Source organism: Quercus robur, chromosome 9 (assembly GCF_932294415.1).
Source record: "Quercus robur chromosome 9, dhQueRobu3.1, whole genome shotgun sequence".
NCBI lineage: Eukaryota > Viridiplantae > Streptophyta > Magnoliopsida > Fagales > Fagaceae > Quercus > Quercus robur.
The window spans coordinates 46,050,630-46,122,718 of NC_065542.1; the positions used below are offsets into that span (position 1 = coordinate 46,050,630).

The window sequence follows — 72,089 nt, forward strand, 5'->3', positions numbered from 1 at the left end:
GCTAAACCGCCTCCGATGCTTAAGTCAGTAAGGGAGAAAGATTTTAGAGAGAATTGACTAGAGAATGATTTTCATAGAGTATTTTTGTGTGTACCTTTAACTTCTGTTGCCTTCTCTTTTTATAGTTATGTGCCTCATTAATGGGCAATGAATTGCTGTATTTATGCTCAACGGTTAGTGCGTTACAAAATCTTCGTCTGAAGTTCACAGCTCACTCTATGACCGTTGCTCCTTCCGTTACACTTTGTCATCAATGAGCGTAACAAATGCATAACGTCTTCTCTTGGTTAATGACGATCTCAGCTTAATGACAATCATAAATTTCTAACTCATCAGTTAGTAAAAACATAATGGATAATTTTAGAACATAAATAAATGCAAAGTTTATCAAGCACCAAATGACTTGCAACGACAAATCTCTCCATTGCTTGTTGGAAAAAGAAAAAGAATAAAATAAAAATTCATCCAATTTTTTTAAAACTCTTTAATTAAAACAATTGATTTTAGAATTAGGGAATAAGAAATAAAGAAAGGTAATTCTTCTTCCTTCATAGGAGTTCTTCTAGGACAATGAATCTAATTTTTTAATGCCTCACTTTAACAAAATTTTGTCAAAAGGGTGTCAAGGGGGAAATATTTTGTCTCTTCCAAGTTGAGGTGGAGTATCATTTTCTCAAATCTCAAGAGAGAAGAATGTAATTACCCATTTTATTATTAATGAAATTCTTATAAGCTATAATATTCATTTTTAATAAACTACCAGATATCAATTATAAATACATAGATAAAACTAAATTCAAGTTTGACTTTTTTTGAGTTTGAAAAAACCCAAATCCAACTTATGTAACTACTTTTTTTGTTATGAGTTTTGAATAACACTAGGTAATAATGATAAAGGTATTTTGTATTGATTCAAATAAATTAGTTTGGGCAAAGATGACTTAGGTTAGTTTGAATTATGATAAGTCATGATTTTTTGTGTGTTAAATTCTAAGGAAATAAGATATTTATCTTTATCTCAAAAAAAATTCATGTATAAATTTTGATTTAGTGAATAAATGAATGAAGAGAATGTAAGAACTCATCTAGTTAGAAGAGTGCTCAACATTTCTCCTTCCTATTGGACAAAAAGGCATACTATGGAATAAAGTTAGCTAACATCCATCTCTCTCTCTCTCTCTCTCTCTCTCTCTCTCTCTCTCTCTCTCTCTCTCTCTCTCTCTCTCTCTCTCTCTCTCTCTCATTTGAATTGGTGACTTAATTGATGACAAGGGACTTCATAGTTTTTTTTTTTTTTTTTTAATTTATTTATAATTTTTGCTTCCTAATACAAATAATCATCAAGTGCTCATACTTTCTAGGGACTTTTATAGATAAGTTAACCAAAACCCATAAGTTACAAATTGTTTGTTAGTATAATTTGAAGATTTGAACTCCTTAATCCATTTTAGTAAACTTAGAGACCCTGGTTGCCGGTTCCTCGAAAAAAATGTACATAATATTTTTTGAATTAATTTAATTATTTTTGGATATAAAAAAGAAATCCAACTAATATATATATATATATATATATATATATATATTTCCTTCTAAAAGATATTTAATCTAAAATAGTTTAAGGCAAAATCGACATAAATTTTGGATCCCAGCCTTGAATCACCAAAACAAAAGAAGGCCAAACCAAAAATGCCCTAGATTAGGAGTACAATATTGCAAATACCTTAAGATTTTTTATTTTTTAAAATAACAATAGAAAAATTCCCACCATTTTTTCCCCATAAACATGATCATATGGTATTTAAATCTATAGTTTTCAACTCTATGATAATTGGTATAGATCATACAAAAACGCTAATATATATATATATATATATATATTTTTTTTTAATATAGACAGGATTAAGATACTAGGTTTCTTGGTCAATAAAAGTTTTAATGGTTGAATTAATTAAAAATCATAAAAATTCCCAAAACATCAATATATATTTCTTGTTTTTAATCACAAAAGTAAAATTATTATGAAAAAATATTAACAAATATTATTAATTATACTAAAAGAAATTTATAAATTAACCATAATAATAATAATAATAATAATGTGATAATTGCGACATCAACAATATAATTAATCAAATTTTAATTAATTTTTTGTGTAATGTTTAAAATTTGACAATGCTAATTAAATTTAAGTCTATGTAGTATGTAGTAATCTCTCTCTTCTCTTATTTATTTATTTAAGTATATGCAACAATCTCTTTAAAAAAAACAACTCATAAAAATAAGCACAACCTGAGAAAAGGGAAGACATAGCTCTAAGTGCTCAATGCAATGAAGCGGACATGTATTTGAAATATTGGCTCTAAGACGAGTCTCTCTAAAAAATAAGAAAAAATGAGTCCCTTAAAAAAAGATTAAAAAAAAAAGAAGGAATGAGTTGGCTCCAGAATGCTAGGAGTCCGATTGAGAACAACTTATTTAATTAAAATTAAAATTTTTGCTGAAAGTACTGTAAATACTAAGGGTTCGATTGGAAACAACATATTTAATTAAAATTGAATTTTTTGCTGAAAATACTGTAGATAAAAATAAAAACTAGCTGAAATAGTATAGTGAAACCCGTGAATAATATCAAAAAGTTCAGTAGAACTATAAATAGTAATAAAAATAAATTAAATAGTAACAAAAATAAGCTAAATAGTAAAATAAGGTGATTTTAAACTCACTTTGCTAAGTGGAATGCAACCTAATTGTAAGTCGAGTCCCTTAAAAAAAAAAAAAATGCAATTTAGAGTAAGACACATAGTCGGTGGGAGAGTAAAACATGGTATGATATGATATGAGAGAGAGAGAGAGAGAGAGGGAGAGTATAATAATAATACAATCAAAGCCTTAACGTAACTTTATAATTTTTCAATTACAACTACCCACAATATACCACCAAAACAAAACCACCTCACTTCCACTTCTCTCTTTCTTTCTCTATCTAACACAAACACACACACTCGTTCACACGCACATCCAGTCAGAGAGAGATACCCGCGGATCCCATCGTGCCACGTCAGATCCAACTCATCTCTCCGCCGTACCGGAATGCCATTTCCGGCCACCCCAGGTCCCCCCCCACCCCACCCCCACATCCTCTCTTTCCATATTTGCTTCACTTTATATCACACTCTTTTTTGTGGGTTTCTGCTTTCTGGGTCTGTGAATCTTTGGGTTTCATTTCTGTGAATGTAGTGCTTTTTTTTTTTTTTTTTTGGGTGGGGACTTGTCCTTTTTGCCCTCTTTTGGATCTCTATGATACTCGAATCAAATTTACTCTCTCTTTCTAGATTTGCTTTTGTTTTCTGCTCAAAGTGCAGCTTTTTGTGCACTTCAAAATTCTGCTTTTTGTTACAGTCTACTTTTAGTCCCACGTAATTTTCTGTTTTTCCTTTTTGGGTATGTTTTAATTAACTTTTTTTTTTTTAGTATAAATATGCGTAATTTTGGTTCATTTCTGTTCTGGGTTTTGCCTTTTTGAATCAAAATTTGGGCCTTTGAGCATTTTTTTTTACTAAGTGGGTATCAGTGAGATTTAGTTTTAGGGTCTTTGAGACTTTAGAGGCTTTGATCAGTGTAGCTTAGCCAAAACTAAAAAAAAAAAAATTATGGAGTTATTTTTTAGGAATTTTTTTTTGAAATATTAATGGAGTTTTTTTATTAAGCTTTACCTTGAGTTTGATCAGGGAATATAGTGACGCATGAATTGATGTGATATCTCATGCGAATATGGTTAATTTTCTCTCTGCATAGAAGTGGACTTGTCTTTTGTAATTCTCATTTTCACATTACTTTAGGCCATAAACAGTGTTTTAAACAAATAGCTCTCTCTCTCTCTCTCCCTCTCTCACGCTCTACGTCTTTTATCTTTATTTTATATTATTTATTGTAGGGGAACATGAAGCTTACCTGCTTTTAAGTAAAAAATAACATCTGTGTTTGAGCTTTAATTTTTTTGGTAAGCAAATGTAGGAGTGATTTATATGTATGCAATGTTTTGGGTGATTAGGATTACAATCTTCTTGTTCTTTCCTTATTTGTGTAGAATATATGGTATGTATTCAAAGTGTATAAATGCTTCTATGTATGCATTTTATTTTTTATAATTAATTATTGAAGGAAAGATGGTATTTTGGGATTAATTTTCTGAAATGTTGTCACTACAGGCGTTTAAAATGAATGGGATTCAGAGCAGGAAACCTTACACTACTGAGAATCCCATCCCAGGATGTCTGGGAAGAATGGTGAACCTTTTTGATTTGAGTTCGGGCGTTGCTGGAAACAAGATGCTTACCGATAAACCGCATCGTGATGGTAGTTTCCTTTCTCATATTTCTCTTCATCGTTGACTATAATTTTTTTTGACTGATCTTTGCTTTGGTAATCAGTTACTCTATAAATTCTTGAGCGGTTATGGCATATGATTGTATTAATCGTGTAATGAAAAAAATTTTGACAGCCCCATTTGTTAAAGTTCACTTGTTTTAATGTCAGTCTATTCCATTACTGGATTTTTTTTTTTTGCCTATTGTAGTTGTTTTCAAAAAGAACTACGTGCAATGTCATTTGGCATTGTTAACTATAACTTTTAAATTGCCTTGTACGTTCTGAAGTTCTTGAACAATATACATTATGCTAGTGGAGAATTTTGATTTAATTTTGTTCATCTGTCTGCTTGGCCTGTATTATTGGCATCATGCGTAAATTCCTTCAGGTTGATGTAGATCCCCTTCTTTGGTGGTTAGTTAATTTGCTTTCTCTGTCTATGCTTCTCTCTCATGGGTGGGGGTATAAATCATAAAATAATATCTCCCCCACCAGATAGAGGCTTGAAGTAATTATCATTTTGAGCTCAATTGAGTAATATTGTTGTTAAATTACAATATCCTCTTTTCTCTCCTCAACCAGGCCGGCTACTTCTCTTATGGTTTCTTTAGTTGTATATTTTAGATTAAATTATTGCCGATGAGCTCTAATTTAATACAACTTCCTCCTTCCTATATAAAGAGATGGAGAGTATGGTCGTGGGTGTGCATTTTTAACTTAACAAATAAATTTAAATTATTTTATACTATTTCTATCTATTGTTGAGATGGAATTGGTTGTTTGGCAGGTTCTTCGCTATCAAGGAGTAGATCGGATGTGGCAAGGACACGGAGTCCTCTTGGAGATCAGATAGAGGATAAATTGGTAACTTTTAGGGTTATTGTGCATAATTAATTATAGACCAGTTTGGAAACAATTTCTATGCAAGTGTCTCTCATTCATTTCTGAATCATTATAAGCTTCGATGTCCTGATTTGTGTTGCATTTCTGTGGAGCATGCAGATTGTGTCCGACTCAAGGTTCTCTTCAAGCAAGAAGGCAAATGGAACACCCATGAAGATGCTTATAGACCAAGAAATGTTAAAAGAAGGGGACTCCAAGCACAATCCACCCAATGTGGTTGCCAAGTTGATGGGGCTTGATGCCTTCCCCCACGTGCAGCCTGATTCAGCTGCTCAAAGAAACCGTGCAAGAGGTTATTCACGGCGTAGTTTAAGTCATTCAGGAATACCATTGGGTTCTTGGCAGCAAGAAGAGGGCTTTTCTGACAAAGGCATGCTATGTGAAGTTTATCAGTCTCCAGAACAGAATGAATATAAAGATGTTTATGAAATCTGGCAGCAATCTGAAAAGACAAATTGTAGAAGAGATAAATCACCACAGAAGGGAAGGCATAATGACAATATCAATGAGAAAAAGATGGCTCTTGTTCGTCAAAAATTCATGGAAGCAAAGCGACTCTCTACAGATGAAAGGCTTCGCCAATCTAAGGAATTTCAAGATGCATTGGAAGTTTTAAGTTCCAATAAAGATTTATTACTGAAGATTTTGCAAGAACCAAATTCCTTATGTTCCCAACATCTATATGACCTGAAGTCTATTCCTCCACCTCCTGAGACAAAGCGAATCACTGTTCTTAGACCTTCGAAGATGGTTGATAATGACAAATTTGTTGGATCAGGGAAAAAGAATGATAAACAAATAAAGAAGCCGGCTAAGGTGAACCAAGCGGTTATGTGGGACAAAGGTGACCCTGGATATTCTCCTAGTTCTGTGAATCAGAAAGTTGATGAAAGTCCTTTTCAACCAACTAGAATAGTGGTATTGAAGCCTAGCCCTGGCAAGAGTCAAGACATCAAGGCTGTTGTTTCTTCACCTTCCTTATCACCAAAAATATTGCATGGTGAAAGCTTTTATGAGGAAGATGAAGACACTGAAATATTAGAATCAAGGGAAATGGCAAAGGAGATCACCAGGCAGGTGCGTGAAAATTTGATGGGTCACCTAAGGGATGAGACTTTGCTTTCTTCTGTTTTTTCCAATGGCTACACTGGTGATGAGAGTTCATTTAATAAATCAGAGACTGAGTATGCAGCGGGAAATCTTAGTGATTCTGAAGTCATGTCACCGTCTCCTAGGCATTCATGGGATTACATCAATAGGTTTGGTAGCCCTTATTCTCCTTCATCCTTCAGCCGTGCATCATGTTCTCCAGAGTCATCAGTTTGTAGAGAAGCAAAGAAGCGACTCTCTGAAAGATGGGCCATGATGGCATCACTTGGGACTTCTCAAGAACAAAGACATGCCCGGAGAAGCTCTAGTACTTTGGGTGAGATGCTTGCTCTTTCGGATACAAAGAAGTCAGTGGGATCTGAGGACAAGGATAGTAATAAAGAACAAGATCCAAGGGAATCAGTCTCATGTGTAACCAATAATTTAAATAAAGAAGAAGGTGTGGTTGATTCTCCTAAAAATCTTCTGAGGTCAAAATCTGTTCCTGCATCTTCTACAGTGTATGGTGCCAGGCTCAATGTTGAAGTTTCTGATATTGAGGTGGTCAGAACACATGTTCCCAAGGAGCTGACAAAAGCAAAGGGCATGAAATCATCATTCAAAGGGAAGGTTTCAAGTTTATTTTTCTCAAGGAGTAAGAAATCGAATAAGGATAAATGTGCTGCATCTCAAACTAAAGATGAAGCTAATTTTGCCTCCCCTGAAACAACAGCATCTCCATCACATCCTCATGGAGTGATTAGTGATGATGCCTCTCAACGTGTTAATGATGGTCGTCTTTGTCCTGATCCCCATGTGTCGGCAGGCAAAAGTTCTCCAGATATGACCAGCATGGGACAAAAACAAGGCATAGCGTCTTGTGAGGTAGTATTTATTTCTCATGCTTCTTTAATCATATTATATATTTAATCATAGTTAATTAGCACCCCCCTCCCCCCCCCCCCCCCCCCCCCCACAAAAAAAAAAAAAAAAGGAAAAGGAAAAGAAAATAAATTCCTGTAATACATTGCTATTGTTTGCCAGTGTATGTGGTTGACGTCTGATTTCTTTGTAACCTTTGTCCTGATACTAGATAGATGTTACTACTATATTGCTCATCCAGATTAATCTACCCTTTTCTGTGCTTTCCCTGCTTGCCCTCAACTAATGAATGTAAAATGTAGAATGCTAGATAATCTAGGAGGTTAGTGATGAATGGAAATTGTAGGCTCTGAGATGGGTTAGAATATATGTAACAAGGATGCTGATAAGGGTGTTGGTGCACAATGCCGCAGCATTTAAGCAAAATACATGCAATCATGATTCCCTTATCTTACAATGTGTCTGATGTATTTGTTTTCATGAAGAAGAAATTAATATCAAAATTTAAAGTTGTAATATCTTTACTTCATAACTTATCAATTTTTTTTTGTCACTGATTGTTGCCCATTGCATTGTTCTAGCAAGCTATATGCCAACCTGAGGTTTCTGCTTCTAGTATAGCATGAGGCTCTTGATTGTCCCACTAAAAATGATGATAGAACAATACACTGAACGCACTTAGCTTTTAGTATTGCTTTAATTGGCTCCCTGAATTGTTTGTTATTGTTGTTGTTCCTGAATTTTGAATGCAGAATCCTGTAATTATATTATTTATCAATGGTTATCATGCTATTTGCAGGCAGGATTATCTGTAACCAAGCCTGGGAATGTGATTGAGAATCAGGACCAGCCGAGTCCAATTTCAGTTTTGGAACCACCATTTGAAGATGATAATGCAACTCTAGAGTCCTCTGGTAATATGAAGCAGTCTCATATCTGGGAAAGTTTTCGTTTATTTGGCTTCATGCATCAATACCTTACTGACTATTTTTTTCTTCATATAAACAGGAAGATTATTGCCTATTAAGTCTAACTTAATTGACAAATCGCCACCTATTGAATCAATGGCTAGGACCCTGTCGTGGGATGATGCTTGTGCAGAGACAGCCACTCCTTATACATTAAAACCTTCAGTTTCTCCAGGCACTGAGGAAGCAGAACAAGATTGGCTTGGCCTTGTCCAAACACTACTATCAGTGTCTGGTCTTGAGGATGAGGTGCAATTGGAGTCATTTTCTGCCAATTGGCATTCACTTGAAAGTCCATTGGACCCATCATTGAGAGACAAATATGCATCCCTGCATGACAAGGAGCTTCTCCATGAGGCAAAGCGAAGGCAATGGAGATCAAATCGGAAGCTTGTATACGACTGTGTTAATGCTGCACTAATGGAAATCACTGGTTATGGGTGCTTAATGGGAAGGCAACGCAATGGGGCCAACAGCAGGGTCTTAGAGGGTGCGTCACCCATGTTAGCGGACTGCGTGTGGGCCCAAATAAAGGATTGGTTTTTTAATGAGGGGAGGTGCTTTTTGGGGGATGTTGGGGAATGCAACAACCTGGTGGAGAGGATGGTGAGGAAGGAGGTTGTGGGAAAAGGGTGGAATGAGCTTTTGAGATTGGAAATAGATAATTATGGAAAGGAGATTGAGGGGAAGTTGCTGGAAGAGCTTGTGGAAGAGGCAGTGATTGATTTGACAGGCAGGTTGTGAACAGGCTTTGCTTTTTCTTTTCTTTTTTTCTTTTTTTATATTAACTCTATAATTTGTGTATTTGATTTTCAACAAAGATGGTCCCACTCACCTAATCTCTTTTGTATTGAAAATAGTTTTAGATAGTCTTTCTTTGATTGTTTGTTTAATCTGATTTTCTGATTATATATGTACAAATGTATCAGCTACTTAACGTTGTTACTGTCATATCTGTCTTTTATATTAGCCATATTGGGATTGACAACCTAATCCAAGCTTAATGTTTTTATTTGTGATTTTTTTTTTTTTAAATTTTAAGTTACTCAGTAGCATGGCCAACAATGTTTGTCAAGGTATTTATGTTCCGTGTCATGCTCGTGGTATTTTTCCAGGTTGAAGTTCCAGCTGTTGGTACATGAGCACTCTGGACTTGCTACTTAAACCAACTACCTTTGAATGATTCAAGTCTTAAATATCAAATTGTTGGACTTGTTCCCAAAATTTTTTTACTAATAAAAGATCTGCAGCACATTAACTGGGGTTGGTAGGTTTAAGGGTGCACAGAATTTAATTGGGTATATATAATGAAGAGTTGAACCGATGCAGAGTTGGATTTGACCATCAGCCTCTCCAATATTACTACCTTATCTCAGCTAAAAAATGAAGAGAAAAGCTGCTTTAATGTTAAATGAATCATTTTTAGGGTCTTGAATCCCTTTTATTTTATTCTTGCACCAATTGGGTAATTGCCAAGTAATTCAAACCTGACTGATTTTGGTTGACTATTGAGCCGTGGATTTGCACATAGATTTTGGTTATGGGGAAGAGTAGACTGGACTCTGTCATTTCTGTCATTGAGTGCTTGACGGTTAGGAACTGTTATTAACAATTAAAGAAAAATTGTGATTTTGATTTTGGTCTTCTGACCGTATTGGTTTTGGTCTTGGCTTTCTTGTGAACACATTTAATTTTGGCTGCTCTACGACTACGAAGGTTGCAATCTTTTTTATTTTTTATTTTTTATTTTAAAAGTTAGTGCTTCTGTCCTTGGCAGCCGAAATTGATATCATCCCAAATCTCTTCTGAGTTTTAGTACTATTATCGGTTTGAGTCTAATGCTAAAACTAGAGCAAGAATGCTTGAACGAACATTGAAAATTGCTGATCAGGTAAAAAAATCTCTGCTGATATTTAGTACTACTATGGTTGGAGATTGAAATACCATGTTTGGTATTAGTCTAATGCTTCAACTAGAGCAAATAACGGCTTGAAGAAAATAGCTGTTCATGTAGAACCTATTATAATCTCGGTCTTCCTCCTTACAGTACTGTCTGTAATTCATTTGGATCATATTAGTTCATGTTCTTGATAGTATGGTTCCATTTTTAACTGAAGCACAGACATGGATATGACACGGTGACACGCGTAATTTCTAAAAAATTATAACATAAAGTAGCCGATACGACACGAATACGGTACCCTAAATGACGTTTCCGTACTTCCTAGTTTTTTACTTTGATAAACAATAATTGAAACTGCAGACACATAGTAAGACGACAATAACATTCATTACTCCTATCGATTTTTTATATATCCAGGTTATTTCCTAATAAGAGAGATCCCTTTCTTATTGCATATATGGTCCATTTTTCATGTAAGCCAACTGGGATGGTAATGACTGATGATCTTAGCAGCCCCACAAACAGTCAGACAAAGTGTTCTCTTTGCTGTCTTCTGATCTTATGGAAGAAGCAAAACAGATAGCTGCCTATCAATTTTGTCCCAATGACAATTGTGGGGGTGTCCATGCAAAAAGCAATTTGTGGTCCAAACCAAAATATTACTACCAGATTAAATGCTTCTCATAGCACAACATGAATTCTTGTAGTGGTTGACCTACTAACCAATTGAAGAAATTCAGTTGTTCAATGACACGACTGGAGTGGAAATGAGAACCATGACTAGAGATATTACAAGTAGCATGTTAGGGTCGGTAGATATTTCAAGGTCTGAGGCTCTGAGCTCGTTTTAATTATTCCTATAATTATTTGTAGTGCTAGCTAGTAAAGTAGTATTGATCATTACATAGTTAGGTGCTCGATGAGTTCTAAACATACACGATAGTCCAAAAAATAGTAATCTTGATTTTATTTGTAGTAAACTTAATTGTAGTGCAAGTAATTTGATATTAAAAATGCGTTGTTTTCCAAAAAGTATTTTTTGGAAAATTATATGTTTGGCAGTAACTTCTTCCTTTATTTAGCATGGTGCGAAAAAAAAAAAAAAAAAAAAAAACAATTTCTAAAAAGCAAGTCATATTTTTATTAGGATATTTCGTTGATCAAATATAATTTTCTTTTGATTTTTTTTTTTTGTACTACGTGAAAATGCAAAAAAACTATCTTCACAAGAGATTTTCCATCTAAACAAATAGAGTGCTTTTAGTCTATGGTTGGTTGGCCTAGGGATGGTTAGCCCCGAGTTAATCTCTTCCTCTCAAACTATTGCTCCAATAATTCTCTCAAAAACCTCAATTTTTCTTTCAATTGACATGTCATGTAACATTTTACATTTCACTCTTTCCTATCCCCAAAGATTTAAATTACATACTAGAAAATAAGAAAAAGTAATAATAAATTGAAGAAAAAAATTTACACAAGAAAATTATGAAAACTAAGCATATTGAACATGTAGACCGAAAATGCATTGTTGTAACTTGGTTGAAAAACCTAAAACTCTTTAGAAAATATTTTATTACCTATATTAAATAGGTATTTTATTTTAGAATTGACAATGAAACTTCTTTAGCTAGATGCTTCGAATATAATTTTATTAGAACTATCACGTATATTTTTACAAAATAATAAATTTAAGTGGAGCTCTTGTTATTTGTTATGGGGTCTGAATTTTTTTTAACTTCTTTTTTAATTTCCTTAAACAATCACTTTTTTTTAGGGGCCCAAATCATATAGATTTTTTTTTGTGTCCAAACTCTTAAAAAATTAAAATTTGATAAATAAGATATATAATTTATTAAAAATTATTGGGACCCTTTAGTCTCAACATAGTTTGGTGTATGTCACATGTTGCAAAAGGTGTTCTAAATAGCTAATGAAGAGTGATTACCATTGGGTGTGATGATTTTGACGTTGAAACAATTCAATGCATTAAAAGCAAAATTTCAACACCATGACCATGATGACCGACTTTGATTATCAGGTCTGTGAGATGATTCTTTTCCAAATCCATCTCATTTCAATTTTAAATTTTAGTTCGTTAGTTTATGATTCAAAATTTATTTGAAAACTTTATCAATCAGGATCCTGTGTAAATCCAAAGATTTGGTTATTTAATTGGAGCACCTCTTTTTACAAATTACAACAGATACTTTAAAAGGAGAAAACTTTACCCACTGAAGACAAAAACATTTATAAAAGAAAACGTGGTGCACTTCTCAAATCTTTAGTAGTTAAAGAAGAATATTCATAATTGACAAACAGTAAATTGTGAACAGTAAAAAAAGTCAATGAGAAAATAATAAACAGCCACTTAAGGTCTGTCAGTAAAAAAGTTACGGCAAAAAGAACTGTAATCCTACTACAACAAATGAGTTATTCACGGGATAGGCAAATTGATCAGGGTGATCAGACAGTTTAAAACATGACAGGGACAGATTTTGTGTGGGGGTCTCCATGAGTGTATGAGAGAGAGAGAGAGATGCAATGATGCAAATACTAACCTATTAAATTGTCTATTTTCAAACTAGCACAGATTTATGAAACCAATAATGCATGCTTTGAATCTTTGGTAATCATATACATTTTCTTTTTCTTCCCTTTAACCTTTTCTTTTAGTTGGAGGGGCGAGCAAGCGAATCTTGAAATAGTTGAAAATTAGTGTTTACCGTCTGGAGGTTTCTGTTTTTTCACCTTTTGTTTTGTTTTTTAACACCTGTTTTTAAGAACGAAAGCAAAAGGCAATTTTCTTGTTTTTCACTTTTTCCAAAGTGAAATTTGTCACTTTTTCACCTAGAAGAGATTGTATTTCCTTTTAAACATTTCTTAAGAAAGTGGTAAAAAGAAGAAGAAAAAAAAATCACAATTTACGCTATGGATGAAATATTTTATTTCCTTGAAAATTGAATATATAGAATGAAATGTGTTATGAAAATGTCTTTGAAATTTTATTAAAAGAAGAAACTGAAAGTAAAGAAATATAGAATTTTACTATTATATTATTCACTTTTTATTTTTCTTTTATTAAATTGGAATTAAAATGATATTTTCTTTTCATTTCATTAAAGGGATAGATAAATATTTTTACTTTTTTTTTTGTACTTTTGAGAAGAATACTTATTAGCAAATGGATGGGGTATTTTTGTCAAGCCACAGCCACACTCATAGAACTGCACACGTTCAACATATTTGAAAAAACAGTTAATTTGGATGTTTCCCCATCATTTCATTGTAGTATAAACTTGGGTGGTTTTGTTTGGATACTGCTTATTTTTCTAAAATTGAAAATTTATTGTTGAAAGTACTATAGATAAAGGTAAAAGTTAGTTAAAATAATACTGCAGAGCTCGTAAATAATACCAAAAAGTACAATGGAGCCGATAAATAATACCAAAAATAAACTAAATTTTTCTAAAATTGAAAATTTATTGTTGAAAGTACTATAGATAAAGGTAAAAACTAGTTAAACTAGTACTGCAAAGCTCGTATATAATACCAAAAAATACAATAAAACCTATAAATAATACCAAAAATAAACTAAAGAATAAAATAATTTTAACTTTTCATCCGTATTCAATCACACACTTAATTTTACCTTTGAAATGTGGACATCACGGCAAAGTGAGTAAAATCAATCCACTGTGAGCTCATCCTGCACGTGAACTTGGGGATATATCAAGGAGTCGCAAATCGCAATCCCCAAAGATTCGCCACTCAGTTTAAGAGTCAATTAGCTTAGGTCCAAGAACCACTTTGACCCCTATATAGGTGTTAAGCACCTAAAAGCCTTGCAAGGCCATGCACAATGAAAGATCTAATAAAGCAATCAACAAATCAAATCAACTACTACTATTGTCTTACTCTTAATAGACCCACCATTTGATATCTTCAAAGACCTGGAGAGCAAGGAAATTTCCGTGCACTTTTCTGCAATAACTCTTGATTACATCTGGAAAGCTTGAAACCAAGACATCTTCAACTCAAAAAAATTGGGGCCCAAGTGAGCAATGCCAGCCTCTTCACTCCTTGTTATGGAACAAACTTGGCTACCTCCTACTCCACTCTAGGCACCATGAAGATCAATTATGATGCTGCTCTACATCCAAACTCCTCCCTGACTGGAGAAATAACCATGTAATAGCCACTACTAAAAAGAAATCTTCGAAAAATTGCCAAATTGCAGAGTCGTGAGCATTGAGATGGGTACTGTACTTGGCCCTCAGTAAAGATATTGAGAATATCATTCTATGCAAAGTGCTACTATACCCCATTATATCCCCAATTGGCATGTCTTAACCATACTAGAGGACATTTTACATATGACTAAAGGCTTTTCCTCAAGTATTTTTATTTGGGCCCATCGCAACGCGAACAAATGCAGCTCATGTATTAGGAAAGTAGACTCTTTAATGGGATGGACTGCTAAAACCTTCCTCCCCTTCTTTTGTGAGGTAGTATAACACCTCACTCAGTGATACAAAAATAAAAATTCCTCTTTCCGAGGGATGCCTTTGTACTTTGGTTAGCTCATTTTCTTCTTAAATAATATTCCCCCTTTTAAGATCATCATCATCATCATCATCATCATTATTATCATTATTATTTAAAAGGGTAGCATTTGTTAAACCAATATGATTATCATGGGATTTGCATAAGGGTTGTAAGGGAGTCACTTGGAGAACACAACACGAACAAACTACAGCAGAAGGAAATCTATAGCATATGTGAGTGAGAGAGAGAGAGAGAGAGAGAGCACAATAACATGGAATGTAGAGTCGGGTGCGTGTCCATGCTTGTGGTTTGAATGCAGCTTCACAATGTTTCTGACATTCTGTGCACGCTGCAGTGTGCATGTGTTTTAGGTGAGTCCATACGCAATTGTTTTTCTTTGTTTGATATGCAAATGTATAGCTTCATCCATAGTATAATATGATTTAGAACTCATCGGGTCACTGACATTTGACAATTTTGCAACAATCATCTTTCTTATTTCAGTAAACAAATGAAACAGGGTTGATACATCACACATTAGACGTTAGAACCTCTCAAGCTTTATTGTTTCACAGAAATTATACACCCAATCAGGATTCCCCTCAGACGACATTAGCAATCCAGCACACATCTTCAAATGACTATATACACCACAAACTCTTTAAGAAAGTCAAAGAATGTGAAATCTAAAAAGCAATGATATATACTCTGGTATCAACAAAGAGCAGAGCATACTGCTTTCTTTAAATGCCCCGACAACGTTCTCTAGTCTTCACTGCCTTGAGTTTGTGCTCACTGATGCATTCTGATTTGTGCTCAATCCATACTGCATCAAATATTACAAAATAGCATTATTACCTATTACTGGCAATCACAAGAGAAGCTCCACAAACAAATAATAACAAAATCGGAATATTTAACAAAATGGCAGTGAGGTTCGAAATTTTTTAGTTCACATGTATAAAAAAAATACAGACTAGATAAATGTAAACAAAATGCTGAAAAAAAAAAAAAAAAAAAAAAAAAAAAAAAAAAAAAAAAAAAACCTTAAAAATGTAAATGAATAGTTGACAAGCATGTCCTTGCTTAGCTGCAAAGACAGGGTTAGAACAATCAACTTTTTGAGAAATTATTACCAAGTTATGAATTTCAAATATATAGTTCCCTAATTCTTAACGGCTACCCAGACGGTTAATGCATCTCTATGAAAAACCAATCCAATGGGGAACGCAAGTGGCAGCCCACTTTAGTTTAAAGACCTAACAGAGGCAAAGGGAAAGCAAGTTCTAGTGCTCATGCATTAATTTGGGATGTTTCAAATGATAGAGAGCTCTCTTGGGACCTTGCATAGTCATTCTAAAAGTAGCATTGAGTCTTATTTCATTGCTTATTTGCTGTTGGATCGGTTTTAATTAAGTTTACTAGAAAAAGGGCAATTTGGTAGTTTCCAAAAATCAGGAATGGGCTGTCCCTGGCTGTACCAAAGGCCCACGAGTCTTATTTTATGTTTTGAGTCCTTTTCCTATTTGGTTTAGGAGTTATTAACTCCTTTTTTGTCTATTGTAGTCAATATTATTCATAGTGAATTTGATTCTAGTAAAATTCCAACAGCTTATTTTAAGCCTTAAGGGTTTGATTACCTTCTCCTACTTAAGTGTGATTGCTTAGGATGACCTAGGTGTGATTACCTAGTGTTTTATTTATCTTGTTGTCTGTTCTATCCCCTGTTTCAGCCCCAAACAGTCATCAAGAAATCTAAGTATAGTGTTGCAAGATACTACATCAAAATCTCAAGATATTTCTCACAAATTAAACATACTTGCTTAAAATCTGTACTGAATTTTGAAATGGATATCCAAAAGCTCATCCTGTTTCCTCGTTTATTATATAATTATCAACCAGAGAAGAAATCAAACCTGAGGTGTAGAACAATGACAATTTCTTTTTCTTTTTCTTTTATAAAAAGAATACTGTGGTTTATGTGTTTTTCTATGATCTAATTATGTGTCTCACACGTGTAGGCCAAAAGATTAAACAGAGATGACCAAACTGCTTATGTGTGTCTCAAAGTGAAATGATTATAATAAAAAAATTGTTCCCAACAAAACTATAAGGGGAATCATTCATCACTACCACAACTGGACTGACAAGTGATGTAGGACAATGAGCTCTTGAAAGAAGACTTGGTGTATGAGGAAATAAAAAAGGCTATAACCTAGGAATCACCACCAAGCAATGAAAAAAATAATAAAGGAATCACCACCTAGAGTAGTTTGGAATGAACACCAAGCATATGATAAATATAGGAACCCAAGAAACACCACTTGGGCTTGTTTGGAATAGCCACAAAACACTGGAAGAAAACTTACAACCCAAATTTCATTTAATACATGATCAAATGCTTACAATAGTTAATCTAGAGGCCTTTTGATTGGCTCTCCAAATTTATATCCAATAGGAAAAAAAAATAAACTCATAATGAGATTGTATAAGATACGGAAATAAAAATGAAATAAAATTGAGTAATGGGTGAACTGGGCTAGGCTTTTTTTTTTTTTTAATGGGTTGGGTTGTAATCTTTAGAAAACTGAGTGATGGTGTTTGTCTTTAGAAAACTGGATTGAAGGGCTTGGTGGCAGCAACAAGTCACCTTCCACAATGGGCTTCATAGATGTCGGCTTGTCTTGATGGTGCTTGGGAATATTTGGCATGTGTGGCTTTGTGGTTGAAGTCAATGACAAAGCGATGGGTCAATGACAAAGCTTCAATTTGGTGAATTGGTCAACATGTTCCCAGCTAGAAAGGTTCGATAGCAACATGGATTGAATAAAAATAGCGATCACGTTTAGGGCGGCTTCAACTTGTTGCAATCTGGAACCTAGGACTGGGGTTATAGCATCAGGGTTTGTTATCACTGTATGTGATTAATGCATTGGTGGTGATTGAGATTGTTTGACTTGACGACAGTGGCTAGGCTTCTGTCTCTGTTCTAGCGGGATGACGGGCTACGGTTTTCTCTCAATGATGTGGGCAATTTGGGATTTTTTTGAATGGCTGACTGGGTGGTCAAGTCCAAGTTAGCACCACTTATGAATGAAAATTGATCGGTTAAGTTGCGATCATGGGGTGGTTTTGTTTGATTGTGGTGGTTCTGGGTTGTCAGTGATTCTTCGGTGGCTAGGGTATGGTCACAACTTGGGGGTGAAGAGTAACCACCATGGGTGGTGGGATTTGGGTAGGTTGGGATGAATTGGGGTGTTTGTGGGTGTAGGTCTGAATTGGCTAGTATTTTAAGATCATATTTTAATTTTTGAATTTTAGAAAATGAGATTCAGGGAGGTAGACCTTTTATTTTGTGTGTATGTGTTTGTTTCTAATGAAAATACTAATTTTCTAGAAAAATGTGAAAGAGTCGCTGGCAGGGAATATCAGAAGGAAAAAATTGGAAAATAGATTTTTTAAATAAAAATAATTTTAAAAAATTTAGTGTAAAGTCTATATATATATATATATATATATATTCCTGACATGGCAAAATGATGTAGTTTTAAGCATTTTGAGATGAGTTGGTACTTAACAGCCACCTCATTAACAAAATCTGCACAGAAGGGCTTTTTTTCCAAACCTAAGCAGTATTAGGTGTCTGTTTAGAACAACTTATTTAGCTGAAATTGAAAACTTTTTGCTGAAAGTGTAGAAAAAATGTTTAAAAATAAGCTGAATAGTACAGTGGGACCCATGAATAGTATCAAATATGCAGTGGGACCTATGAATAGTATCAAAAAATGCAGTGGAATCCATAAATAGTAACAAAAATAAGCTGAAAGTGGAGATAAGCTGAAAAATTCAGCTCATCCCAAATGCACACTAGGTGTACATATTCAAAAATTTGAAACTTTAGGAGGCAAAATCAAAATTACTCCAAAAAAGAAATGATAGAACCTAGTAATCACCACGTAACGTTTTCTTGGAATCACTACTAACAATGAAAATATAAAAAATAGAATTTAAGAATCACCGCCTAGGGTTGGTGGAATCAACACTAAGCATGGGATAAAAAATAGGAATCCAGGTATCACCACATGGGCTTTCTCAGAATCACAACCAAGCACTCAAAGAAAACTACCAACAAAAATTTCATTAATCTATGATCAGCTATCTACAATAATCATCGAAGAAGCTTTTAATAGGCTCTCCAACTTACATCTAACATGCAAAGAAAATAAACTCATAATGAGATTGCATAAGATATGGAAATAAAACTCAAATAAAAAAAATTCCCTATAATAGCATTAATCAGCATCTATCACTATCAATCAGGTCCAACAAAATCAAGCAGAATTAGTAGGTTTATTTTGAAATTCATGCCAAGAAGAAACATACAATAGAAATAAAAAAAATGTAGGGACATAGGATGTCAATTGATCTATGTATTGAGACAGTATAGCTGGTAGTAAGACATGTACATATGCAAACCGCATAAAAATTGGACAATTGATTATTGCCACCTCAAATTTTAGATGTTATATTTGGGATAAAGTTCATGCCGTTCCATTTAGACTGTTTACTCATTAATGTTTTGAATTGCACATATTGGGGTAGACTGCAGGATGCCTGACACATTAAGTTACAACCTGTTACTGTAATTTATACTTCTCGGATCCGTCCACAGTCTGAAATCTTAATTATTCAAAGTAGCAAATTCATCTGGTATACTCCATTTCAATGTTTAGAACATAACTTTATTTGTCACAAAAAGGGAAATATTGAAAAAATAAATAAATAAACCTACATTCAGATCAGCTAATATCACGAAGAAAAGTCATAAGCTTATATATAATTAACTTAAGGCATACCTTCTCCCTTATTCGTGTGCTCCACATGTCCGATTGAGTCCCTCTGCCATCACCCTTGGTTGACCCAGATAGTTGGCTTGATTGTGAATTTAGCAGGGGCTCCCAAGTTCTACCCCTACCATCATAGCCATCTTCAGAGTCAAAGTCAGTTCTCTGAGTAGAAACCATGGCTCGTAACACTATTGATAATAGTAGAGATAATGCCTGAAATTATTACCAAGAAAAATATAAGGAAAAAATAAGATCCAATAAACTGATGATATAATAGACTTGCAATGGCTTGCTATACAACCCCATTGGTTGTGGTTATTCTCATACAAAGAAACCTGGTAAGCGACAATTTTGTAGAAATCTCTAATAAATTATCTTTATTGGAGAACAGAAACTATAGAATTTTATTAGATGGAAATAGTTTTCCTCCAAACCGGTTTGGAGGAAACTTCCTCCAGCCCACATGGCAGTTCAAAAGACCATCCTCGTGCATTTTTAGTCACATGACTTTCTAATTTAGTAATGTAACTTGTTTAAATAATACATGTAGATAGTCAAATACATTGCCACATAGTGGGTTGGAGGAGATTTCTCTAAACTAGTTTGTAGGAAAACCTTGTCCTTAATAGATACTTTCATAAACATGAAAAGAATTTGCAAGAAAATGCTTTTATGTGGTGTGAAGTTCTGTCACGGCCATCTATATTTGCTTTCAAGAATTTGCTTTCCCTTAATTATGTAGTCAAAATAAAGAAGCATTTTCACTACCAATTCTTTTTACACACCATGCATATAAGATTTGGATTCTCATTTTCATCAATTTATTTAGAAATTGGCAACTTTTTCATTCCTTTAAACTCCTTAGTGTATGAGCTGTTAATATCTCATCTCTATTGAATGTCACTAGTAGATCTTAAAACAATAATACTTAAACTAAAATTTGGTCCCTTAATCCTAGACACTCATTTACATAAATTCCTTCTTCCATGCTTCCTAAACTTTATCCTCAAATTGAACTTAAAGGAGGTTTAGTTAATGTCAGAGTTTCTGTACTGTGAGGAGAGCTCCACAAGTTCAACAAACATTGATGAGTAGCTTTTCATTCCACTTTCCATTTATTATGGTCAGATTCCATTGTTTCATCCAGCAAGGAAATCTAGCAGTTCATCAAGAGGCTGTACCTTCCATAAAACATGCTGGGGTTTGAAAGGGATATAAACTGATTGCAATGAAAATGTGAACACTTTCAAAATCAATTAAGATTAATAACAAGAAAAAACAAGTTTAGAGGGCTTGCGAGCCTTGTATAATTATTTGGAGCCTATATTGGACAAGATTGGGTGGGCTACATCTTTAGGTTTCAGCTTCCAGGCAGTTCCAGAAACATCATTTTTTTTTTTATAAGTAATAAAGATTCATTGATATTAAAAAGAGAGAGACACCCAAGTACATAGGGAGTATACAGGGGAGAACAAATCAAGAACGAACATTACAAAAATCAAGTAAATCCAAAATAGAAGAAAAATAATGGTTCCTCCACACACAAAGCCAATCCAATAAAGTTCTGAAAAATAGAAGCTTAAGGTCAGACATGGAACGCTCATTGTCTTCAAAACACCTATTATTTCTCTCCTTCCAAATGCACCACATCAAACAATGAGGAACAACCATCCATATATCTCCATTACAATGGTGAACAAATCGACCTTGCCAGCAAGCAAATAGCCCAACAACAGACATTGGCATAACCCAATAAATTCCAAATAAACCAAACACCATATCCCACAACTCCAAAGCAACCGGGCAATGAAGGAAAAGATGGTCAACAGTTTCACAATTACACTTGCACATATAACACCAGTCCAAAATGCAAACCTTTCTGTTCCTTAAATTGCTAATTGCCAAACATTTCCCCAAGGCAGCGGTCCAAACAAAGAAAGCCACACTAGATGGAATCTTCTGCTTCCAAATGCTTTTCTAAGGGAAAAACTGCTCACTATGGCCAACTAGAAGATGGTAGTATGCACTAACTGTGAACCCCTTACTCTTACAAGGCAGCCAACATCTCTTATCCTCCCCGATCCCCTTTACAGGAGTGCTATAAATGGTATTGATGAAGCTCCTGAAAGCTTCCAATTCCCGATTATGCACATCCCTACAAAAATGTATCTCCCAATGGAGGAAACCATTGGTGTATCTCATTAGATCCGCCACACTGGCCTCTTTTCTCCGACAAATCCTAAATAATTCAGGATAGCGGTCAGCGAAAGAAGAACCACACCAACTATCTAGCCAAAATTGCACTTTTGATCCATCTCCAATTTCATACAGAATAAACCGAGATAAAGAGTGCCACTCCCTTCTAATATTTTTCCACAAACTGACTCCATATGGACCAAAGGAAGAGCTAGAACACCAACCACCCCAATCACAACCATACTTCACCTCTATCACTTGACGCCATAGAGCGTCCCTTTCTTGCCCAAATCTCCATAACCACTTCCCTAATAAAGTTATATTGAAAGTTCTCAGGTTCCTAATCCCCAACCAACCTGAAGCAAGCGGAGTACACACCGTAGACCAATCAACCAGATGAAATTTAGGCTCATCTCCTAGGCCACCCCACTGAAAATCTCGCTGAAGTCTAGCAATTCGGTTGGCCATCGAAGTAGGAATAGGGAATAAAGAAAGAAAGTAAGTAGGAAGATTTGAGAGAGTGCTTTTAATTAAAGTGACTCTACCTCCCTTGGATAAATATAATTTTTTCCAACCTGCTAATTTTCTTTCCATCTTCTCTAGAATTGGAATCCAAATTGACTTGTCCTTAAATTTTGCCCCCAAAGGAAGACCCAAATATTTCATTGGGAGAGGCCCTTGCTTGCAGCCTAAGACAGCCACCAAAAGATCCATGTTATGAACTGCTCCCACAGCCACCAGCTCAGACTTACCCAAATTTACCTTCAGGCCAGACACAACCTCAAACCAAATGAGCACCATACGGAGAATTAGCATTTGATCAATATTAGCATCACAAAAAATTAGAGTATCATCAGCGAAAAGGAGATGGAAAACCATCAAAGATCTTATAGCAGAAACACCTACATTAAAACCTAACAAACGACCTTCATGGACAGCCTTATCCAACATTTTACCAATGGCTTCCATAACCAACACAAATAATAAAGGGGACAAAGGATCACCTTGCCGCAACCTCCTTGAACTTCCAAAAAAGCCCATGGGGAGTACCATTAATAAGGATAGAAAAACGAACTGTAGATAAACAAAAAGAAATCCATCGCCTCCACTTATCAGAAAATCCACAACGCTCAAGCACTTGAGTAAGAAATCCCCAGTTCACATGATCAAAGGCGATATGTCCAATTTACATAACAACCCTGGCTGACCAGACTTCAATCTACTATCAAGACATTCGTTAGCAATAAGAACGGAGTCAAGAATCTGCCTATTTAGAACAAAGGCATTCTGAGGAGCTGAGATGATCTCTCCTAAAACCATGCGAAGATGAATATTAAACCCATGATATTATCAGCTTCAAATTGAATATTAAACTGATATCGTAAGTCCCTGGTTAAAGAGGCATTGGATGCGTCTGCCCCAACCAGTGTTGGAATTTGGAACATTGTATTCACCTTTTCCATAACTGGCTGGGAGAGTCTGCACAGGTTGGACAAACTTAAGGACGCATTCCAAAGCAATCAAATTCTAGAACCTAAGGATCTTTCAATGCTAACACAGATGGATGTTCAGGAGTCATCATTCAAAGGAAGAACTGCTGTTACCTCAAGATATTTACATTAAATGCCAACCGGAATCTAGTACACCATGCTTTGCAGTTGGGTACAGGAAATGAGATGATACTTTGTCCATAATGGTTTTATTGTAAGATGGCACCATTAAGAAATAATCACCAAAGTAGAAGACAGAGTTCATATGATTTGTTTTGTTTTTAATATTTCCATTTTTTTTTTCTCTTTCTTGAGTCAGTAGCTGCTGTATTAACTTATAAATAGAGCAATAAAAACAACAGGAAAAGTCAATTACTGCATCCTGAAACAGCATAAAATGTTCTTTGAATGTTCAGACAGAAGTTTTTTGTGCACATTTACTCCAATAGCATCATCCATTTACATTCTTACTCTTGCTTCTATCTAATAACAAGATTTTTTAGTCAGACACAAAAGAAAAATTATCTTTTAGAATATAGCAATAACTTTCTGATTGATAAGCCTTTTCTTTTTTGATAGTCTGAAGTTTATTTTCATTGTCTTCAGAAATTAGGAGTTCAAATTTCAATGATAAGCTTTAAACATAAGAACTACCTCAACCCACCTCCACACCATTACCACCTAACCAATAGACCAAGAACGGCCATGATAATCTTCATGTGCTTATATTAGTTGAATATGGCACCATGCAATACTCTACAAATTTGAGAGTATTGCTGCCATGATGCTAAGAGTACATCACATGATACGCTTACCATGGAACTTCTTCAATTGACAATAAGTCAATAGTAAGTGTCACACAATACAAACATGATGAGGAAAATATTCCATCATTCTAGAAATTTGCTACATCAATATACCATCAATTAATAACTAAATATGATTCTTATCAATCAAGCTCATGCATTTACTAAAGTTAGTGGATCTATTATATCTTAGAGTACAGCTATAAATTATGAGAGAGAAAACGCTGAAATACTTCTGAGCTACAATTGGCAAAAATTGATTCCTAAATCCTTGATTAATGAACTACATAATATATGAGCATGTGAAAGATTGATTTCTCAATCTGTTTCAAAGAAATTAAAGACAGATTGACAAATGCCATCCTTAGAGTGAAGAACAGTGAAATTGTCCCTATTGGGGAGGTGCGTAACATTCACTCTTTAGCTAATATTCTTCAGTGCAGGGTGGGAAGTTTGCCTATGATCTACTTGGGTATGCCTTTGGGTACTTTGTACAAAACACCCTCTATTTGGAATCCGATCCTTGAGAGGATGGATAAGAAGCTGTCAGGCTGGAAGCGGTTTTATTTGTCAAATGGTGGTAGACTCACCTTGTTGAAGAGTACCCTTTCAAGTCTTCCGACTTATTACCTTTCCCTTTTTACTATCCCTAAAGCTATGGCGACTAGATTGGAACGCATTCAAAGGAACTTCCTGTGGGATTCAACAGTTGAGTGCTTCAAATTTCCATTGGTGGCTTGGGAAAAGGTTTGCTTGCCGCATGAGTTGGGTGGTTTGGGAGTTCGGAAGTTGGTGCCTTTTAATCAGGCCTTATTAGGGAAATGGCTTTGGAGGTATGGCCATGAAACCTCGCATTTGTGGCGTAGGGTCATTGCCATGAAATATGGGGAAGGAAAAGGAGGTTGGTGCAGTAGAGCTTGTAGTAGGGCTCATGGTTGTGGGTTATGGCGGAGTATTAGTGAAGGGTGGGAAACTTTCGCTAAGCATTTCTCTTTTGTGGTGGGGGACGGTTCTCGTATTCTTTTTTGGTATAATAAGTGGATTGGGGATGTTCCTCTCAAAATTCTGTATCCTCAGTTATTTTTGTGTTCAGCTAATAAGGAGGCTTGCATTTCAGAGGTGTTAAGACCTCCAGTGGGTGACAATGACAGAGTGTGGAGTTTAAGGTTTCATAGGGAATTCAATGATTGGGAGTTGGCGGCTTCTTACTCCTTTCTTCAGTTCATCCAAACCCGAATTCCAAGGGGTGGAGGGTGTGACGGACTCTGTTGGGATCTTAAAGGCAATGGGAATTTTGATACTCGGTTCTTTTATCATAAGATTCGAAATGCAGCTCCTTCCACTTTCCCTTGGAAGGGAATTTGGAAAGTTAAGGTTCCTAAAAGGGTGGCTTTTTTTATGTGGACAACAGCCTATGGTCAGATTTTAACTTTGGATAACCTTATGCTTCGTGGTCGCCCTTTAGTGAATCGTTGTTGTTTGTGCTATAACAATGTGGAATCTGTGGATCACCTGTTACTCTTCTGTCCGATAGCTCATTCTTTATGGATGTATATGATTCGGTTGTTTGGGATCGAATGGGTCATGCCAGGTTCAATTGTGGACTTATTATTTTGCTGGTATTATTGGCTTGAGAAGCATAGCTCGGATATTTGGGATTTGGTGCCAGGTTGTTTGATGTGGACTATTTGGACTAAACGGAATAGGCGGTCTTTTGAGGATGAGGAAAAAACTATGGTTCAGTTATTAGAGTTTTGTCAGCGGACCCTCTTTGATTGGTCTCGATGTTAGGGTTATTCGGATAGTTCTACCCTTTTGGATTTTCTTTCATCTATTAGAATAGATTAGGGGTTGTTTCTGTCTTTTTGTTTATGCTTTTCCTTTGTTCACTACCGTGAACTCTTTGTTGTTTCTCTTGCTATTCTGTTATCAATAATATTTCTTCTTACTTATCAAAAAAAAAAAAAAAGAGTGGAGAACATACCTGAATTATAACCACAGCAATACCAACCCATTTACAGATATCAATATTTTCACCAATGAAAGATTGAAGGCTCTCAAGTTCACCAGTCGGATCAAATGGAAGATCCTGTAAAGGTAGTAAACATATTTTATTATTATTTACCATTAAGCATGCCAGATGAAGCCAATGCACTATGCACCTACACATAGCTAGTGCTTTTTAAATTTTTTTTTATTAAAAAAAAAAAAAAAAAAAAAAAAATTACCTTTTCCCATTGACGATCAATCGCAATAAATGCCACCAAAGCTGCTTCTAGTAGTATGAGTACAGTGATGAGGATAGTATACTAAAATTTTCAAAAGGTTAAAGGGGAAGACACAAGAAATAGGCTTACTAGCAAAAACCACAAAAGTAAGTGCTCAAAGGCACACATTACTACACTTGCATCAAGTTCAATGATCAAAACGAGTTTAGATCACAACTTGGAACATAAGGAGATTAATTTTTTAACCTAAATAAGATGGACAAAGAAAATACATAGAGTTGAAGGATACAAAACACAGGCAGCAGCCATGTATTAATTCAGCTGCAATGCAACCTACGAGAGTTAGGCAACACAAGAGAATGCCCACTCCCATAAAAGAGTAGATGAACCTGCCACAGAAAAAGAAGCACCAAATTTTAATTCCAACGAAGAAGACGCTGCCTAGTTGAATCACTACCACAGTGAACAGTAACTGGCAGTGAAATCCCAGTATAAAATCACCACATTTATTACAACCATCATATAGGGGTCCCACCAAATTTCTAGACTTGTGATTGTGAATCACAAAAACCACCAAAATGCTAGTACAACACACAACACCACCCATACTTCAATAAACACTCTCACAAGCAAAACACATACAATTTTAATTCCAACAAAAATAAAGAAAACCCCAAAATATCTACAATAGCAAGCATTCGGAAAATAGTATCTAATTTTAAAAATAAAAGGAAAAAGCTAAAGCTAGATACTCCAAAATGCTTACAAACTAATGATCTGAAATGTGATTGGATGCCCCGGGCAATTATTAATAAACCATTTTACAAAAGTTTTTATTATAATTTTATGAGAAATAGAAAAATATGTCAAAACACTAATTGTTTTTTTTTTTTCATAAAAACTTCCCTAAAATGATTCATTAACACTGTTAACATTTTCCATAGTATATAGCATCACTCTAAAAGGAAATGCTAAAAGTTTCAAGCTAATCAATTCGTTTCCCTAATTTCTAGCACAATGAAATTACCATAAGAAGCTAGACATACTGATAGTTACAGCATTAAATGTAGGACACCCATACCAACTTCATTTAATACCCAATATTCTATTTCTGATAAAAATTTAAATACCCAATACAAAATGAAAATAACTTCCAAAAATACAATTCTGGGTCAAACTTCAAATACCCAAAATACAAAAAATGAATTACCAAGGAGCGGGAAGCTGGAAGGAAGTGAAATCGGTCTCAAACCCGAACCCGCCATCGAATCCAGAAACCATATCGGCCTCGACCTCGAGTTTGAAACCCCTAGCTTGGTCAGAACTAGAATCGAAGAAAAGGGATACAGAAGAAGAAGATGAAGATGAAGATGGAGATGGAGCTGAAGGTGCTGGTGGTGATGGTGATGGTGGTGATATGGGAATGTGATGATTCCACTGGTTGAGCATCCATACTGAGTAGACTATGATCGAAACCCCAACGAAAGCTTGAAGGAAATTCAACAATTTCAGCACGAATGCTAAGGAAATATGGCAGCAATTGCGTCGCATTTGTGACAATTTGGGGATTCAGATGGGAAGAAAAATTTGTGATTGGACTTTGAAACCCTAAACCTAATGAGAATTGGATTTATATTTTGTCTGTGTTTCTTTAGGTCTATTAATCTGTGTTTGATTTTCTGCTTTTGTTGTTTTTGCTTTTTCTGTGTTTTTTGTTTGGTTTTGTTTCTTTTTCAATTTTCCTTTATTTTTTTTTAGAGTATCTTGTTATTACTTTTTTTTTTAATTATTATTTTTATGACGTCATCTATTCTTTGGTTGTTTTCCACTTTTCGTTCTACTAAGATTTTGGTAACAATTTTAGAGTTTTTTTTTTTTTTTTAATAAAAAAAAGAAAAGAAAAAACAAATATCATATTTCCACAGGTTTTTTAAAAATAAAATTTTAAAAAAAAATCTAAAAGATGATTTTTTTTCTTTTTTTTTTAAGGAAAGCTTTACTTTCAAGATTAATATTTGGAAAACATTTTTATGCAACATGTTTTCTTGAATAGAAAATAGTGAGTTTTTTAAACATTTTAATTTTAGTGGTATATTTTTTTACACAATTTTTGGAAACATAAATACTATTCTTACTTCTAGATTTTCTATACATTTTAAGTGGAATTAAATATATATTTTTACCAGATTGTTCTCAAATTTTTTTCTCGTTAAACCTAAGGTTTAAGGGTTTTTATGAACCACATAAAAGTTCAGTCCAAAAAGTGAAATCCTTTTCTATACTACTAATTAAGGGGTTTTCTCTATTTGAACTGGACTTTTATGTGGTTCAGAAATACTCATAAACCTTATATTTAACTATGAAAAAACTTGAGAATAATTCAATAAAAATTTATCTTCAATTTTACTTAAAATGCCTACAAAATAGGACAATCTATTCATGTCTTCGAAACAAACTTATCATTTTTTTTTTTTTTGAAATAGAAATTATGACACTAGTTTATACTACTATTTAAGAGACTTCCTCTATTTTAACTGAACTTTTATGTGATTCATAATACCCCTAAACTTTGTGTTTAATGAGAAAAAAAACTTGAGAACAACTTGGTAAAAATATATCTCCAATTACACTTAAAATGCTTACAAAATAGGACACTCTATTCATGTCTTCAAAACAAACTTATCCAAAAAAAATAAAATAAAATAATTAAAAATTAAAAAGGGAAATTATTACACTAGTCTATAGGTGAAAATGGTCAAATACCATCATTTTGCAAAATTTGTAGCAATTTAGCATTGTTTCAGAACTAATCAGCAATCTACCATTTTTCTAGTACTCGGGCTCTACAAACTCGAGTTCCAAATGGTACTCGAGTATAGTAAACATGAGTTCCTAAAGAACATTCCACCGTGGCACTGTCTGACATGGCATTTGGGGATTAAAAAATGCCACTTGGTACTCCAGTTTCTAGGACTCGAGTACTGTGTTAGTGTGTACTCGAGTTTCTATAACTCAAGTATGGCTCGGGTATATAAGTGAAATCATCTAGGTTCATACTCGAGTTTCCTGAACTCGAGTACTGTGTTAGCAGTACCCGAGTCCTCTAAACTCAAGTTTGGTCTTCAGATATGCCTCTTAATACTGTTTGATCACTCAAGTACTATTTTTTCCTGTCATGTATAGAGGATACATACCCAATTGCTTGGCAGCAGGTTGCTTTCTAATATAGTAATGCTCAAATTCACTTTCACCACTTACCCATGAGTATACACTTTCACCATTCTATGATAAAATATTTTGTCCTTTAGGGCTTTCATTGGAAATATGCTTGAGTACCACAGCTATCTCTTTTATTATTATACATGTTTGTCATACCACTTCGTGGCAATATATATCCAAATCCCAGGATGAAGTAAAAAAAAAAAATTAAACTACAGAACATTTGCACAAAGACCACACTTTGTATTTCAAAAGATAGATACAATAAGATTCTTCTTGGCAGACTAAGGTTCTTTACCCATATTGTTGTTCACTGAGGCAAAACACACCAACAACATTACAAACATGAAAAATAACCATGACAAAACCAGCTTGTATATTCTCTCACACTCTCTCTAACCCTCTTAAGTTTCTCTCTAGCTTCAACATAAAGCTCATGAGCTTCTCTTTCCCTCTGAATTCTACTGATGCATAGGTCTGTTCTGGACTTATGTTAAAATGCTTTTATCTTATTCTCCATATCTGACCCTAGACCTTTCTCAATATCTACAATGAAAAGTAGTTGTTTCAATATAACCTAAATTAGGCTTAGTTTGAACCAAAGAAATCACACATAACTAAAACTGAACTTCTTTACAAGCAAAGAAATCACTATAATAGAAGTAGTAAACTAAACTTCTTACTGTCAGTAATAAATTCCATCCTCAATGCCAAATTCTGTTGAACCAATCACAGAAATAGGTAATGCTAGTGGATAAACATACAAATCAAATAGTCTCATAGCAATTTTAAAGATCTAAAAACGTTACCAAAGAGCCTCCTCAAAACTCATCAAGTACATATTTTTTGAGTAATATAGCTTGTAAATGGGAAGAAAAAAGCATCCATAAGGTTGCCTAAAGTAAAAGGAAGTTTCAGTTTTCAAGATATACTGATGACAAACAAACAAATTGATGAACATAAAGTGAGAAACAACGAAAACCATACTTACAAGAAAGCAAGCTGAGGGATTTTGGCCAAAAACACGGGAAAAGGCCCAGACAAGCTATTGTTGTTCAACCTCCTAGTCTCATAACATAACAAAAATAAATAATATTAACTAAAATCATATAATTGATTACATAAAAAATCTCAAAACATAAACTATACACAGTATATATATGGTAGGGTACTTGAAGATGATCATGTTAACAAAGGCCAAGTCAAAGTTGACACCTTTAATGGTAGGATACTTAAAGATGGTGATGCTAAGAAGAGTGCCTTCACAATTGTAAAATATGCAATCAGAGAAAACTTCTAAGATCCAATAGGTTAAAAGTGGAAAAGTGAAATCATGGCCAACCCACAAATGACCTAACACCCTTCAAAGAAAGAAAAAAAATAAAAAACATTACATTACACATAAGGCAGTTACACATTACATTAAATTAACCAATTAATATGCAATTTTTGCGACAAACCAAATGGCAATGCTAATGAATTTTGTATGCATCCTATAGGGAAAGTAGCTTAAGTATAAATGTCATATTTGGTCCTTAAAATTTTATCCAATTTTTCTCAAGTTTTAAAAATACATAACTGAATGGCATATGGCATACATTTTGATCTAATGGCATATATCATGCATTTTGTTTCAAGTTGCATTTAGAAGGATGTCACGGTTCAAACTTAGCGTACCTAGTCCATGAGACCACCACTCGTCGATACCTCATTTCGCTTAGGACATGTTCTTTGATTATACCTCTCTTGGTCACACAACTCATATTGCACCTTCCTCCCCCCCCCCCCCCCTCTCCTTCCATGGTGTGGTTCTTGGCCATTTCCCACCCTCGTCCATATCATTCTTGATTCATGTTGAGACAGGGTAACCTTTCTCTCGGATCAATCGGGGATTAGGGACGACCCTTCGAGTTTCTTTAGGATCTGGCCATAATAATCTATCTTTCAAAGCAGGGAAAACGGGAGCATAGCTATGGAACAGTACGTTCATGCTATAGCATTGGTCAATGTACTGCTCTACATCATGTTGATACCTAATACAAACTGCATTGACATGTGAACATGGTATCTTGTACAGTTTCCATTTTTGACATGTGCAAGTTCTTTGCAGCAGATTAACTCCATGTGTGTGATCCCTATGTCCAGCAGTCCCTGAATTATGCAGTGTATCTACTTGATATGATTGTTGTTGCGCACTCATTATCGTCACCATGTGATGCTCTGCCTTCGCCTTATTTCTTATGAAAATATCCAATGCATATTTACACCATCTTACCCCGAATTTAACTACATTATGCTCTTATTGCAATAATCATCGAAGTAAGCATTCAATTTGAATCATGTGTATTTCACCATTGACGTAATGGGCAGGCTGCGAGCACCCTTTAGAACACCATTGAAACACTCGGAAACGTTTGTAACCGCCCCATAACGGTAACCTTCGTTAAATGTTAGAGCCTATTTGTCTTTGGGCACATCCTTCAGATATTGGTGCGTACCCCAATTGACATTCTCAATTAATTCGAAGGTGGCATTAAACTTTCATTCCTAAGTAGCACTTGCTGCCCTCTATACTAGATTCTTTAAAGTTTCATTGTTCCATCTAGTGTTGACGTTACTGCATAGATGACGAAGGCAGTAACAATGTTCTGTCATGGGAGGTTGCAAAAAGTCTCGACTAGTGTCTCTAAAGACAGCTTGTATCCCAGGGTGTCTGTCAGATATGACGCACAGCTTGCTCCGGTCGATAACATATCTTCTTATACAAGCCAAGAACCAACCCCAAGTCTTTGTGCTCTCGCTCTCGACAACGACGAAGGCTAGTAGATAAATCTTATTATTAGCATCTGTCACCATCGCAATCATCAATTACCCTTTATATTTTCCATAAAGGTGGGTTGCATCAATGCTGATCACAGGCCTATAATGCTTGAACCCAACAATACATGGACGAAACGCCCAAAATACGGACTTGAATGTACAAGTTCCCCATTCATCATTATTATCCACTAGTAACTTATACTTTGTACCTGGACTTGCATCCTTACGTCTTGCAAAAAACGCGACAACTCTGCATAAGACTCCTTAAAATCCCTGTATATAGCTGCAATGGCCTTTTGTTTGGCATCCCATACCTTGTATGTGAACCATAATAATTACGTTAAAAATGAATACAAGTTAAATAATTATAGTAGAAGAAAACAAATTGTAAGGCTGCAACAGTCTTTTGTTTTTCAATTTTATTTTTCATAATATAAGGTATTTATGAGTGTTGGGAAAAAAGAGCATGTTTATACTTCCATGAAGACTGATATCTCTACATTGTATTAAAAAAACAATGCAAGTTAAAGAATACCTTGTAGTGAGATACTTTGTGTTTTAAGTCTGCCAAAGCAAGTTGACGTAAGCTCTTTATCTTATCCGCGGGGTCTTCTCATATATAGCGCTCAAGTACGTATACTAGGAACACCAAATCAATCATCCGACCATCATGAGCATTTTGAATTTTGTCGCACGTGTGGAGGCCCTTGCATTTTGCGATCTTCCAAGAATTGTCTCCCCTGCAACAGATCGCACGGACTGACCATGGACAGGAATCATCCTCATAACTCACCATAAGCCTCTCTGAGCTTAAGTGCTTAGTTTTGAAGCTAAAATTCTCTTGTACTGCATACCAGGTCAATGCATGTCGCATTGCCACTTTAGTCGCAAATACCATCTCCTTCATTGGCTGCTCCCCAGGCATCCAACTTGATACTTCCGCTTGTATAATCGGTGATGGATCAAACATATTATCCCAAGTGTTTTTGGTGAACCATTCCGACGTAGGATCAGGATCGGGGCATGTGTCTCTATTCTCTTCTACAACCACCTCTTCGATATGATCAACATCCTCATGTTCACCCATGGTATCTAGAAGCTCCTCAAAGTCATCCATAGTAACATCAATATGGGTTGCATCATTACCAAGTCCGTAATCATCTTCATTTTTAGATGTGCCCTCATCATGAGATAAATGCTCTCCTTCATGCACTTGCTAGGGCCCTTCCTCCTCCTCAATCGAGTTCACATGCGAAAATGTCTGCCATGGTTCACTGCCATACCCATCTCTTGTGTTCTCTGCATGCTCTTGATAAAACTGTAACGGTATTGAGTCGATGTGTTCATCTACAGTTTCATCCAAAACAGTGCGTTGTGAACCCTTTCCAGCCTCTACTATGGTGAGCTCAACAGTGACATAGAGATCCGAAGCAATAAATCCCTTCACAACCATTTGTTCAACAACTTCCCACATCATCTTCACTTCCCACCCGATAACTGTAGTGAATTGTAGAAAGCTAGGTGCCTACAACCCGTTGAGGTGCTCGATACACGATGAAAATTTTATGCCTAAAGTGGTTTAACTCCTTCGCCGTCAATATTCTTCGTTGCAATTTTATAAGGCCTATCCCATGCTTCACCTTGACACATTTATGCTTTTGGTTCGAGCCTTGGTATGACAACCCATGCAACTCATGATAATACGTCTCTCCATCATAGTACACATAGAAATAGTGAAAATTCATCACCGACCTGTTCAAAGAATATTGTAGTTGTCATAATCTATAACCACTTAAATAAATTTGGCGTATGATAAAAACAATTTATATTCAAACTCAACCTCATCGACTTTGTGTATAGACATATAAATAATTGAATCTCGATCATTCAAATAATTTATACACATAGACATAATGTGCACTTAACCATATATATATATATATATATTTTATACACAGATAAAATAATATATGTCAACCATTTCGACCTTATTGTATTAAGCCAATCTCTTTGTTGAGTAATGAATTCATATTATTTTGAACACCTGTATTACTGTAAAAGTCAACAAAATATCATATTACATTTATCTATCAACCCATGAGTTTTATACAATTAAGCCACATGTGAACTATACTTGTCACTAATTGGGAATTCAACTAACCTTTACTAATAAATGTGCGCACACACACACACACACACACACACACATATATGTAGTTCTAACCCTTACTTATTCTGAAAGTGTTCTTAAATTGAATATTTTCAAAGGATTTGCTAAATTTTCTTGTGTTTACACCCCCACTACGTTTCTGTATGTAACTTACAAATTAAAGGAATTGCAAATTTTTTAGCTAACAAGCAATTAGTTTTTCATGTGTCCTTGACGTGGTGGTTTTGAATAAAATAATCTTACTATGCATGCTCTCTATTTGCTATCATATGGTCAAGCTTGATTCTTTTATATTTGTGCTCTATTTGTTTTGACAAAAAAAGTTATATATATATATATATATATATATATATATATATATCCTTACATGAAATACACCCCATGCATAAAAATCTCATACGAACTAAATGCAATCACAATCTAAAACTAAGCATTTAACTATTACCTCTATATACTGATCACAGCAGGGTTAACCCAAAGGTGGGAATGGATAGCACGTTGGTTTTGGATGGAGACACTAACACTGAGAGACAAAGACTCGCAGATGGTGACCCAACTACTAGTAAAGCTTCTGCTTCTTCAGACCAGTAAGCCTTCTACCTCTTCACATGTATCAAATTTGGAAAGGTAGATAATGAAAATAGAAAGTAGATATTAAAAATAGTTGAAAGCTGGCGTTAGTTTGTTAAGACATACTCAAGTTCACATAACTCGAGTTTAAAATGAACAATACTCGAGTTTATTATGCTCGAGTACCATTCATTATGCATTTATTACAATGGTTGGCGCCAGTAAGTAGGTGTGGGTAATAAGTATAGTACTTGAGTTTATCAAACACGAGTATTGTACTCGCTACATACTCGAGTTCTTGATACTTGAGTTCCTCCCATCAAATACCTCAACCAACACTTTGGCTCGTTTCTACCCAACATCAACTTCAACAAATTAAAAACTACTATGGCAAAGCTTAGACATAATTAATGTGAATTTTTATTTAAATATTTTATTAATTTAGCAGAAAATTGTAAAACTTATGATTAAATTTAATACCAAATCAATTTATATGAATTTTATCTCATCTTTACCACGTACATCTGCGGGGGCAGTGCCGGTAGTCGGTGGGGGAGACGTATGGGTGGTGGGCAACGAAGATGTAGTAGGGGATGTGGGTGGGCAAGTATCATCACTCTCCATGGATGGGGACCAAGATGTGTTCCCATTGGTAAACGTATGGGATGGATCCGCATCATTGTGTGTCATGGAGCCCATGTCATAACCAGTGTCCAAACACATCTCATTTACTGTCTGACTTGCCTCTTCCATTGTGTGGTCATGCATGGTGTGCGATGCCGACTAGATGTGGGATGTCGACTAGTTGTATGACGCTCACTAGATTGACGGCCTCTATGCCCTTGACGTCCACCTGCTTGTCAACCACGCCCTACAGCCGGTTCACTTGAGTTACCCATAGCGCGTGCATCGTCCAAGGTCAACCAACCGATCTCTTCAACAGCTTTGAAGGCATTAATACATTCGGTGTAGATCTCAGACCCTGGTTCGCACTTCGTCATAATCTTCAACTGTGATTCAACCTATTACAAGTATACAAAAGTAGTGTTAGTAGGTTGAACTAAACTATGCGAAACGAGGTACATTTATAACAGAATAGCCTTTGTAAACTTACCAAAGTGTCCTAGTACGAGATCTCTTTTGTCATATGGCGTAGAGTGCAGGGACAAAACCATACCATATACTCATCATTGTAGCTTATCTCCTCATGAAAGGGTGGTACATCAGCAATTGCGGCGTGCGTATTCCATCTAGTAATATGCATGGCACGTACTTCAGCCCAGTTTCTATCTAGCTTGCCCTGGAGTATTATCTTGTGAAGTTCAATTGAAGTATCGACATTGATCGGTATGCTTTGCTTCATCCTAAACTGTCGTAGAACACGTTCGGGATGATGGCCTTCAACCACCCAAAAATGTATGAGTGACACAATAGACCTCCATATGTGTTGGCTTGTCGTATAATATGTGGGTAGGGAACCCAAATAATTTCTGTATGGCTCCCAGAAAATCTGCAATGATCCAACAGATGCAAACAACCATATTAACAATATAATTAGAAAAAATGTGTAACGAATGTGAACAATACATGGCAACAATAATTAACTCTAAAATAAAAAATGTTTATTCATTCCAAAGCGAATTGTAAGTACAACAACTACATGCCAAAGTGGTTCCCACTTGTAAGGCACGATACCTGATTTGGCCATAACGAAGCAAGCGACACACGATAGGCGCGTAGGATGTGCATTGGATGTTCAATTGTGCACTTAGCCCCTTTCCATCTAGCAAACAACACAGACATAACTTTCATATTAGTTACTTACATAATTCCCATGTGAAAAAGTTAATGCGGAAATGTAAAACGGTAACTATCTAAGATCCTACATACCTAATAGTAAGTAGACCTGAGGGTAGTGCCTAGTATGGATGCCTCATCACAAGACATATATGTGGAAACCTCGCCCACGCCCATAACTGCACCAATATCAATGCACTGCCAATTTGCTTGGCTGTCTTCTCTGATACCTTATAGAGGTGTCTATATAGCCAACTTAGTGCTACACTATCCCAACTATAATTTTTTCCGTTGCTGATTCAATTGAAAAATTGCAGATACATAATTAAGAGCCATTCACCAGACTTGTCCATAAACAACATACCATCCAACATTCCCAGTATGTAAAACCGAGCATATTGCTACACAAACACCTTAGTGGCATCAGCCAGGAGAGGGTTGCTAAACCGCTCCTCGAGCCATTTGGCTTTTACCCTCAGCTCTTCCATCACTGTAGTGTTTTTACCAGCATTAACTTGTCTGTTCGGCAGCTTATGCCCTAGAAATTCAGCGCAGAGGTCACCCTAATCTTGCATATGGGCAAATCCCACCATTGGCAAGCCATCTACAGGTACCCTTATTATAACCTCCATGTCTTGTAGTGTGATGGTCATCTCACCATGGGGCAAGTGGAATAAGTGCATCTCTGGCCGCCATCTCTCCACCAACGCTGTGATCAATGCATGGTCAAGGTTTATATTTGGGACTCGAAGTAGCCTCTCTAACCCCGCATCTGCGATATAAGCGGCAATCCGTGGATCTAACCCACCTTTTGGCACACTTATAAATCGGTGACAACAAGTCAGTACATCTGGTACTTCCTGAAAACGGAGCAGCTTTGTATTAATAATAGCATTCACTAAGCACGTAATAAATATGCTTCAAACTTAAATGCCAGACTAGGGACAAGTGCATAGTAAGAAAAATGTTTCTACTACACTACGATTTTGGACAAGTGCATACCTCGCTTGTCGAAGGAGCATCCCAAAGCGAACTTGAACGATGCACAGGCTGCCTCGTCAACAAAGGTTGGACAGAGGGTCCCGCTCCATGTGGGTCCATATCAGGCATAAATTAAAGGTGATTAATGGTCCATTGTACTTAAAAGCAATCAAATACAACAATATGCATGAAGCCAACCCAAACACAAGATAAACATGGAAACCAAAAGGATTGAAAGGAGATACTGATGCATATCTAAAATTTTAAAATCCCAACAAATTTCCCAAATTATAAATTTTTTTTTTCTAAATATATGAAATTGGCCACTCCCTCACTTCCCCTAGCAGTGGACAATGAATTTTGCCAACAAAATTTCTCTCAACAAACAAAAAAGCAACCATCACTAAAGAAAGTGCAAACCTATCATGTCATCAAAATCACAACAGTTGAATAAAATATAGAAATTGTTGATTAGAACAACAACTTAATATAATGCATCAATGTGATGAAGCCCTAACACAATTAAGCTGAACCCTTTGTCTTCTCTCACACTCCTAAAACGACACTGTCTCACCTTGCTCCCATATTATCACCCTTGCCAAAAATCAAAATTTTCACATCAATTATTACCCAATAATAATAATAATAATAATAATATTCCCATGGTGAGTCACTTTATGCAAAGTGTGTTTCATCGTTTGGTTGCCGAGAAATGGGAAAATCACATAAACTTTGGTTTCAATTTTTATATATATATATATATATATTTTTTTTTTTTAAATTTTGGTTTCTGTATTGAATTTCTTATGGAACTGTCAAAAAAGATCGAAACTTTATTGTTTTTTGAGATTGAATTGGTATGTGGAATCGGATTATATTTCTTGGTTTTGTTTGATTTTTGAAAAGATTGAATCTCAGATTGGATCTTTGCGTATATGCTTGTTTTTTGGGGGCATTTGGATCGATTTAGATGGTTGTAGAAGCTAAAATAATAGTGGGTTTTGAATTTGTGATTGTCCCATTTTTTAAATTTTCTTTTTAATTAATTGGCCCTTAGTAGCAACTAGCTGTTCTATGCATTCGGTGGGAGCATCTTCAGTGCATTCGAGCTATTCAGATGGTCTAATTAGGGATATGCCAGTTATTGCTGACTTGAACATTACCGGTGTTTCAGAGATACAAGATTTCAAAAAAAATCAAAACCCAATTAACCCAACATTTCAAAACATAAACCCTAATTTTGAAAATGAAAATTCAAACGACATTCATCAAATCAAAACAAACCAAATTTATCATTAAAAAAAAAAAAAACCCTAATTTCATTCCCCCAATCAAAACCATATCCAAATAACCAAAAATCCAAACCCCCAAAACCAAAAATTCCCATGCCACAAAACACCAAAAAAAGCCAAAATGTTTAGTTACCTCAGCAGTGAGATATTCGAGCACTTTCCAACCTTTAGAAACCCATCGATCAATGTGCTATGTGACTGAGAGGGAGATTGAGAGCATGTGGGAGAGTGAGAACGAGATGATAGTGAGATTGAGAGAGTGAGAGGGAGATTGAGAAAGTGAGAGTGATGAGAGAGTAAGACTTTTTTTTGCTACAGATGAGAGAGTAAGACTGAGTGGGAGTAAGATTGAAAAATTGTTTTAAGTAGCTCAGCCATACCCGAGTTCAGTGAACTTGAGTATGAGTCTGCATTGTGGAAGTAATTAACTCGAGCCATACTCAAGTTTAGGGGACTCGGGTACCACACTAACACAATACTCGAGCTTATTAGACTCGAGTATTATGTGGCATTTTTTAATGCCCAAATGCCAGCTCAGACAGTGCCACATTGGAATGCTCACTAGGAACTCGAGTTTGACAAACTCGAGTACCATTTAGAACTCAAGTTTGTCAAACTCGAGTACTAGAAAAGTGGTAGATTGCTGATTAGTTCCGAAACAGTGCTAAATTAAGCCTCATCCACAAGCGCAAAACGCGTGTGATGAGGCTAATATAAATGGTATAAATTAGTAGCTTGTTAGAAAGAACTATTACTCTTTGTGTTGCAAGTGCACCAGTCAGATTTTGGTTTTAAAATGTAAAAAGTTACAGATGGATAATGGCATTTGAATTTGACAACTAATAATGTTGAGACATAAGAGTTTGCAATGATTTTGGATGGATGTTGAGGGATTTTTTTTAACAAGGTTTTGTTGTTTAGTAGTTTTATAGGGAGGAAAATGATAAGAAAAGAAATGGGTGATGTCTAAACAAACTATAGGGTGCATTTTCAGATAGGTTAAGAATTTGTAACCTTTGACTTAAAACTTGAAAATAAAAATAACACAAAAAAGATTTGTGACTGTAGTCAATTTATTAAAGATTTATTTTCTTGTTTCTTTTTTTGAGGTACATGTCTAGATGATTTATTTTCAAGTGATTGATATTTTTATAATGGCTTTAATTAATTAATTAATTAATTAATACCATCAAAGGGTATTGATTGAAGAATATTCAAATTGGATATTCTCATGTTCTCTGGTTGATACAGAACTATAGAGGTAGAGAGGTATGGACTATGGTTTCTAAAACTTCTCTGGGAATGATTGGGCTAAATTTTGCCATAATTTTGCCCTAGAATAGCCCATCACAGTTTACATGATGGTGAATCAAGCTAACACAAGAATCTCAAATTTTATTAACAAAAAAAAAAAAAAATACATGACAATTTGGTATATAAACAAATAGATTATGTTAATTTGGTTCAAATCTAATCTGGATGCCATACAAATCAAAAGTAGCCAGTATATATAATATGTAAATATATATTAAGAAAATTTTAATTAGTTAACAAGAAACACATAATAAGAGGCCATGACCATGAGACTGACCTCCCAAAATATTCATAGAGAATTGTTTTCTTTTTGACAATTTTACTATACAGTTAAACATGTTCAGATGTTGGGTTTGAGTTTCTAGGATACCGCAGTAGAAGATAAGAAAAGTTCTAAGGTATCAACCAAAAAAAAAAAAATTGTCTAAAATATACTTGTATATAGTATAGAATTCCAGTCCTAGAAGGGAAGGTCTCTCCGAAGAAAACCCTAAAACCCAATTTTGTTAAAAAAAAAAAAATTAAAAAATTAAAAAAAAAAAAAAAAATCCACCACTAAAATTAAGGAAGCACCTGCTATCAAACCCAAACCTACACTCAATTTCACAATTGTTGGATTGTGGGGCCAAATATCTCACAATGTGTGCAATGATTTTTGCATGATGTGTTCTCAAAAACTATATTCCAACCTAATTATCTAAAAATTATTTTCACATTATTTTGAAAATAAAAACATTTTGGCTCTTACCAGATGAGCACTAAATGATTCAATTTTCCATCAAAGTCATTACATTTTAATATGAGTAGTGTTTATTACCCCAAAAAAAAAAAAATGCATAGTTTTACCCATACACCCAGCTGGAATCATGACTTCAAGTCATGATGTGAAGTCAAGATTTCAAAGTTTAACAAAAGTATAGCATTGGCATACATAAATAATAATAATAATAAGGAAACAAATGTTAACGAACTCAACAAAGAATCAGCAAATGCAAAAATGTACCCCCCAAAAAAAATTATGTTAGAGCAGAAAGTTGTATATGTGTTCCACATAATAGGTTGGGCCAAAAAGCTTTCAGCATCATCTCTTATGACTTTATTATCTCGTGAGCACAAAACTATGAGATTTGAAACATGAGATTGGCCTTCGCTGAAATGAGCTTTGGGGATCAGAGAGGATGTAATTTGTGGGAGAGAGAAACTTGTCATATTGGTGCATGACAAGCTTGTTATTCAGCTAAGTTATTCTCTTTATGCAGTGATAACACTTTTTAAGAATACTCTCCTGACTCTATTTTTTCTTTGGTATGATTTTCACCGAGGGTTTCGTTGTGAGATGCAAGCTGTCATGTGTTATAGTGTTGTGGTCATGGCCTCATGTTTTGCCCCTATTTTATTTTGGGCCTTTTCGGCCAATGTTTTAGTTTGGGCCTTATATAAGGCTGTGTAATGAATTGGGTTGCAACACTTATCAAGCACCTTTGTAAATAGGTGCAAATTATAGGTCATGAATGTAGGCTAAATTAATGTTCCAGGTAATTAACCCCCACACGCGAGGCAGCACAAGATCGATATAATGTTTTGGACTCACTTGGGCTTCATCACTGATTCACAGTACCACTACCCACTCCCACACGTCCTATCTTCACACTTGGCATCACCCTAATGGCTTGACCATCCATAAAATTTTACTATTTGCTAGTTATACTGTGCCTTTTCTACTGGGTACCTGGGAGAAAATCTATTATATATGTATCATTTCTCTCACATCTATTCTCTCTCACATGAGGGTGGACCACATGTGAGGGAGATGATGCATATTTTCGAAACATGATATACTCTCTCCCACTATGGATAGATGGAGGCCTACCAGCCATGAATTTTTCAAGTTACTTCCTTTTTTTTTTTTTTTTTTTTTTTTTGGTATGGATTTTGTTTGATTTTTCTGCGTTCTTGTTCTTTTAATTTTCTATATATCAACTTCAACAGTTAAGTATAAAATTGACAGAGATAACTTAAACATGGTTACTTAAATTCCCTAATTGATTTCAACTATGTAATTACATTAGTTAGTGAGTTACATTAGTGATTTTAAGTATATTCTTTGGGAGATAATTTTGTTTATACTAAGAGTAATTCTTAGCTACTCTACCCGGAACACAGAAAATGATGTTTCCTCTTCTCACATTCATAGTAGGGTCTACTAATTAAATTCATGGTAAAGTTAACCATGAATGTGAAAAGAAGGAGTACAATATCTCTAAGGATGGCAATTGAGCAGTGCGGGGCTAAAGGATGAGGTCTTCGCCTCCACCTTGCATGATTTTGTTTTGCCTCATTCTCGCCTGATGATGCGGAGTTAAAATCTTACCCCATCCCTACCCCATTATCTTTGCGGGATGGGTCAAGCAGGGTTGAACAAAATTATCATTCCTAAATTTCTCCCTACTATAAGAGTACTTAAAAATTTTCCTTATACTAGTACTATATCAATCAATTCCTAAATTTCTCCGTACTTTAAAAGTGCTTAAAAATTTTCCTTATACTAGTACCATGTAAATCAATACAATCATATATATATATGAATTTAATTGAAGTTAATTTAAGAAGTCAAAGTACAAAACTTAATATTAAGAAATTGTACTTTAGTTTATTCAATATTAAATTGGAGAGAACATAAATGCATAGTGAAGGTTCTACATGGTGACAAGGTTGGCAACCTTAGTGCTACAGTGTTATTTTTATAGTTTTATTTTTTACTGTATCATGTCAGAATCTTACAAACTGTACAATTATAATGCAGATGGGGTGGTTAAATGAGGTTCTTCGACTATACCCATCAGCACCAAACTTACAAAGGCAAACATGAGAAGACCCATCAAGTAATTAGAACTTAGAACCCCATACTGCATGCAACCCAATAAAATAGAGAATGAAAGACATTTTTATGATCCAATGATAACCCACTTGCAACACATGCTATTTATTCTTTTTCTTTTCAAACAAATAGAGTGTAGTGAAGTAAGAACTAAAAACACACACAAATAAAACCTAAAATCCCACAAAAAAAGTAACAAAGACCCACCAAGAATATGACCAGGGACGGACCTCCACTAGGGCAGAGGGGGGCCATGCCTCCCCCCAATTAAAAAAAAAAAAAAAAAACTAGTATAAAAAAATTAAAATTTACCCTTAAATATATATAAATATATATATATATATATTTGTCTCTCCTCCTCTAAAATATTTAGATATTGACCTACAAAAAAAGAAATAAATAAATAAAATTCATGCCCCTTTAACTACAAAAACAAAATAAATAAATAAATATGGACTAAATAAAAATCGCTTACAAAATAATAAGAAACACTTATTTTGTATGTTATACTTTGTTGATGTGTTTTATAATATGAAATGTTTAAGAAATACTTATTTTGTATGTAGTATTTTGTTGAATATGAAATAAATGTTAGTTTTTATTTTCATAATTTTTTTTTTGGTTTTAAGCTTTGGCCTCCTTGTACGAATCCTGATTCCGTCCTTGAATAAGATCACCTAATTCAAGAAAACAGCAAGAGATGCATACAAATATTCATAAAGAAGATATTTTTTGTCTTCTAAAAAAAGAAGAAGATATTTTTTGATATGTGAAGTACGTATATCAGTACCACGATGAAATATTTTGAAGTAGGAAGGAGGAGTTGGGAATTGGGATTTGGGATTTGGGAATTAGAGAGAGTAGTATCATATATAGAGCCTTCTTTTGTTGGTATTCAGAATGGGAGGAGTGGAAACAGAAGGTGGGCCTTGTGGTTGCGGTTTTGACTTTATTATTATTATTTATTTTTGGGTAAATAGGGATAATTTATTGAAGAAGAGAAGATGGACAAAGCGAACTAGTTGATTAGCATTTACAAGGGCCTAAGATGGGATAGAGCCAATAGGGATGATGCCGTACAAAAGGAGCCTAATTGGATAGAGCTTAAATTAAAAGTGAACCTTTTAACTTTCAATGGCAGTCTTTGAAAAACAATTGCTATTTGTACTAGATCTCAATCTTTTCTAATAAGAACATTTTCCAAAAGTTGAAGATGTAATAAATGTGGCTGGATTAGTATTTTACTTAAACTTGATAAAGTGCACTTCTATTTTAAAAAGTACATTAACATAAATATTTTAAAAAAAACCTATAAGAGTCTTACATGTTGGATTAAAAATAAGTCATTTTTAGGATAAATAATAAACACTAAGTTTAGATCATGCCTAATTGAGAGCTTGCTAAAGTGGTACGTTCATATGAAAATGATTATCCACCACTTATAATTAACTACTTCAACCAATTTAAAAATTGAGTGTAAAATTGGGCGTACCCTTAGATTAATTAATTAATAAGGGCAAAATCAAGTAGAAGCTTTTAAGAGTACTATATACCATTGCTAGATTGATGTTTAGTTTGGGGTTCTCTTTGTCTTAATTTAGCACTTTTGGGAGGTAAAAGTATTAATTCAACATCTTAACTTGACAATAATTCACATTAAAATTGATCACCACACACTTTTAGCATGATGGTTATTCCATAAGTATAAGTGTTTGTGGGATTGAGGGAGTAAGGGGAGGGATTCAAGTTTTTAAGAGAGAACTTCATATACATATACTTTGATTATGTTAAAATATGATTTCTATCTCAAAAAAAAAGAAAAAAAAAATACTCACATTCAAATTTGTTAATTATCAAACTTGTACCATTGAATTCACACTCCATTTTAAACACATGAAAGATGGATTATGTTTTGCAGGCGAGAAAGCACACCAATAGAAGATATTCAAGTAAATAGCTTAAAAATCCTAAGAACCAATTCTAGCATCACTTTTATAGTTTTATTATACTCTAATCATAATTTGTCACTTTAACAATTGTGAAAAAAATTATGAAGTTTGTTGTCTCAATAAATCTAATGACTTTTTAATCCATATCATTATACCATTAAGTTGTTGAATAAACTTATGACTCCATTTCCAACAGCTTTTCAAGCTAGAATTTGGCCTTTGCAATTGAATATAATTTGCCAAAATTCATGGACCCAAAAAAAAAAGAGTATTAATCTACCGACAAAAAAATTATAAGGAGATAATCATGGGTAGCCTCCTCGGTGGCATCTCATACACTCCATTCGAGTTGTGAACCGCATAGGCTGGTTGAGTTTATCTTGACCTAGCCTAGACCTTCGTCTGTTCATTACGCAGATAATTCCCCAGTAAAGTCAAGGCTATTAATTAGGGTACGGAGGACCCTACCTTGAGGATTCAGGCTAAAAGCAAGACCTCCATGAAACTGGGGTCATCAATCCTTGACTATCTATACTACTACAATTTAATGCTCCACTAATAAGATTTGAAATGCTGTCACTATTTCCTAGTATTTGCTAGCAATTACTACTATTTGGGACTGAATAGGTTGCCGAATGTGGTACATTCATTAATGGTGGACACTGACTTCAAAGTATATATACATTGAACTTCTAAGGTAATTAAAGGAGAAAATAGATCATGTCTTTTTTTTTGGTTGAAGAAAATAGATCATGTCTTTTTTGTTTATCTTGTTCCCCTTAATAGTTGATGGGACTCATAAATTGATAGGTACCACCAACTCATAAAAGAGAAAAAATATAGTATACTTTTTGGATATAAAGGTTAACTCTTTTTAAATTGTGTATATCTATATATTATTAAAAATTGAAACGTAGTATTTAATATTGTTACGTTCACGTTGAGTCACGTTAGTAATCATATTATTTTCATAATTTTTTTTTTGTATTTTCCCAACAATTTAAAAATAGATTTTATCAATTTAAAAATAATAGAATAAATCCCATCTCTATCTTCACCATAAAGGCCACTTTTTATTAAATTAATTCCTACCACTATCTCCACCATAAAACTCATTTATTAATTCCCACCACAATCTCCACCATAATTCACACCACTATATCTATATATCTATATCTATATCTATATCTATATTAGTTTCTCTCTTCATCTTTGCCAAAACCTACAGTTTCAAACTCTTAATCTAATTCTCACTAGCATTTTCCTTTAAAAACTAACAAACACACCGTTTCGACTTTAGGAAGTTACAAATCTCACCTCTATCTCCACCATAGAGCCCACTTCCTATTAAATTAATTCCCACCACTATTTTCACCATAAAGCTCATTTATTAATTCCCACCACTATCTCCACCATAATTCCCACCACTATATCTATATATCTATATCTACATCAGTTTCTTTCTTCCTCTTTGCCAAAACCTACAGTTTCAAACTCTTAATCTAATTCTCACTAGCATTTTCCTTTAAAAACCAACAAACACAACGTTCCGGCTTTAGGAAGTTACAAACCTCACCTCTATCTCCACCATAAAGCCTACTTCTTATTAATTTAATTCCCACCACAATCTCCACCATAAAGCCCATTTATTAATTCCCACCACTATCTCCACCATAATTCCCACCACTATATCTATATATCTATATCTTTATTTATATCAGTTTCTCTCTTCATCTTTGCCAAAACCTACAGTTTCAAACTCTTAATCTAATTCTCACTAACGTTTTCCCTTAAAAACCAACAAATACAACGTTCCGGCTTTAAGAAATTACAAATTTGTACCTTTCATATTCCTTCTCCCTCAACTTCTTTCTTTATCTCTCTCTACATTCTTCTCTTTGTCCCTCTATCTAAAACGCCAAAGCACATTGTCTCATTCTACAAACCTTCCTTCTTCTTACCTCTCGCCTTTCTTTGACTCTAACAATGATGAAGAAGCATGATGGTTTAATCCGAACTATTTAAATTGGAGCTATTGACAACGGTGTTGTTGAAGGCGAGAGTGGCCTCGATGATCGCCTCCTAGGCTGTTCGTTTCTCCAACTCAGAAGACTGAGTTGTCCTGCACAATGATTTAAAGGCTTCCCAACAGGTTTATAACTCCAAAGATCAAAACTTTTTTTTTCTTTTTTGTTTGGTTTGTTTCGTTGAAATTTACTATATGAATGAAATGTTTTATTTCTGAACGTAGGATTTGAAGAATTTTTACTTATTTTGTAGTATTACATAAAGCCCAATTCGTGGAAATGCAAATCGAAACATATGGGAAGAATAGAAAGTAGTTTTTTTTGGGATCAAGAAATGGATGTGTGAATATATATGGAGACTATGGCAATAATTAGTTGGTTGATAAATCTTTAATTTGCAAATAATTTGGAGGCCATGCTTAGCAAGTTGTTATATTTAAAGTTGTTTTAATATGTGGTTAAATGGTATCCTTTATTTTGAAGCAAATTGGCCATGTTAGATAGTGATTATTTAGAGTTTTGTTATTACATTTGAATTATGCATCAATTCATAATTTTTGTGCTACTATTTAAACCCCTACTTTAAACTTGGATAAATTTCATAGTGTTACATGTGCACAAATAGTTTGATAAAATTCTTAAGTGATGTTTCATTGGCCTCTTTTTAAAGTGGCATTTTTCATACAATATAACAAAAGTTGCCAACAATTTGTTATTTTATTTTATTTGGATTATGTTTCTCCAACTTAAAATGAATTACTGGCTTCTATGGATGGCACCTATTCTTTGAACTTGATTTTAGGTTTCTTTTGATTCTATTCTTTTAGAAAACATATACATTCTCCAATTGTAAGTTTTGGTTTGGTTGACAGATCTTGAATTGGCAAGCAAGCAAAAGCTACCTTTAAGAGTTTTAAGGTTGGTAATTAAAGTCATTCATTAATCTAGCAGATGTTCAGGATTGTGTTTGGTTCTAAAGGGGTGGTTTCTCTCTCTACTATTCGATGAAATTTGTTTTTTTTTTTTAAATTTTAAATTTTAAATTTTATTTATTTATTTATTTATCTTGGGTCTTATACTGTTTTTCTCATTGTTTAATCAAAATGCAGAAATTCAGTTTATTTCAAGGTCATTAAAGCTATTGGGAACTTATACTCGTGGGCCTATCTGTTGGGAACTTAATTGCTTGATGAGATGAAATGGTAAGTGTTTTCTCTTGAATCGTCTTTTTTGGGTTGCTTTGAATTAATCTATTTTATAGGTGTTCTTTTGGTGTTGCATAACATATGCTCGATGAAATCTCTTTTAAATTTGACGTGATATCTTTCCATTCAAAGTTTTTTCCCATCCTCATGTTGTGATAAATCTAAGTAGCTACACTATGGTTGTAAAAAATTAATTTTTCTATGCAAATGATTAATTTGGTTATAATATAAATTTCCCAAATATATTTATTTAAATAAAAAATTAATTTGATTGTAGACAACTTAACTACTTTTATGACTCCATGAATTGACTAATATGTCATTTACTATGATATACAACAAATTTTGTGCATATTGTTTATAGGTTTAATTTTCTTTCTTGCGTGCTTTGCACTTCCTACGAATGGTTTAATTTTTTTTTTTTTTTTCATTTCTTGCTTTGACTAATTTTGCTTATTGTTGATTTCATCAAAGAGCAGCATTACCAACAAAATAAAGAAAAAAAAAAAAAAGAGAAAGGGAGAATTGAGGCTGTGGGTCATAATAGGTAGGCTTTTTATTTATTATTTATATTTTTAAATGTACAGTTATAATTTTATGAGATTGTTGTGCCCCTTTGTAAATTTTTAGCCATTTTCTCTAACCTCTAAATTTGGAATGATGTCCTAGGACTATATAATGGTCGTTGGAACATCAAAGCCAACTATAGTGGCTGATGCTGATAGGTTTTCCAGTATGAAAAGGTAGAATGTTGGTGAGTTTTATTTAGTTTCAATTTATTTATAATGTACAAATTGTGTTTCACATCTCCAACCTTATGAAGTTTGACGAGTCCAAACAAGTTCCTATAAGTACACTTTGGGGAGATTTTTAATCTTCAAAGAATTGGCATAACAATTATCATGGAATTTATTGTAGCATAGGAACTATAAAGCAATTTGCTATACTTAGCCATGAATTTTGATTCGGTACAATACTATTTTGGTCCCTAAACTTTGACAAAAATTTGTTTTTCGTCCCTAAACTTTAAAAAGCCTTTTTTCATCCCTAAACTTTGTAAATAGCTTTTTAATGGTTTGGAGACAAAAATAGGGATGAAAAAGGAACTGATTTCAATAATTAAGGGATGAAAAGTAAAGTTTAAAGATATAAATAAAACATTTTTCAATAGTTTAGGGATGAAAAATGAACTTTTCAATAGTTTGGGGAAGAAAAATGAACTCCTTAAAGTTCAGGGATGAAAAACAAACTTTTGATAAAGTTTAGGAACCAAAATAGTATTTTACCCATTTTGATTCTATATATCTATTATAACAAGCAATGATTGATGCTTTTGAATGCTTCAAATTCTATCCATAATTTGTTCGGTTTTCATGGAAAGTCTATTGTTTCAGGTTTAGGTTATTCATGATACTTAGATTCAAAGTTTGAACTTTTGGATTAAGTTTACTGTAAATGATTGCATCATTGTGGTGTCCCCTTCATTGCTTTGAGAAGTAAATTTTGACTTGAACGAATAAGATGAACTAAAGTATATATGAATGAAATAAGATGCATGTGGCTGTGTTGTCAATTGCCATTACTCGTATTCTATACCATATATAAACTCTACAATGACGTAGCTCTTCATTATAACAAATGGTCTTGGTTGATGAAAGTGAAAAATCATAGCAGACAAAAATTGATATTGCTATCTTTATTTTGAACTCATATGTGCTCAATTAGGATTGATATATATTGGTCATGGTGAGCAAAGAAAACAAAACTTATTTTTTATTTTGCACACATACATGCAATGAATATATGAACAGGATGGCTTCAGTCAGTTTGCCAAATAATGTCTTCCGACTCTTTTTCACATTGCTTCACAGAATTAACATCTCATGCTGATGGTGTTTGATGATGTGTAAGGCTATAAGATGTTGAAACATAAGAAACTCTAGGATCTTATTTTTTTGGTTTTGCATAGTAAGAGCATGCAATCAGAAAAGGCAAAACCCACCCACACTCCAAAAGAAGAAAAAAAAGGGCACTTAGATTTGGGCAAAAGTGACTTCTACTTACTTGAAATTATTGGCTGAAACTATTTCACTTAAAATTGTTCATATGTAGGTTTAAAGAAAAGAGATGGAACTCTAGAAGGAGGATGCTTGGGTGAAGATTGTTAGGTGAATGATCTCCAAAATCATATAAATGTAGAATATATTTATGCAATGAGGTTTATTTATATGTAATAATTTATATTAGAAAATAATGTTAATTTATATGTAATATGAAGTTGTATAGATTTGTTGGTGCAAAAATGAATGTAGATTTTGCATAAAATTCTCTCATTGCCTTTATTATTATTATTTTTTTTTATAAAAAAAATTACCATCTTTATTTTTATGTTGTATTCTCTTTTTTCTTTTAGTTTATTTTTTTCTAGGCTAATTAGGCTCTTATTGATATTTGATTTCCTTTAAGCTCGTATTCAATGTTAATTAGAATTTAGAGGTGCATGTTTAAGAAGAATAAAAAGAATAGATGGAATTCTAGAATGATATATATGTTAAAATTTGAAAATCCTTTATTTTTTATGATTGCATAATTGTGTTTTAGGTCTGACTATAGTAGATAGCATGCTTGATCCTAAGAAGTCACAATTATTATTTTTTAGACCTTAACAGTATCAAATTGGTCTCTTCAATTTTTGGGAAATTATTCTAAAAGCCTTTCTAAGCATTTAGATTCATTTATATTAATTTATCTTTAATGCAGTCACACATTTGTTTTTTCCTTGTTATTATAAATATAAGTGATTTTAAATTTAATTATCCTGTGCATCACACATATTAACGACTAATTTTAGATAAAAACATTAACTAAAAATATTTGGTTGAGCTAATAAGAGTCCTAGCTCTTTTTGCTTTTTACTTATTAGACGTCATTAACTAATTTTGGCATCAGCCTTTGTTGGAGTTTTCCCCCTTTCCCCACAACCACAACACTATAGACACACGTAAGGAAATTTCTTCTTCTTTTCCTGGGCCACATTTCGCTACTCCTGCCTCAACCCAACCCATTTATGTTTTTCACATGGTAGTCAAACTTTATATAGGCTCTTCTGCCAACCCAATAAATACACGGAGAAATACGAAGAATTAGAGGGTACATAGGGAGGTTGTTGGTGAAACTTCACTCACGCTGCAGGGACACAGTGGAATTCAATCAAAATTTGTGACAGTGCATTTGTATTTTTAATGCCTCGTGCTTTTAATACATTATTGTCTTAAATAGGGATAACAATTTTGTCCCGCTCCTCCCCGTTTCATTCTGCGCAGATTTTTCCCGTCCCGCAAAGGTGGTGGGGCTTGCACCACAGGACGGGACGGGAATGGATTTAAACTTTTTAGACCCACCCTGCCCCCCTGCCCTATCCCCACCCCGCCCTGCATTGATAAGGGTTAGATTATAAATTTTTCACACCCTAAAACCCTACTATTTAAAAAAACATATTATTAATTTATTATATTCTACCTAACGTAGTTCTTTGCCTATTTTTTCTTTGTAGCAAGGTTGAAAATAAAGTACCAATTTTAACGTTTTCTTTTGTCTTTATTATAAACAAATTTATATACAATTGAATCATCAATTTTGTACTAAGAGATTTTTTTTTTTTTTTTAATTGTGATATTGTCTTGTAAAACACTTGGATAATATTATTTAGTTTTTGCTAAAAATTAGTTTGATTTGATTGGATAAATTTATTTGTAATTTCAAGTATACTTTTATTAATGAAACATGTTATAATTTTTTTTAAAAAAATTGTAATAGTTGTGGGCAAATCAACAAGAAGTAGATTTTTACGGGGTGGGGCGGGGATGGGATAAGAAAATTTTCCCCGTCATGTAGGGCAGGGCGGGGCGGGGATGGGGCAAAAAAAAATCATTCAGGGCGGGGGCGGGGGCGAAGACCCTATCCTTCGGCCCAGCCCTACCCCGCCCCATTGCCATCCCTAGTCTTAAAGTTAGGCAACAATGAGATTTTAATATATTTTGAAAGTTCAAAAACGTGTACCAATACACTTTTGAACGTTTAGACCCCCAAAAATTAACTTAACCAACACAAGCAATATGTCAAACAACAAGTGTGCGGAAACTTAACATATGCTATAATGTGAAATAGGTTAAAAAACTATCTAAGCCATAACATAATAAAATCACAGCAGATAATATAAAGGCAAAGATAGAGAGGAAGGAAGATGCAAACACAAAGACAACACGCGATGTGTTATCGAAGAGGAAACCGAAGTCCTCGGCGAAAAACCTCTCCGTCGCCCTCCAAGCGGTAATCAATCCACTAGAAAATACAGTTGGGATACAAGGACAGCAATAGACCCTCCAAGCCTAATCTACCCAGTGCACCTAAGCCCTCCAAGCTTCTTGCTCCAACGAGGTTGCGTCGAACCTTTTTCTTTTCTAGCTTCCCGGATTCCGCTACTACACCGTAGCATCAACCAATGAAGATTGGCTCCTTCCTAACTGCTTCCCAGAACTCCAAACGACTGTCTCACAGAGATGATAATGGTGAGAACCAGGTTTGGTATAATGCCTCTCAAGGTTTTGACAATGGAGAGGAAGAGAGTGAGGGAATTTGAAGAGACTCTAAGGTATAGATTGTGGATGAAGCAATCTAGTTTTTCTTTAGGGTTTCTCTCTTAAAATTCTCTCTGGAAGCTCTCTTTCAATCGTGGGTTAAAGGGGTATTTATACTGGAGTAGAGAGGAATGTGAAACGTCAGGTTTTGGTAAAACAGGGGTGGCTCGCGGCTTGACCTTGCGGCTTGACCAAGTCGCGAGATCCAGTCGCGAGTTAACCGTATGGCCAGTTGTCCTGTTTTGTCCTGTAGTGCTCCAGCTAGCATGACTGTTCATCTTCCAGCATGCTTGGCACGTGTACAGCTTCTGGCGGCTTGCAGCCGCGAGTCCACCCGCGAGTCCCAGCCACGACTCTCTGTTTTCTTGCACACTCTTGAGCAATCTTCACTCTATCTCACTCACTACCTTTACAACAAACCCACCTAAATACAGGGTAACTAAATGCTGAATTACAAGCAAATTTGGCACGGAATAAAGCCAATTAGATGGTTGAATAAATTCAACCTTACAATCTCCCCCTTTGGCTATTCCGTGACAAAACCCTAAAACAGACTCTAGACTTAACATGTGAGTTGGGAACAGTTGAACAAAACTCACTCACACCTAACTCTAGAAGCTGTGAAGCACTTGAATCATACGAACATAATACTCCTGAAACACAACAATACACCATGATCATTGTAAGCAGAAAATTATGAATGCATATGAAACATGCAATATGTGATCAAGCAAAGATGGAGTTAATAAACAAACCATGGCTTGATCAACCAAGTGAACACCACAAGGTAGTGATCACAGTGCTCATTCACACTTGGAATGAACACAAGGACATACAAGTTAACAAGCACAAGGCAAGACACTTGTATGCTCAACACTCAACCAATGCATAGCACACAAGGCATATGCATCTAGGAACAATCCTACAAGGGCACAAGAGTGACAGTACATAAACCAAAATGCAGAACATTTAGATTAAAGTACTGATTTCAACATAGCATAAAAGCTGCACTTAAGCAAGGTACATACCATAAAGCCTACAAACTATGCATAAAACAATAACCCTAAAAGCTTACAAAAGCACATGGGTACAAACACAGAATATCCTGAATAACAGTTTTACAAAACACAATATATCAAACTTAAAGAAAAAAATGAAACTGAAAAAAAAATAAAGACACTCCCCCTTAGATAAAGACGCTCCCCCTTAGGGTAATATCCTTCCCCTCTGATTATGCCTATCACTCTCCCTTTTTGTCATGGAATAGGTTAGTCATCTTCTTCTAGCTTTCTCTGAATTTGATCCAATTGAGTTTGAAGAGAAGTAAACTTCATATCCCATCGGTTGCTTTGATGGTGTAGAGAAGCAGTGAGTCCAGACATCTTTGTATTCAACTTGTGGACAGAGGAGACAATGCGATCAAGTTTCTCATCGAGGGAGAGATTGCTGAACTGAGAGTCACTGTGAGATGCAGAAGTTTCTGGTTTGGCTCTCTTCCGACTATGTCCAACACTTGCATTGTATGTACGCATGTTGATTGGACTCGATTTGGGGATAGGAGACTCATCAGCTGTTGGATAAATTCCCTTGAGCTTCAAGATCCGTGAAATGAGACTGCAGAAAGGAATGCATATCCGAGACTCACTTCGAAGAACCGTTTTGCGCAGAACATGAAAGATATGAGCACAAATGTCGATTTCTTCATCAGAGATTAGATCATGAAGAAACAAAGCATGTCCAAGGTTCATATACCCAGTACTTGATAAAGGGTACAAATTGTGAAACATTACAATTGTAAGCATTCTCAGTTTCGGAGAAAGGGAGGAAACACTGATGGATTTGCCATTGGGTGAGAACTCCAAGTCTTGACCAAGACTTTGTTTGAGAAGCTCCTCATCAGGACATAGATCATCATAGACCGGTGAATGTCGAAAAATAGGTCTGTTGATGTGAAGAATTTCTGCCAGGTATGTAGGAGAGACAGAAAAGCTCCTTTGCCGAACCCAGCACTTAAGTTCATCTCCTTCCACAATTGCGTTAGCATAAAATTCTTTAACCAACTCTTCATACACGATATCCGGATTAGAGAGAAGGTAATTCCAATCCTTGTGAGCAAACCATTTCGGAATGTCAGTGTTATGAAGTGAGGACAGATCCACAGCTCTTTCTAGTAATGGAGTAGCATGAAGAAAAAAATTCTCATATGACTGATAGGCTGCATATGATCTGAACTTATTGGGATCAAATCGCTGTGATGAAGAGCGAGTCACTTTCGGGAGAGGTGTGTCTTCATAAACATCAATTACGGGTTCCTTCCCTTTGGAAGAACCTCCTTTCACAGCAGCCTTTTTGAATGGAGACATGACCAGTCTGCATTATAAATAAGGGAAATGACAGAACACAATCCAACAGACTATATCAGCAGTGGGTTAGTGAAAATTTAGGGCCAATGAAGAAACCCTAACAGCTGGATGAAAATGGTCAGACAATAACAATGAGAGACACACAAGGCCCAAATTGAACAACACAGAAGAGGTAGGCCAAAAATAACCACATAATCAGCTGGAAAAGGACCCACATTCAACAATACATCAATGGATTACCACACAGGATTATAGTGGAACATGATATCACCAGCAGATCAGACAAAAATTAGCTAACCCTAGCTAAGCACATGATGAAGAACACAACCACCAACATAAACAAGCTTAAACACAGAAACACAAGCATCCAAGCGAAGCTAGAACACAGAATAATAGTTGAGCTAAAACCCATCACAAAAACACAATCAACTGTGAATGAACCAGAGGGAAAACCATAACAACAAGTAAAATAGAGTGCAGGACAGAAAACCATACCTGTTAGTCGATGATTTTGAGCTGAAATGAGACAAGTATGGGAGATCGAAAATGGAGGCACGGTGACACAGTGCAAGAGCAGATGAGAAAGACAATGAACAGTCACAAAAGATCGAGGGAAAAATAAAAAATTTAAAAACTGCCCCTGTTTAATCAAAACACGCGATTTTCGCGACTGGAACGAGTCGCCAAAGAGTCGCCAGATCAAGCCGCCAAAACACTGAAGAACAAAATTTTGAAAAATTTTTCTAAGTGTTTTTCGCGACTGGAAGGTCTACCCGCGAGTGAGTCGCGAGCTGAGCCGCGAAAATCTCTGAGTGAACCTCGCGACTGGACCTTCCACTCGCGAACAAGTCGCCAAAAATGACCAGCGAGGATGCGACTGAGGCTCGCGACTTGACATACCCGCGACTGAGCCGCCAAAACAGGGCAAAACAGTATTTTTGAAATTTTCAGATTTTTCAAACAAAATACTTTCCAAAAACACCTAAAACACTCAAAAATCTTTTTGTGCTTGAATTAACAAAGATTGAGTATGTGAAAACACATTTTATCAAGTACAATCACACAAATGAATATGGCATTTATTGAACATAAACTTGTGTGTTGTGTGTGGATAACAACAATGAGATAATCCTTTGTCTAATGTGAAGCTTCAATGATCAATTCAACCAAGGCATACACAATTAGCACTAGATCATATGACCCATCTCAATTATAGAAATATGTATATATGACCTCCCACACAACTTGATAACATAACTTGGAGCTTTTCATTTGACTCCACTGTCAATCATAACAACTGATCTTTTTGATCTTTTGAGGCAATCATCTCTCATTGTGAGAGGGATATATAACATTTCTCTTTGAAGAACAGGCCTTTGGCCTTTTTGAATGAACATTCACTTTTAATATAAGGTCGCTTACCCTTTTTCCTAGTCAAATACTAGAATGTGCGACAGGCTTTTGCAGCTCAATATCTCTTTTCATTTGGAGATTTACATTTGGTGAGCTCTTTTTAGCAAAACAAAAATAAAAAGTGGGAAGATATATAGACACAAGTCTATGCATGTCTCAAGATCAACATAACCATTCAGTAATCATTCATGACAAGTTAGAAGATCTATTTACAACAATCACATAGATTTCAAGATTTTTCCCACAGTGATATGAGTGCATGAAAACAAGCAATGCTCGAAAATGCACAAAACCATTAGCACAAAGGTACAAGGCAAAACAAGTTTTGAGACAAAACTCAACAAAGTCAATCAAGCTTTTTGATTTTCTAATTTTTTATGTGATTTTTGGATTTTTGACACATGAAACAAAAAGATTGAACAAACATAAAAATAACCAGCAGTATTCACAAAAGCACAAACAAACAAGAAACATGTTGCACAAAAAGGCTAAACAAAAAAAAAGGTGTGTGCCCCAACACAGACAGATTTAACATATTATAAAAAAAATGAAGCACACAACACACAAGAGAGTCAAGGAATTGTACCGACACCAATGGTCTTACGGAGTGATTCAAACCGTGAACCATCGAGAGGCTTGGTGAAGATATCCGCCTTTTGATTGTCGGTGTGTATGAACTCAAGACACACAACTCTTTCCTCTACCAAATCCCGAATGAAATGGTAACGTATCTCTATGTGTTTGGATTTTGAATGCTGAACAGGATTTTTGGAAAGATTGATGGCACTGGTGTTGTCACAGAAGACACACATCGTTTCTTGAGGAATTCCATAGTCATGAAGTAATTTCTTCATCCAAAGAAGCTGAGTGCAGCAACTTCCAGCAGCGATGTATTCTGCTTCTGCAGTAGATAGAGACACTGAATTCTGCTTCTTGCTCATCCACGAAACAAGATTGTTACCAAGATAAAAACAGCCGCCTGAAGTGCTTTTCCGATCGTCTACACTGCCAGCCCAGTCAGCATCTGAATACCCAGCAAGACACGCATTTGAGTCTTTTGAATACCACAGACCATAGTTTGCAGTACCGTTCATATATCGAATGATTCGCTTAGCAGCAGTCAGATGAGATTCCTTCGGATTAGCTTGGTACCTGGCACAAACGCCCACACTGAAAGCAATGTCCGGTCTACTTACTGTAAGGTAGAGCAAACGTCCTATGATGCTCCTATACAATGTAGGACTTACTTCAACTCCTGATGAATCCACATTCAGTTTAGTGGAAGAGCTCATGGGAGTGGAGGCATGTTTTTTGGAGTCTAGGCCAAACTTCTTGACAATGTTTCTGGCATACTTCTCTTGAGATACAAATATACCCTCATTCTGTTGTTTGACTTGAAGACCCAAAAAGAATGTGAGCTCCCCCACCATGCTCATCTCAAACTCCTTCTTCATCTCCTCAGAAAATTCAGTAGCACGATCTTCGATAGTTGCTCCAAACACTATGTCATCAACATAGACTTGTGCCACAAGGAGATAATCTTCATCATTTTTGACAAACAGAGTTCGATCGGCGTACCCTCTCTTGAAACCTCTATCTAGAAGATAATGTGTAAGACGATCGTACCAGGCTCTAGGCGCTTGTTTTAAACCATAAAGTGCTTTCTTCAATCTTAATACATGATCTGGAAAATGAGGATTCTCAAATCCTTTTGGTTGCTCAACAAAAACCTCTTCATTTAGATATCCATTCAGAAAAGCACACTTAACATCCATTTGATAAAGTTTGAAATTCAAAGTGCACGCAATGGACATGAGGATTCGAATGGATTCGAGTCTTGCCACCGGAGTAAATGATTCATCAAAATCCACCCCTTCTACTTGTGTGTATCCTTGAGCCACTAACCGAGACTTGTTCCGAATTATCTCTCCATCTTCATCAGTTTTGTTTTTAAAGATCCACTTTGTGCCTATAACATGAACGTTCTCAGGCCGTGGAGCAAGTTCCCACACATCATTCCTCACAAACTGATTCAGCTCTTCATGCATTCTTGAAGAGCCTCTTCAACCCTTTTTGGTTCAAACTGTGCAAGATAACAGTGATATGTTACATGATTGGCTAGCAGAATATTTCCTTTCCTGAGGCGAAGACCGTCATCAAGTGATCCTATGATATTACTTTCCGGATGATTCTTGATAATTCTTGAAGATGTCCTTTTTGAAGTGGAAACTTCATCACTACGAGAGATAGGAGGATGAACTTCTGGAGGAGTAAGAGGACTTGAAGTTCTAGACATTGATCTCGTTTCCATTCTTTTGTTGATGGGAGTCGATTCTACTTCTGGTATAGGTTCTTCACCTTCTATATCCAAAGCTTCTACCTCAACATCAGGCTCTTCGGTGCTCGGCCCTTCTACATCATCAATCATTTCCACCTTAGGTAAGGCATCATCAATCTTGACATTTATGGATTCCATCACAGTCTTTGTTCTCTTGTTAAACACTCTATACGCTCGACTTGTAGTAGAGTAGCCAAGAAAAATGCCCTCATCACTTCTTGCATCAAACTTCCCAAGATTCTCTCGATCATTTAAGATATAACATTTACTTCCAAATACCCGAAAATACTTCACTTTAGGCTTCTTCCCATTCCATATCTCATATGCAGTCTTCTTTGTACCAACTCGAAAGAAAATCCTATTGCCAATGTGACACGAGGTGTTGACAGCTTCTCCCCAAAATTTTTGAGGTATTTGCTTGTTAAGCAACATGACTCTTGCCATCTCCTGAATCACACGATTTTTTCTCTCTACCACTCCATTTTGTTGTGGAGTTTTGGGAGCTGAAAACTCTCTTTTAATACCATTCTTCTCACAGAAGGACTCGAATCTTGCATTCTCAAATTCTCTCCCATGATCACTTCTAACTTTGGCAATCAGAATCCCCTTTTCATTTTGTAGTTTCTTGCACAGAATCTCCAGCCTCTCACAAGCTTCTGATTTTTCTCTAAGGAATTCAACCCAAGTGTATCTTGAGTAGTCGTCCATAATGACCATAATGTATCTTTTTCCCCCTAGGCTTTCAGTTCTGGTGGGCCCCATCAGATCAACATGAAGTAACTCCAAACACCGAGAGGTGGCTATCACATTTACCTTGTGATGACTTGCCTTAGTTTGCTTCCCCATTTGACATGCACCACAAATGGTCTTCTTCACTTTTCCAAACTTAGGAAGTCCCTCGACTGCTTCAAGTTTGGAGACTTTTGCTACTTGTTTGAAGTTGGCATGCCCAAATCTGTGATGCCACAGCTCCAACATATCCACCCGAGCACTTCTACACGATATTGGTGCCGTGGGGACTATTCCATAACAATTATCCGTAGTCCGATTTCCTTCCAAAACCTGAATCCCCTCTTCATTGATGATCAAACATCCTTTCTTAGAGAATTGTACCAGGAAATCGTTATCACAAATTTGAGTGATGCTCAGCAAATTTGCCTTCAGCCCTTTTATGAACAGCACATCTTTCAACAGAGGCAAATCGGGTATCTCAATGGTTCCTTTGCCTAGGACTTAAGCATGGCTTCCATCCCCAAAGGTCACATAGTCACCAACCTTTTCTTTGAGTGACTTAAACAGTGACTTATCCCCTGTCATATGGCGAGAACACCCACTGTCAAGATACCACAAACATGCATTAAACACCTTTAATGAGGTATGCACAAATAGGTTCACATGTGACAGACATTCTTGACCTTCAAACACAAACTCATCATCAGGTTTCATGCTTCTTTTAGATTGATTTTTCATTTTCAGATTCTCAATCATCTCACACAACATTCTATTCTTTCTTTTATATTTCTTAATCAATGATTTAGATTCAGATATGCTACTGTGTAAGACAAGATTCTGATTTTCAAGATATTCCAGCATGTGAACAAAAACTCTAGCATGTTTCTTAGTTTTTAATAACTCTACAAGATCATCAGTAATACACCTTTCAGACATATGCATAGAGACATTTTCACAAACACTTGAGCTACAATTCAGCATGGTATAAACGAAAACAACAACCACAACTCAGGGGTCTAGGATCACACTTAGGTAATAAAACCAATAGCAGTGTACCTGCTCTGATACCAATTGAAAGTTCAAAAACGTGTACCAATACACTTTTGAACGTTTAGACCCCCAAAAATTAACTTAACCAACACAAGCAATATGTCAAACAACAAGTGTGCGGAAACTTAACATATGCTATAATGTGAAATAGGTTAAAAAACTATCTAAGCCATAACATAATAAAATCACAGCAGATAATATAAAGGCAAAGATAGAGAGGAAGGAAGATGCAAACACAAAGACAACACGCGATGTGTTATCGAAGAGGAAACCGAAGTCCTCGGCGAAAAACCTCTCCGCCGCCCTCCAAGCGGTAATCAATCCACTAGAAAATACAGTTGGGATACAAGGACAGCAATAGACCCTCCAAGCCTAATCTACCCAGTGCACCTAAGTCCTCCAAGCTTCTTGCTCCAACGAGGTTGCGTCGAACCTTTTTCTTTTCTAGCTTCCCAGATTCCGCTACTACACCGTAGCATCAACCAATGAAGATTGGCTCCTTCCTAACTGCTTCCCAGAACTCCAAACGACTGTCTCACAGAGATGATAATGGTGAGAACCAGGTTTGGTATAATGCCTCTCAAGGTTTTGACAATGGAGAGGAAGAGAGTGAGGGAATTTGAAGAGACTCTAAGGTATAGATTGTGGATGAAGCAATCTAGTTTTTCTTTAGGGTTTCTCTCTTAAAATTCTCTCTGGAAGCTCTCTTTCAATCGTGGGTTAAAGGGGTATTTATACTGGAGTGGAGAGGAATGTGAAACGTCAGGTTTTGGTAAAACAGGGGTGGCTCGCGGCTTGACCAAGTCGCGAGATCCAGTCGCGAGTTAACCGTATGGCCAGTTGTCCTGTTTTGTCCTGTAGTGCTCCAGCTAGCATGACTGTTCATCTTCCAGCATGCTTGGCACGTGTGCAGCTTCTGGCGGCTTGCAGCCGCGAGTCCACCCGCGAGTCCCAGCCGCGACTCTCTGTTTTCTTGCACACTCTTGAGCAATCTTCACTCTATCTCACTCACTACCCTTACAACAAACCCACCTAAATACAGGGTAACTAAATGCTGAATTACAAGCAAATTTGACACGGAATAAAGTCAATTAGATGGTTGAATAAATTCAACCTTACATATTTTTTTAAGAGTAATGCTAAAGCCACTAAAATCTTTCCCTCTCCCTTGTGTGTGTGTGTGTTTGTTTCTCAAAAAAAAGAATGGGTAATTGTCCCACATTATTTAAGAGAGTGTGTTGTGTGTAGTATAACTTACCCTACCCTCCCTTAAAAAGTTACCATGGCTTTTGAGTGGAGTTGTGGTGTGCCTTTATGTTAGAACCCCTTTTTCTCTCTCTTGTGTGTGTGTGTTTGTTTCTCAAAAAAAAAAAAATTTACAAACATTCTAAAAACAGTTGATGTGGCATGCTTAACATAAGCTTTAAAAAAAAAAACTGAGTATTCACGTCAAATACAAAATAACTCAAACAAAAATATCTCTACATCAAATCTAAAAAGATCCATCAATTGACCATTTGTCTTCTTCTCTATATAAAGAAATTATCGAATGTGACAAAAGTATTGTCATATATGATGTTAGTATTATTAAATACATGTGACGTTGGAACAATCTAATGTGAGTAAAAAAATAAGGTAATTAATCACTGAATGTAACAAAAGTATGATCATATGTAATGTTGGTACTGCTTAATATGACAATGAAGTCATTCAATGTGACTAAAAACTAAAGAACCACTAAATGTGATAGTAGTACATTTATATGCAATGTTCGTATTGCCCAATATAACGTTATAATCATTAAAAGTGACGTTTGGTAACCACTATTAGCAGAGGTCCGTTTGGATAAAACTCATTGTGCTGAAACTGAAAACTGAAAATACTGTAGCAAAATAATTTTTAAATGTGTGAATAGTACCGTGGGACCGATTTTTAATGAAAAAGTTGCTGAAAAATGAGATTTGTGTGTCTCTTGCACTGTTCACGGGACCCACTGATGTGCTGAAAAAGGTTGAAAAGTCAAATAGTGCGGCTATTGTTCATGAACAGTGCATGAACAATAGCCGCACTATCTTCTGAAACGCATGCAAAAGAAAAAAAAAAAAGAAAAAAAGGAAGGGAAAACGTAAAACTCAAAACGCCAATGCCAGATGTGTATCCAAACCCCACCCAGGTTAACTATCATACCTAGCAAAAGAAAGGGTACCTTAGAATTTCTCTAATGAAATGTCTCTCATTGAACTCATTTTATGTAACAACATTGCCTATTTTAGCCAAGATAAATCATTGCTGATGAGGAGAAAAATCACCATCGTCCAAAAGAAGAAAAAGCTAAAGCTTCGTCCATCAAGCTGGCTTTGTCCATCAATCCAGCATCGTCCATCAAGGCAACATCGTCCATGTGACGAACGACAGTATACATTAAATGAGTTCCCCATAAATGACACGAGTAATGGTTAACGTGCTAAACAGGAAAAAGCATAACCAACGGACCAGTGGGTAGAAGACCATTAAAGTCTATTACACCTCTACCTTCATTATTGATGAATTATTAAGATTGTCCATCTCTCGACGGACGAGTTAAATGTTATTCAATGCAAGGTGTAACGTACGGACATCAATGACGGACGAAGCCATAAAAGACATTGAATGCCTAAGATAGCTAAGGAGTAATGTACCGACAAGGGCAATAAAAACCCACACAAACCAAAGGAAAAGGTACACATAACTCTCACCCCAAAAACTATTCTCAATTTGAATTCTTTTGCAATATACTTCAATTGAATCCCATTCTAACTTAATCATCGGAGGTTGTTTGGAAAATGCCACACTGGTGTATCCATATTTCTCTATTTCATATTTCATTGTAGGTTCGTCTTTGGACGAAGCTAACAACTTTGTCCATCCATATTGATAAAGACAAAGAAGAACAGCACCAACAGGTTCATCTTTGGCAAAGCGAACGCTTTCGTCTATCAGTATCAATGAGGAGTTCAACTGACAATTTTTTGCATTATCAATTGCTACCAATAATTTTTTTTTTAATAACCACTACCAATAAAATCTAAGTTGCCTTTTCATAGGTAGTTTAGCAAGATTATTATTTTGTACCCTTATTTTTAGAATACAAACTAGGGAGTTGGTTCAAGTTCAAGCCAAGACATGATATTTTTAAGCTTGATAATAAATTTGATATTGACTTAATAATGTACTTGTATTAAATCTAAGCTAATAACTTGGGGCCTGTTTATTACTGTTGTTTAAACAATAGTTTTCAGTGTTTAAATAACATTACACGTATTTTTACATATTTTTTTACTCACACGTATTTTTAAAAAATACATACAACATTACTAGAAATCTCTTACCGTACAGACCCTTGATAATTGAAAAGCGTAAAAAACCTTCCCATACTTTTGAATCAATGAAACCAAAACTTTAATGCTAGTAAATGGAATCTTGAGCTAGCTGCTACTTGAGACACTATTTGTAAATAAATAATTATCTCGAATATATTAACTTTTCTATTTTTAATTTTTTGATTGCCTAGATATTATTATTTTATGTCTAACCAATTTGATGAATTACTCTTAGAAATTAATTGGTAATCAAATCAATCTTTCAATAAATAAAAAATAATCATCTTGCTTTTTACATAAATTTCTTAGGTACTCTTAGAGTATAGAGAAATTGTGCTATCTCCTTTCAAGTCATAGTGGACCCCACCATGAATTTAATGAATGATCTCCACCATAAATATAAGAGAGAAGCACTATTTTTCATGCTCTACGAGTATCTAAAAATTACTCACTTTTTACGTGTTACAATTCCCTTCCAGTGGAGTTCTTAATATAAGATTATAATTTTATTTATTTATTTATTTCACTTTGGACTAACATAACTATTTTCATAGATATTTATGATATGTTTGTTTTATGATGATGTAAAGTTGTTTTTAAGATGTGAATTATTATTTTTCCATAAGATGTGATTTATTTTAGGAAGCGGCTGCCGACGGATAGTAAGGACACCGTAGTCATCATCACATTTAGACGTGGCAAAACGGGCGGGTCGGGTCGCGGGTCAATTGGGTCGTGGGTCGGGTCGGTTTGATCTGTATTTTTCAAACAATTATTTATTTATTTATTTATTTATTTTTGAAATAGATGCAATCTGTTAATCGTTTATGAGTTTCTCAACTGTAATAAAATTCTCACTGGTGATACTGTTACCAATTACCACTAAACACTTGATACCCAAATTTGGTGTAACTCTTGTTCCAACTTTCTAGAAGCTAATTTTGGTATAATCTTCGATCTGTTTAAAGTAGGAAGAGAAAATGAAGGTAGCAAGTAAAAAATGACAAACTATAATGGAGTACAATCAGTTGATGTATACATCCAATTTAGTAATTTACCAACACGTATAGCATGCACATGCATTGTACACTAATATTAAAGAATTGGGATTTCCCTTGCTCCTCACCAAAGCCAAAGGACACTACGGTGCTGATGTGAACTCATCAAAAGCACAATTCATGTGCTTAGTCTCTAGATCCTCCATTCATTCATTTTGATTTACAGCTGTACAATTTATTCACACACATGATAGAAAGCCAGAGTTTGCTTCTACATTCACACACATGATAGCAAACTTGTAAAAAGTATATTTTAAGTTTACATTACTAATAATATCATTCCCAAAAAAAAAAAAAAAAAAAAAAAAACACTAAGCTGAAGCTAATAATGTCACATTTCAGTGTTTCACTCTTTCATGTTTGTGAATTGTGCCTTTGGCTTTGGACTACAGCTAAGCTAGTCAAGTGAATTAGATTTTTTTTTCTTTTTTTTAATGGTTGTGTTGTGTTGTTTAAGTCTTGTCTCATTCTCTCATGTAATGTCTATGGAGGCAGTGGAGCTGAAGCTTTATTAGTTGTGAAGCCCTCAAATAGTCAAATTGCATGTGATGGTTGAAGCTATTGTCTTGTCATGTAATTTATTAACTATTAGTTTGGTTATGGTGCTTTGTGCTTTATGCACCTAGTATCAGGACGTAGTATAAATATTTTTTTAGCGAATTTTTTTTAACAGGTTAGGTTACAGGTTATTCGGGCCAGGTCGGGTTGACTTGCAAAAAAATCAAATCAAATCATGGGTCAACCCGTTTTTGCTTCAGGTTAAAAAAATTAGGTTTAGGTTAAGTATTTTTCGGGTCGAGTTAGGTCGGGTCAGAAAATTCTAACCCGTTTTGCCATATCTAATCACATTATAAGCCTCATCAGCCAACATGATTAGGGACCTACGTCATGCGAAAATAAGGCAAAAGTGCATTCTCCCTTCTTTATTTATTACATTAGCAATTAATCAACGCATGTATATATATATATATATATATATATAGATGAACAAGATTTAGGTACTATACTTAGGTATTATTTCAAAATTCTGTCATGTAAATTTTTTTCTTATAGGATGAAAATGTAATTTTTAGTTAAGTATTCATATAGTTGAATTTTATAAAAAATAAACCTAAAAAACCACACCTCAAAATATTGTTATCTAAGTTTTGTCTTATATAAATTACTTCAGCGGCCATTAATTCACTTATCTTACTACTATTTCATATTTGAGGGAGGTGCTGAATAATATGACTATATGAGCCCTAACCCACGTGATGGCTTGCCCCACACGGTGCTGTCCTACACAGAGTGACGCCAGCGCTACGTTATGAGCCCTTCACTGCCCTAACCCACGTGATGGCTTCGCTCCACACGTTGCTGTCCTAGACAGAGTGACGCCAGCGCTACGTTATGAGCCCTTCACTGTGAGTACTAAATTTAAAAGTGTGTTTAACTTAGTTTTGGTTCTCCTGTTTACCGCTCCTGTTTACCGCATATAGCTACTTCACTTAAAGGCAAATCGTTAATATTGGGAAGTGATCATTGATATTTGTTGATGCATTTTAATATTAATTGACAAATAAATTTAAATATTTATGTGTATCAAGAACGGATCTAGGAGGGGGTTTAAAAGGGCTTGGCCGCCTTGGGCCTTAAAAAAAAAAAAAAAAAAAAAAAAAAAAAAAAAAAAAAAAAAGGTATAAGCCCTAAACAAACCCATGTGAATTCTCAATCCAAAACACGATAAATTTTATTCATTTAAAAAAAAAAAAAACTAATGGTGTTTTGTATCATTTGTTTTTGTTGATAGATAGATGCATTTTAATGTATTAAGAAATAATGATTTTAGGTATCTGTTTTGATTAATAGTTTGTTAATACTATATGAATACTTATTTAGAATTTTTTTGTTTATCATCTGGCCTTTTTGCTTGAAATGGAGAGTTATTGTATTACAAATAACTCCAATCTTTAATTCTAGACACTCGTACCATTAAAATAATAATAATTAGAGAGATGTTACGTTTACAACATTTTTACAACAAATCACAGGTGATTAGTTGTTATTGGTTCAAATTTGAAATTAACATTAAGATTACTTTTTTGCCCTAACAATAACAACTAGTAACAATTTGCCACTTAAGATTTGTTGTAAAAATGTTATCGACATATCATTTCTCTAATAATTATATTTATCATAAGAAAAAATATGGTGATAATGTTCATTATTCTTGAGTGATTTTATGAGCCTATATATGTACCTATTTGCACCATATATATATATATATATATATATATATATTATAAAAATATCTATGTATATAAAAAAAGGGATTTACAATTGTACATATTTTGAGAATTGTTGCTGGACAAAGAATGGTGTTCTTCTAGTTGAACATTTGCTCTGCAAATTCATGGAGCTTAGAGTGTATGTGGCTGGCTGTTATATCTTGAGAGCATCGTGCTAGAGAACTCGTTACACTGACTAAGATATATTTTTGATATTTTCTTGTGGTGCTGTGAAATGCTTTAAAAAAGTGAGTGTACTACGGTGATATAAATATATATATATATATATATATCTTACTATATTCTTATTATTACAAGTTTATTTGCACATTATATGTGATTAAAATTTTCAAATAAAAATTGTTTTTCAGAATATGTTTTTCATTAAAACAAACGAACAGTAGGTTTTTTGCACAAATCGAACAGAAAACATATGACCATTGAATGTTGGGAGTCCACCATCTTTTCCATTTTTTTTTTCCTTTCCCTTTCCCTTAAATGATCTGTAATGCATGTCTTATAAGGCTATAAAAGGCTATTAGTAGAGCCCAACTACTTGGAGAGTTTCACTTTCATCTTTCATAAATGAGGTACTAAAAAGCTTGTCTCTTGATATTTGACATTGGAGAACAAATTAACAAACACGCAGAGCGTTGGCCCTCCCCTTTTTTCCTAGCTGAAGTCGTTTTCTTATGTAGCTATTTATATTTAAGCGAATCATGAGTGGATCACAACAAGGCTTATAGAAATCTTCATTCTAAGTTATAACCGACCAAAGTTGTGCTAGAGATAAATTGTAGGCAGCCTTTTCACAATGTTGACTTTGGTACATAATAAAAATAATATAAATGGTCGACACAAATAAAAATAATGTTCTAATCATAATAAACCATGTTAACAATTGTAAAAAATATTGTGTTTATCATTACTCCTCAAATAAATTTGTCTCCACATATATATACATCCCATCCCTCTCTTTTTTTTTTTCTTTTTTTTTCTTTTTTTTTTTTTTTTTTTTCACTTAACACGCCTGACAATTTTACTTGTAGGGGTTTCCTGATATCAAAAACTCCTGGATTTAACAAAATAAGCAGGGCTTACTCTATGGTGGAAGGCTTAAAGATAGTTCATTGAATGGTGTTACAATGCGTGGCCTATGACGAATGACCATGTGTCTTTAAGCCCCTGACCAAACAAAGTAAGTTCAAGGACTAATCTAGAATTGTTATTAAACGAGAGAGAGAGAGAGAGGAGATCACAACCTCAGTCACGGATTTATGCATTCAAATTTTTGTCCTTTTAATTATATCTTTCAAAGCAAAAACTCCAAAGATGATGATGGAGATGCATGACGTTGACATATATATAATGGAGTTCAAAACGTACGTAGGTCGTAGAGACATGCAAGGCAGTTGCAAATACATTTACGAGCTGTTGGACTCCAGAGACATTGTGTAAAAAACTAGTGTAAACCGACGCATCGTCATCATTAACCTGTTTGATTGAAAAATTTCCCGATGAAATCACGAAAGTCAGCTAAATGTTGAAATTGGCCAAGTTGACATTCTTGACACACCAAAGAACTTAACTCAGGCCGACAGACACTAGGGTTTCAAGCATAGAGGTCGGTGTTAACGCTGACACTAAACTCTAATGTTAATGTGCAATAATGGGCATTTTCTTTTTCCACAAAAGAACAAATGAGAAGCAAGCAGGGCGGCACTACCTTAAGGTCAGGGTGGTCCTTAATTTTTATTATTTTTTATTTTTTATATATAATAATTTAAATTTTTTTATTTGTCTTCCCTTCAAAAAAAAAATTGAAAACACCCTTAGTTTTTTTTTTTTTTTTTTACTAATAAAATTAAATTTTGCTCCATAATTTGTTTCACATTCAGTGGATGAATGATTGCTTGGTTGTGTACATTGAAAGAGATGTAGCTTGTATTATTGATAATGATACTATCATGCACTGATTTCAAAATATGAAAACTCGTAGAAGGCAATTGTAAAATTTATATATTTGCGTGTTTTTTTAATTGTTGTTGTTGTCAATATATGAATTTCTCTTTTTATTAGATTATATAATTTATGTTTCTTAAGAAACACCTTGAGAAAAATTCTTGGAGCTACCACTAGAAGCAAATGCCAAATTGCATATTGATATTGGTCATGTGTGTAGATCTTTCTTACTAATTGGTTACTCCGTTTTAACTGATGAATTAACTTTCTTATAGATGGATTTTGACCGTGCGGTTTAGGATAAGATTTGTCCCTCTCTCTCACGTAGTTGAGTACTTAAGTCTCAATGTCTCATCACAGGTGGTGACAACAAAATTGAGTGATTATATAAGATTGATGGATCCTAATTTTATGGCTTAAACTTTTAAATTAAATGATATTCTAATTCTAACATGTTATGTCAATATAAGTTCACACAAAACAATTTTATTATTAAAACTTTATCAATATTGGATTTAAAAAAAAAAAATCATTTTTTAAAAAAGATTTAAGAAATCATCTTCTGAACAGTGGGTATTTATTATATGCCAACAACTCCACTACCATAATTACGCAACTTCCACCCAGATTTCTTCTAAGCCTTTGCTTTTGTACATTTTTGTCCTCATCCCCTTCTCATGCATGAACAGAAGAAAAGTCCCATTTATTAGGCTTTCTAAAAAATTACATCAAAAAAAAAAAAAATTTGGGGGGAAAAGAAAGGTCAAAACTTAAACCCTATAAAACTATCCCCACTCTCCCATTCACAACCAGAAGCCTCTAATAATAAGAGAGAGAGAGAGAGAGAGAGAGAGAGAGAGAGCTGGGTGCGAGAGAAATCTCCACATTATTGACCATGTCAAGTCCTAGGGTTATAATGCTCACCCTGACCATTGTCCTAGTAGTAACAGTTGCACCTAAAGCCGAGGCAGCTCGGGCTTTCTTTGTTTTTGGGGATTCTCTAGTAGATAGCGGCAACAACAACTACTTAGCAACTACTGCACGTGCCGATTCTCCACCAAATGGTATAGACTATCCTACCCACCGACCAACTGGCCGATTCTCCAATGGCTTGAACCTTCCTGACATTATCAGTGAGTTTATTGTTTTAATTTCCATTTCACTTCATATCTCTTTTCTAAGCTTAAACAAAATTTTCTCGTACGAATGTGTTTCATTGAACTAATTAATAAAACATAATAAAATGTGTGTAATATATACATTTAGGTGAGCAAATGGGGGCAGAGCGCACATTACCATACTTGAGTCCTCAACTCACAGGACAAAAACTGCTTGTTGGTGCCAACTTTGCTTCTGCTGGCATTGGAATCCTCAACGACACCGGAATTCAGTTTGTAAGTCCAACACTAACTAAATTTGAGTTGGAACTTTTCCACTGTTTAATGTCTAGAAAAAGTTTATAAACATAACTTTTGTTATATTTTGACATATTGAACAGAACATTGAAAATTATTAAAAATTATTAATTATTTTTAAAATACAGTGACATAATGATCCTCTCTCATTTATGGTACTCCACCATAAATGTAGAAGGCGATAGCACTATGTCATTATTCTCTAAAAGTATATAATAATTATTCATTGTTAATTGTGAGTGGAGGAGAAAACACTTTAGCAAGTTGTAGCAAATAAAGTGATTTTAGAAGAATTTTTGTCCCAATTCTAGTTCTATTTTTGTATACTTCTCAATAACATTCTCTTTTAGATTTTTTTTTTTTTTTTGAGAAACTTCTCTTTTAGTTTTAAATTATTTTTATTTATATGAACAACATTTTAATACCTCATTTTTTATAGGGTTTGAACATATTCTAGCCATTAAGCAAATAATTTTAAACAAAAATCACCATCCAAATAGACACTTCATATGTAGACATATAATAACAAAAAAAAAAAAAGAAAAAAAGAAAAAAGAAAAGAAGAGAGGTGAAAATATGGAACTTTGTCATGTGGAACTGAAAGACATTTTTCTAATCCGAACTCCAAAGTTGCCTTCATCTTTTGACTTCCCACCAAGAAGATTATGAAGTGGATATATGTATGTCAGAGCTTGAATTAGAAATGTACATATGAGCTTGTATATATGTACGCCTAAAACTTGATATTGTAATAGATGGTTCCCTGGTCAAAAGAGCATATATATAATACCAAATTCGAAATTGGAGCAGCCACAAGGATAAATTGCTGCCTCTCAAGCTTCTAACTGATTCTACCATAGAGGCTAACGATAGACATACAATAACTCCACTTCAAACACAGTTTACAACTTTTATCGTATTATGTTCTCCAAAAAAACCTGATTTCAGAAAAATTGTAGAATTTCTTGGGTCATATAGTTTATAAATATCCCCTACTTAAGTATAAGGTTACTTTAAATTTTTGACACCGTTTGGCAACCAGTCC

The 72,089-nt window shown here is 34.8% G+C and overlaps 3 protein-coding genes and 1 long non-coding RNA gene across 5 annotated transcripts in view; 3 read left to right on the plus strand and 1 right to left on the minus strand.

The window, feature by feature from the left end:
- The first annotated feature begins 2,895 nt into the window (after positions 1 to 2,895).
- Positions 2,896 to 9,161, plus strand: LOC126698689 (uncharacterized). 2 transcript variants are annotated; one of them, XM_050396077.1, is made up of 6 exons: positions 2,896 to 3,112; positions 4,209 to 4,356; positions 5,156 to 5,232; positions 5,371 to 7,245; positions 8,042 to 8,156; positions 8,251 to 9,161. In XM_050396077.1, the coding sequence occupies exons 2-6, from the start codon at positions 4,218 to 4,220 to the stop codon at positions 8,952 to 8,954; spliced, it is 2,910 nt and encodes a 969-aa protein (XP_050252034.1). In that variant the 5' UTR covers positions 2,896 to 3,112; positions 4,209 to 4,217; the 3' UTR covers positions 8,955 to 9,161. The 2 variants fall into 2 exon arrangements, with proteins under 2 accessions (XP_050252034.1, XP_050252035.1); XM_050396078.1 differs by having other exon boundaries at positions 5,156 to 5,220; positions 5,779 to 7,245.
- A 5,972-nt stretch (positions 9,162 to 15,133) lies between these two features.
- On the minus strand, positions 15,134 to 27,940 carry LOC126698690 (tetraspanin-18-like). The gene is made up of 6 exons (XM_050396079.1): positions 27,436 to 27,940; positions 26,515 to 26,614; positions 26,226 to 26,306; positions 25,982 to 26,086; positions 19,515 to 19,718; positions 15,134 to 15,484 (listed from the first exon to the last, which is right to left on the minus strand). The coding sequence occupies exons 1-6, from the start codon at positions 27,774 to 27,776 to the stop codon at positions 15,431 to 15,433; spliced, it is 885 nt and encodes a 294-aa protein (XP_050252036.1). The 5' UTR covers positions 27,777 to 27,940; the 3' UTR covers positions 15,134 to 15,430.
- Positions 27,941 to 46,694: 18,754 nt separating this feature from the next.
- LOC126698691 (uncharacterized) lies at positions 46,695 to 50,738 on the plus strand. The gene is made up of 4 exons (XR_007646563.1): positions 46,695 to 47,367; positions 48,115 to 48,160; positions 48,352 to 48,444; positions 50,560 to 50,738. It is a non-coding gene; the product is annotated as an uncharacterized LOC126698691 (long non-coding RNA).
- Positions 50,739 to 70,441: 19,703 nt separating this feature from the next.
- The window catches only part of LOC126698702 (GDSL esterase/lipase At4g28780-like), a 5,620-nt gene continuing 3,972 nt past the window's right edge, over positions 70,442 to 72,089 (plus strand). The window contains exons 1-2 of the mRNA XM_050396091.1: positions 70,442 to 70,762; positions 70,896 to 71,023. Of these exons, the coding sequence (XP_050252048.1) occupies positions 70,525 to 70,762; positions 70,896 to 71,023 (366 nt within the window). The 5' untranslated portion in view covers positions 70,442 to 70,524. The remainder of the gene's footprint in view (positions 70,763 to 70,895; positions 71,024 to 72,089) is intronic.

Coding starts and splice junctions, on each gene's coding strand:
- LOC126698689 (XM_050396077.1), top strand. CDS start 4,218: ATGAATGGGATTCAGAGCAGGAAACCTTACACTACTGAGAATCCCATC. Junction 4,357..5,155: donor CGATAAACCGCATCGTGATG/GTAGTTTCCTTT, acceptor GTTGTTTGGCAG/GTTCTTCGCTATCAAGGAGT. Junction 5,233..5,370: donor ATCAGATAGAGGATAAATTG/GTAACTTTTAGG, acceptor TGGAGCATGCAG/ATTGTGTCCGACTCAAGGTT.
- LOC126698690 (XM_050396079.1), bottom strand. CDS start 27,776: ATGCGACGCAATTGCTGCCATATTTCCTTAGCATTCGTGCTGAAATTG. Junction 26,307..26,514: donor ATGGCTGCTGCCTGTGTTTT/GTATCCTTCAAC, acceptor TGAAAATTTTAG/TATACTATCCTCATCACTGT. Junction 26,087..26,225: donor TTGATCGTCAATGGGAAAAG/GTAATTTTTTTT, acceptor CTACCTTTACAG/GATCTTCCATTTGATCCGAC.